Here is a 72089-nt window from a genome sequence, read left to right on the forward strand (position 1 = left end):
TCTGTAATATCATTTTCTTATTTCTGGATTTTTTTCTTAAGAAGCATATGAACCTTTTTGTTTCACTCTTAGTTGAACCTCTAGTAATTTTTCTACAAATACCTATGCTTGTAATAACCATTTTTATTGTAGCCAAAATTGTTGTTATTTAAAGTAGAAATATAAAGCATATGGGTGAATATATGGTTGAATTATTTCAATTAGACATTCTTAGTTTATTGAAAGATTATTGTCCTTTAGATTTCAGATTTCATCAAGGGAGCAAAAACCCAAGCATTTTCTTTAAAGCCTAAAGGAATTTATATACAATTTTGGCAAAAAACTAGGTATTTTGATTTGCAAATCAGACTTTGTGACAGTTGTGGGGATATTGTTTCTTGTCTCCATTCTCTTTCAGGGACAGGCTTTCCAGATACTCAGTGCTTATCACCTGGGTGCTGAAACTATGCATGCTATGCTTTCCAGCACACTGCCTTTGCATTGTCCTAGAGGAAAGATTGAAATGACTTTCAAGGAGTGAAAGCTGCCTGCAAAATGGACCAAGAGAAGAGAATGAGAGTATACAATGTCTGACTTATATATATAGGTTTTTTTTTATTTTATTTTTTTGCAGCATAATTTTATTTCCACATCAGCATGTGGAATGTTTTGAACTTTGGAATGTGTTGAGTTTTGGAAGAAAATTTTTATTGTTTCAATTACTACTAAAGGGTAATGAATTTTCCTGGAAAATTCTAATTGGACCAATACTTTTTAATGAGTTATATTCAGGACTTAAGCCTTTTGTTGTTAACTCCTGAAAAGGCCTTTAGACAGCATCCTACTTTGTAGAATATTTCAGCTATCAAGGTCAAGCTCTAGAGTTTACAACTCAGTTTCTTAATGTCCTGAGGTTCCAACTGAACTGATTCAACATAATATGCCCACCTTCCCTATTTAGTCTGAGAACTGGGTTTAATATATGGAAACAAACCCACAGGATTACAGAAAACCTTAACCATAGATGGCATCTCCACACTGACTTCTCCCCACCACATTTGTTGTATCCACTTAAGCATAAGAGAGCATCTTATCAAGAAGCTGAAATATCATGAGAAAAGATCTTTTTTTCCTGAAGAACTTTGCAAACCTTTGGTGATTGATGCACCCTTAATGAAAAGAAAAATGTTCTTACTTATAACCAATGTATAGTTAGAAAACAACCACATGCAGATTTAATTACTTTTTCCCTTTCTGGGCTGTGTTGAAGGTATGGCAGGGTCATAGTAATGTATGGGAGATTGATTAATTTGTGTCTTCTTGGTCTTTTGAATAAGGGAAGAATGGAAAAAAAAAAAAAAAGAATCTGTAGGATTTCCAGGAAAAATCAGGTTTAAGGAAGCCTGGTAAGAATCAATGACTCAAGCAGCACTACACATTGGAACAGAACTGTGGCACAACCTACAGTGACTGAGTCATCTCCAGAATGAAGTTTGCATGATATATATATTATTTTTTTTTAATGTGAGCCCTCTTCATGACATTTGGAGAATTATAAATCAGATCTGACTAACAACCTTGAATAAGCTGCCAGTTGAGACAAATCCAGAAAACAGAGCCTCAAGATTTTAATCTCAACCAGTTTGTGCAACACTATGCAATGCAGATGAAGGAATTGATCATAAAGAAACGATTGTGTAATCAGGAAGGATTTTTACCCCTATTTGTCCTGCAGCTTATTTTAGAACTGAGTTTTAGTCAGTCATTAAATTGATCAATCTATTATGCTACTCTCTGTCTCAGTTGCCTGATATTAGCTGTTCTGTCTACTTCACTTACAGCTTGTTTTTCTCTAATCACAATTTTAACTGATTGATTTAGCTGTATGTTTGTTGAAGGTTTCTAATGGTAACATCTCTCAATATCCAAAACAGAGGGGAGTAGAAAATAACTTTGTACTTCTCTTTTGGTGTGTGCATGAATCATGGAGATATATCTCACTTTCTTAATAAACAGATTTCTGAAATACTTAAAATAAAATCTGAAAGCTCTGCATGCCCTTCTGAAAAGTCCTTTTCTATGCAGACTGAAGTAATGTTGTCTTTGATTTTCTTGTTTCTTTTTTTTGGCATAAGGTTGCCTTCATACACAAATGTCATGGCTCGATTTTTTTTTCCCCAAGAGTATAAAAACTCATCATCTTCTTCAGTGCATCCATTAAAAATGCCCAAATTCAGTCCACTTGTTCCCAATTTTTCAGCATAGTTAGGTTCTGAAAACTTTCAGTTCATATTATGGGTTTTTGAGATAAAAAATCAGATGAAAGAATTGAAATTACTTTCATGATTGTCTCAGGAATTTTGGCTTAGTTTGCATATCACCATTTGATGCTTCCCAGATTTCAGATGGAAATGTTAAGAACCATCTCTTCTTAGTATCTCTAATCTATTCCCCATGAGGCTTTTCTGTGAAGGATCTTGAATGCTTTCCTTCTCCAAAAGTTCCTAGGCAAAGCTGTGCTTTACCATGGCACAGGTGCTTGCACACCTCAAGAGAAGAGCAGATGCTTTGGTGGCAAATATGCAAATCACGTTACTTTATATGTCCTCTTTTATCAATAGAAGATGAAGGAATGAAAAGGATCAGATTCTTCAATATTTCACTAGAGAGACTGATTCCAAGAAACTAGAGACAGAAGATAAATGAATTACATTGTTTGTTTATAAACAGTCCCAAAATCCAATTCTTTTTGATCCTTCAGAATTTGGCTCTACTATAAAAAAATGCAAATCAATGCATCTCGAATTCTGAAGTCAAATTCATAATTAAATTTTGCTAGATTCTGTATTCTCTTAGAGTGAAATTCAAAGGAAAAAAAATTATCAAAGCACATGAACCCTGGGAAGCAAATTTAATGGAGACTATGGTTATTTAAGAAAGCATAACTATCCCTCAGTTGAACAGAGCATCTCCCTTTCTGTAGATTTTGCCATCATGCACATATTCTGAAGATGTAAATCTGGATTGTCTTTTGCTTCTGTGTTATTTTTGGATGCAGTTTGTGGTATCACTTCCTGCCATTCTTTTTTTTGTTGTTGTTGCTACATTGCAAAAGTGAACAGAATAATACTGACCAAGCAAGAGTTTACTGCAAAGTTTCCATGTGCAAAGTTTTGTAAGTATACATTTATAATTTATCTAGCAGAATTATACATTGAGAAATCATCTCTTTACATAGAAAATTTTATAACAATTTCTAAGGATATGTCCTCTGAGAGAAAAATTAATGTGAAAAAAGCCCCTCATCCTGTGCAATCCTGGCCTCTCCTGGTGGTTCTTTTCACCCTTCTTGTGTGAAATTGCCCTTGGAATGAAAACAGAAAAATACAGTAGAGAAAATGATGTAGCTCTGAACCCTGGTATAATTTACATTAGCACTTACAATAGGCAGAGTGAAACTGTTAAGTATAGACCTATTTACTGTATTTTCTTTAGACATTCCTGCTGCAGAAACATTTTTTAAATGAGAATTTTATTCCCAGTGATGCTTATTTTCAATTATTTTAAAACAATACATTAAAAAGCTTTGTAATTGAGAAAATACTAAGTTGACTGAATTTTCACATTTGATTACTGACCACTGCTGAGAAGCCAAGTTTCCTCCATTTGCCGTAAGTAGATCAAAACATGGCACCTGGGACTTTGGCTCTTTGACCCAACAAATAACTTGTATTCATTCTGAGATAAAATGTTCCCTTTAGTCCTCATCTAATTACTTAATAGATTCAGTAGCCTAAAATCTTCAATCAAAACCTAACCCTAAGCCTTCATATAATTTTTCCTTCCATTAATATCCTGCCCAAACAGAAGCTATTTGTTAGCAATATCTCTCTGGTTTAATTTGTTATATTAACTTGAATAAAAGTAGGGTATAGACCCTGTCCTATGCAAATTGAATATCTACCTTCCTCCTAGTGCTCTTGTGGCTGCCTGCTAATACTTGTAAGCAACACATCAGTACTTTGCTTAGCACTGCATCTGCAGCTGTATCAGCTGTATGTGCTGTCTTAGCACGGATGAAATAAATTGCAGTCCTCCAGCATTTCTTTGCATTTAATTAGAGATTTTTTGGGAGTTCCAGTTGATTTAAAAATGTGAATTTAGGGCATTGGTATATGATGACCAGCTTAAGGGTGTTCATGATCTTACCGATTTCTCTCTTACTTTATAGGTAGACTGAGTTATCTCAAGCTTGTAAATTTCCTTGCCCATTCTTGGTGTGTAGTTGTAATATAAGTTTTGTGGGCAGTTAATATATGAGATATATTGAAATTTAGTGCAAGAGTTTTGGGTAACTCCCATGGTACTGTGCCTTATGTGTCACCACTCTAGCAAAAAATTAATCACCATTTCTCTCAATTACCGGTAAATATTTTGCATAACACAGCTGCTGGGTTTTTTTTCCTTTCTTCTCAGTATTTCTGGAAAATATTGTCTAAGTGAGACTATCAGACAAGTATATTTTTTTCTTTTTTATGCCTCTTTGTTTCTTGTACAGGAACAAGAACCTTGTATTTAAGTTAGGATCATAAAAATAAGAAGTCCAATCAGAAGATTGTATTTTAATCCAAAAATCCATAAAGAAAATTTATCTCTTAGGAGAAAGAAACCTTTAATTTTAAAGTTAAAATTATAACAGAAGATTTACAGTTAGAAATAATAGATTTTTATATTAAAGCTAAGCTGAGAAATGATTGAAAGCTAGGGTGTTTTAAGCTTCTTAGACCTCTCTCTGCCATCTATCTTCACCCTAACATGGTTATGAAATGTGAGTACCTAAGATTTCTTAGCTCTTATATCTAAGCAAAAATACTGGGAAAAGAATGTCTAGAACCCCAGCTGCCAAAGCCCAGCGCTCTTTGCAGCCAGGCATCAGTCTGGAGTACAGCTTTAGTGGTCTTGATGGGTGAATTCCATATGGGAAGATGTGTGTGTTGCTGTTGCTTGATCGATCAACCTTTGGCACCACGAGTCTCCTGGGTGTGGATGATTCGCTCTCAGGACCTGGCTGGGCTGGATGCACAGCTCTGAGCTGGCTGTGCCAGTTACTCTGGGACAAATGACAAAGACCCTCCCTTGTGGGCTACGTAGTTTTCAAACCTCTATGTTTTGCGACATCTTTGTGGGATCCATCATTGGGAGCACACATGCACAGCTATCTCTCTGCTTTTGCAGGGGCAGTAAGTATTATTGCCCAGATGTCCCAGTGCCTGTGAGAAATAATTACATGATTGAAAAGAATCAGGGTGCAGCTTTTTGTCAATAAGACCACGTGAGGTTGGCAGGGAAAGGCAATACTTCAAGAGGTCTACTTTTGTTCAGGGCTCTTCCCCATGGGTTGTCAGTGTGATGCACAGACCCAAGTTTCAGCTGGGAGTGCCATCAGTCATGAGGGCATGGTGGCAACCATGTAGTACCACAGAGGTGGCAATGTTGAGGAAGGTCTTCTTTTGGGGTTCGCAAGAAGCATGTGCTCATTTGCCTCCAGTGAATGCCTAATTTCAGTGGTCTGTTTGTAAACTGCCTCCAGCTTACAGCAGTTCATTTTGTCTTGTGCCATGTATGAACAGCACATGGCAAACTGATTAATATGTTGTGATCTAGCTCATAGACAAAGGAAGCCTAGGTAAAAATGTCACAAAAGTGTTACATTCACATTTTTGGCTTTTGACTTTGGACTTCGTTATTCCGAACCAACCTGCTATTTGCAGCATTTGAAAGACAGTCCTGTGCCCACTGTGGTGAGGATTCTGTAGATGCTTGGCCTTATGAGGATGTGTCTTGGGAATGGACTTCCATTCTTTTCCACAGAAAATTTTCATTGCCAAAGACTGAAACTCCTCAGAAAGGAGTTTCATCCCTGTCTCACAGACTTTAAGACTAAAGTAAGTTATTTGGGGTAGTTTTGCCACTCTAGTAGTAGCAGGAAAAAGAATTTTACAATTGTCACAAGCAAGAAATGGCATGAACAGCATCAAGAACTTCTTGAAAAAAGAAGGTCTTTTCTTCAGACCAAAATATTAATTTGAAACTTGATTCTGTGATGGTAATAATATGCTATAAAATCCAAGATGTGAATCATTAAAAACCACAATTAACGATGATGCAGTCCTCAAAAAGGAGAGATACAACAATAGTAAGTTTGAATAATAGTTTTAAAATGACAAAAATCAATGAATACTAATGTGTGTAGTAAAAAAACCTCAACTGAATTAGCTGACAAAAAGTGAACAAACGGCATCACGCCGTGGCTACAGAAAAGCTTTTGTATAAAGTAAACCAGCAAGAATACAAATGAGAAACTGCCAGCATGTTTTGTGTAAAGAATAAGATGAAGTATCCCAAACTGTGTCAATTATTAAAACTAAAGGCTCAAACTTTGACATGTGATCTTGAAATCATAAATTGCACTTTCAAAGAGCAGTGTCAGACACTCTAATCTTCCAAGTTGCTTTAAACAGGAGATAAAGTTTGTAAACAAAAGCACTTGGTTGAAACTTTCAACAGATCAAAGTGTAACCTTAGACTTAATAAGAAATAATAAATGCTGTTAAAGTCTAACAGTGGGGAAAGATGCGTGCTTAGATGAGCTGCCAGTAAACACTCAGTGAGAAATGATAGATACACGACTGAACTGTAACTGAACATTTGAATAAAAAAGGCTATTATTGCACAAATCAACAATCCCAATGAACTGGTTTTCCTACCTATCTGCATCACTGAATATTGGTCTTAAATGCTGGACAAAATTTGGTTATGAGTGCTGAAATACATTGCCTGTAGGCAGAGGGCACATATAGGCACTCAAATATCTGAGACATTTCCCCAGCTCATTGCAAATGATTTCCACATAGGTCAGCCTGGTTTATTTCCATTGTGGTTCACTGGGGATGATTCAGGTGTTTTGTGTTTGCAAACCAAGCAAGATCTTGGATAATATAGATTTGTCCACTCGACTGACTGGGTAACTCTTTGGACTCATTAAAATGAAAATACTTGGTGACTGTTCCTGAAAAAAAAACAACATGGAAATGAAACAAAAAAACCCTCCAAACCCTCACACTCCTCACTTTAGAAAGACCTTCATAAAAATTGGATTAAAAATATTCTGTAATATCCTGACCAGGTCTGTACATACTAGCAATTTAAACTCGCCCTTTTTAAAATGACACCAGGGAGCTAGACGAGGCTGTCCATTATCCTCTTTTCTTTTTGCAATTGTAATGGAACATTTAGCCTGATTTTTTTCAGCAAAAAAGAATTGCTTCAAGGAATGAAAATTGGAAACTCCATAAATTTCAGTTCATTGTATGCAGATGACATATTGATTTGCTCCTGTAATCCTGGTCATAATCTGCCCAAAGAGTGGATTGGTTTTACATTACCCCTGCCTTCTTTGTAGCTACAGTGATCAAGCCTGTTTTCTTAAAATGAATGTGCTGTTGCAGAACCTACTCAACAAAGTATGACCTGATGAGACAGGATAATGCTAGATACCTTGAGATAATTATATGTGAAGCTACCATCAACAGAAAACTAAAAACCTCTCTTCCCTGAGTGGAGTGGGAATGGCTCTGTGTATGTCCTTAATTTTCTTCAAACTTTCTTTAGAACTATAAAACCAATGAATATGATAGATCTCTCTCTCTTACTACTGCATTTCTAGTTTGAACAAGTGGTAGATTTGAAGTCTGTTGCTTAAGTGTTGTAATCATTGGTTAGTTAGTAAAAGGTGGGTCAACTTCAAAACATTTTGAGGTATCTCATATTAAAATTTCAGTTCATTATGCTTTGGATGGCTGTTGCTGCAGAACTGAGATACTATTGCTGTAGTAAGTGTTACACATAGAAAGAAATTATAATGACAAAACCTGTGTGCTGAAATTACTGGTAGTTACCTGAGAACAAAAACTCTAGTTTTGGAGATGACTGAAAAAATGTAATGTGTTTTTCTTTTTTTTTATTTACTCCTTGAGAAACTCTCAGAGTGAATTCTCAGATCTCTGTCTAATTATTTAAAAGAGCTTAAAAGATTGGAACAGATACCCAAAATTTGGTGACTCTTTCCAAATTCCAAATATCACATATATTAAGGTGCTCAGCAATTAGACCGGTCTGGTCCATCGTTTTGCTGTCAAACAAAATTAAAAGAGAATTTTTCAGCTGTACATCATACAAGCAGACTACATAATGTTATATTAGGAAGGGATTGTTGCACAGATATATTGTCAAATTATTTCTTTTCTACTACTTAACTCTCAAATTAGATTATTTTAGCAGAACCTGAGTTAAAAATGGAGCTTTATTTTTTAGCATAGGTTTGCTCTGTTTGGAATAAGACTCAATAGTGACTCATTCCAAATATATATTGATTTTCTTTAATATATTACACAGGTTATAATTAACTCTTCAAAGAATAGCTTCGTTTCAGACAAATTTGTCATTTAACTGTCATAAAATATACATACCATAAAACACTAGTGTGTGACGGAGTATCCTAAATTAGCTATTTGAAAGGAGAGTGACAAAATGGAAAATTGACACAAATGGCTTCTGCTCCCAAGTTTTTAATTTAATATCAGCTGGACTACCTACCTGCTTTTTACTAATTGCACTCACACAGGAAAATAGTACTGCCTTCTGAATATATCACAGTGAAAGTGAGCAAGCAAAGTTTTCTATCAAAGAAACTAAAATAATCAGCACATTAAAAAAACCTGGAAAGCTAGAATGTTTGTTTTCAGCTTTCACAATTTCCATAATACAGGTGATTATTTCTAGACACAAGGCACTCTATTTCAGTCCTCTGTGTTTTATTTTATTAATCTAGTAGTGTAAATCTACTGAAGACCAGACTGTAGATTGTAGGTAATAAGGATGCAAAATTAAGCAAAGTCAAAACCAGGTAGTGCATATACAACACTATAGTGAGGACAGATAAGGCCAAAATGATGCTGATTTTCTTCAGTAAAGCATTCATTTATATTCCAAACAAACAGACAGGGGAGTTATTCACTGTACATATAACTTTTTCTTGAAAGCAATAAAAAGTAAAATCCATAAAATGTATAACTAAGGACAGATGACTTGGAGTAGCAGTAGTTTAAACCTTAATGCATCAATAATAATGAACAGTATAACTCTGAAAAACTGTGGAGAAGGGGATGGGTTCCTTTGACTATTGTAGGGAGATACATACATTTTAATTGTATCTGTTCTAAAGAAAATCTGACCCACATGTAATCTTTCTGCATTTGTGCATTTAATATACTCCAGGATGGCTGGAACCTAATTCTTGTGGGCAGTGAAGATACATGCACTGAAATATGGTCATTTTGTCTTGCATTCTTCTGTCTTTTAGGGAGGTGAATGTGGTAGAAGATGAACTATGAGGTGATCTTTAAGAAATGGGTTGATTTTATTTCCTCAGTACTCTGTGCTCAAACGGAAATACAGTTTGAGCCATCTCTCACTGGTAAAGGCTAAAAAATGGAAATATGCATTTGGGTAGTTTTACCTTGTCTGTGTATCTTTTGCATTGAAGCTTCAAGGCATTTATTTGATCTCTTCCATTAACAGATGTATTCTTACATTTGTCCAAATACAAAGAAAAAACCTAAACATTTTCTAGCTAAGTAGCCTGTGTGCCTTATTTCTTAGAAGACTTTGGAGCAAAAGGCAGATTAAAAATGCAGATTTACTTGTTATGATGAATTTTCCTTCTTAGTTGGAGAAACATTAAGCATAATTTCTGGTGAATTTATCACTTTGTGTTGCTGAATTTTACTGGCTCTTTCTATTTTGAAGAAGGTGGAAGTGCTGGGTTTTTGTTCTTTCCTCCTTGCAACACCTATGATTTTAGCATATTGAAAGTCAAAGTAGTTGATTTGAGATGCTACACATACATGGTTCATTCCCTAAGTTTTGAGCTCAAATGTACTGAGAGTGCTAGCAGATGTAAATTAACATTTTTTTTACCTCTGTGGGGGTTTAGATGTCCAAGCACAATCCCACATACCTGTTTAATGCAAAATCACTATTGATAACAATAACAATTGTATAAGATTTCATCAAGTGTGACATCTAGCCTATGTCCAAGTAGGTGATGCAATAGATAAACAGCCCCCTGTGATTTATTATGTGTACCAAAATTTGGAAGAACTCTCAGCAAAGTGTTCATTGGTAAGTCATGCTACCTCAATCTGTTTTGTTCATTATGTCTGCTTCTGCCTCGGTGGGTTAAATTAACTTGCTATATAATCATGGCCACGCTGTTGTTTGGAATTAAGTTCCATGAGCTCTTTTCAACTGTTGAAATAATTTCCCAGGCTCCATTATCAGAATTTTCCTCTGCAAGGGTAGTGTTTTATGTGTCTCCTGAGTGTCCTATAAACTCCCAGTATTAATAGTGTGTTAGTGGTGATATTGATGCGTGATAGCACGGGTACTGCGTGCGCTGTTACAATGCTTTAGGACTGTAAACCATTTTTAGAGGCGTTCTTTGCAAGGCTAAGTCTTGATAGCGTAATATACCACTGCTAATTATATTGATCTAATTAATCTAATTAAATTGCAGCTAGATATGTTGTACATGTCATTTGTCTGTATTAACATTATGTAAACCTATTCTGCTTGTCTGTGCATTTTATATACAATGCCTCTTTAGCATTTGACCAGGAAAGTGATTGTATACCTCCTGCATCTCATACTGGTGAGAAAGAGATTTGGTCATCAGGTGGCTTATGAGATACAGAAAGCCTGACTGTTTTTTGAATCTGGTTTTGTTTGAAGAGACAAAGGGTTTTCTGTTCCTGGAGGTTAGGAAATGTCTTCTCTGCTTCCTCATTTGTTTCTATCACCTTTGACAAAACATGCCTTCATTTTTTTAGAAATTGGATGCATCAATTTCAGCATATAACTAACAGACCAAAGATTCCAGAGTCACTTTTGTGTGACTGAGTGAAACATAACTGCCCTGCTTCAGTATTTCTCTCTTACGGAAGAGAATGAGTACAGGGAAAATTCACTCCGAAAGGAGCAGGTAGCTCCTTCCTGCTGCACCCCACAGCTGTTAGCTCTGCCTTCCACCAGCCGTGCCAGAGGAGATGCCTGAGCAGAGGCCAGCAGTTGATTGAACAGCAAATCTTTGACTTTGTTGGCCATGGCCTCTTCTTGTGTAGCAAAGGCTCTTTTCATAGTGGTACATACATACAATGTACCATTGTGGTTCTAGCAATGAAGGGTAATGTAAGCAGATGGTATCTCTACCCTCCTCCTAACACAGGACACACACTTGAATGTCATCCAAACTCACCCTTCTCCTGGGTTTTCTTTTATCATCAATTAAATCAAAGCAAATATTCCTTCGGCATGAGCTGCTCTTACAGACTTTGCATAGTTTCTGCTTCTTGTTTTTAATTCAGAGACACTCCATCATTTTCTATCATCCGTGTCTGGCGTTAGGAAGGCTCGCTTGATTCAGCTGCTGTTCTGGGTTCGCTGTGTCACTCTGCAGAGTCATGGCAGAATGTGCCACACGAAGGGAAGAATGTGACTCTTCTTCCACGTCAGCCTCCTGCAGCAATTAATGCTGTCCCTGTTTAGTTGGTTAAATCAGCTGAATGCTGAAAATATGCAACTCTGGGTAGGTTAGGAGCCCAAAGCATAGCTGAACATTGTGTTCAACTATCTTGATATTAGATTTTCTTATTTTTTAAAGATTAGAAAAAGTAAGATAGAAATGCCTTATTTATCTTTAATTATTATGCAAGATTTAAAAAGATATCTGCAGTGAACATTATATGCCAGGTTTTGCTGCTGCTTATATGGAGATATGAATGATCCTCCTTTTTGCAAGTGACCACTGTCTTGTTGCTGATGAAACTGCCTTCACATTTCTAATTTGAGGAAAACTAAGTAACAGAGAAAAAGAGAATAAGAAAAATGTTTTTAAAATCTCATTTTCCTTTGAGCATTGTAGGAAGAGGTGGTTTCTTCAGCCTACTTTTGGTAATGGTATTAGCTTAAGTAGAACATTTTAAAGTAATTTTCAATTCTGACTAATTTAGCTAGCTAGCTACAGTTATAGTTTTCCAGGTGAAATAGTTTTCAACTTCTAAATAAATTAATTCAGAAATCCACACAGGCTTTCAACAGTAGTCTACCAAAATTTTGTAAAGATACTTGATTTACTGTGCTTGGGCAATAAAAATGTAGTGTGAGCATGCCTTTTCCTTTTGTGTTGTCTCCCTTTCACTTGTTGGCATAGGACAGGACTCCACAAGGGACAAAATTTAAAATTGGAAGTCTTCCACTGGTTGATTGTTCCCCCACTCTGTTCTAAGGTCTTTCAGACCACCTAGAACCCATATGAAGAGCAAAGGTGGCAGCCATAATCCTACTTTTATCTGTATGTGGTGTGCATGTATTGAATATGAGATGAGGGACTGGAGTTTGCAATTTAAGGCTTTTGCTCAGGCTGACACGTGGCAGGGAGATCAAAAAAGTGTGAAAGAGGAAGACATGAAAGATGAAGAGCTCTGCAGATGACAAGTCGAAGTCAGTGGAAATACCCTCAATGGTGTCAGTAGACTGGGAATCTGCTCCTCTTAGAGAGAGGCAAGGCATTAATTTTTCTGAGAGAGTGAAATCCTGGGGGTCTCCAGAAGAGAAAAACAACAGGCCTGCAGGGACTTTGGAGCAGAGCCAGCAGAAGCTGCTGTCATCTCTATCCTGCTGTCCTTTCTTGAACTTGGCACAATCAGCTGATCTGCATGAATGTGATGTTTTTATGGCACTGGTTATAATTGGTAGTGAAAGCAGCATGACTGAACGACACAGCACATTGTATCAAAACAGGTTGAAGGGAGGATGAGATTCAGTTATAAAATCTTAAACCTCATTTCATCTGAGCATTTTTTTGGCTAATCAGAATATTTTCTGTGAATCTTGGAAATTGCTCTGATCACAAACCAGAGAGTATGAGAGGGTCTCATTCATAAGTGCTTTATCTTCTCAGGAACAAGTCGATAAGCCTTTATTGTTTAATTTTTCTTTCTTGGGAACTGGGCAGCTGACATTTTTTCAAAGTCCCTTAATTTGTAGGGGACTTTGTGGGAGTCACAAAACCCCATTAACCGTATTTTTCATCTGGCTTTAGGAGGAATATATTTTAAAATGGTAAAAGAAAGACTTTGAACAGCTTCTGATAACTCACAGTTTAAGCATGGCTATAAAAAGAAAATGAAAAGGCAATTAAAAATGGAATATTTCTTTCTTCAGTCCCCCTCCCCCCCCGACTGTAATTTGTCACTATTTCTTGTAGGCAGGCAGAAAGATGAGGCTACAGAAGATCATTTAGCACTGCAAAGCTGGCTGCTATAAAGCGCCATAACTTGGCATTAGAGTGGGGGCCTAATTTTTTAAAATCTGTATCATCCTCCTGAAAAAGTTCTGAACATTTAGGTGTTTTTTTTTTTTTTTTTTTTTTTTTTTTTTTTTTTTTAAGAATTGATAAAGAAATGGAAAGAAATTCATTAATGTCTCAGCAGCACTGGCTGGTGTCACTAAGGGTAATAAGAAGCCATGTTTCTTCAGATTCTTCTTCTTGACTATCAGTACCCAGAAATCCCCACATGACATGTGAAAACCCACACAGACATATATCCCAGAAAATCAACAAAACAGGGCTTGAAACACTCGCATTGTCCACGCTCCTGTGTGCAAACTGGTATTTATACTTCTGCAAATGCATTTGTGAATAGATATCAGGAGTTTCTCTGGTCAGCGGTCTGCAGAAAGTGAGGTTGTTCATGTGGGTTTCCCTGCTGACTCCAGAGCCTCCAGAGACACAATCACCTCTCCCAGATAGACAATTCTTTGTTCTGACCATACCCCTCGCAGAAATTACAGTTCTGCTGGGGCGGAGGTGTTGGGGGGCCGTGCTCCACCTGGCCAAAGGAAGATCTACATCTCAGCTCCTTGCCTGGGCAGAATTGCAGCCTGGGCTGGTTTCCACGCCAGAACAGGATAACCAGAAGGCCGTAGGTTTCTTTGCCTGGATTTTACAGCACTATTGTGAGGTTTGTGTGGATATTTTAGGTAAAATTATTATTTGTAGGATGCTAAGGAAAGGTAAAATAGTATTATTATTTTAAAGGGTGCCATTGACACTCTCTCTTGTTTGTCTACATGTAAAGTTTTACTTATTTATACCTTGTGTTTATGAAACAACCACACTATATCATCCAAGCTCAAGTTTTGAGAAAAGTTCACAAGTGCATATTTCACATGAGCCATATGTTGAGCTGAAGGCACATAATTTACAAACCTCTTAAGCGATTGTGTTACCAACAATTCACATTTCTGCTCTCAAGATAAACCCCTAGCCCATTCCATCTGATCAGCATCTTATTCTTCAAGCAGGTGTCATGGTTTCTGAATTTTGTCCAGATGGCAGCTGATGTGGAATCAGAGACTGAGTGAATAAAACCTAATGCTGTGAGAAGAGCCACTGAGCCTTTGTTCCTCGTGTTACTGCTAGTGACAATAGATTTAATGCAGCCATTGCTCATGATCTGTGAGTTTTTTAGAGCTAAATGGTTAGGATTATCTCATCAAACTATAACAATCTGAGAAAATTATTAAAAATACCACCTTAAATATATTGCACAGTTCATCAGCATTTGCAGTTCATATCTTTTGGAGGTATGCATATATCCATGTATTTGTTCATGTCCAAAGCCAGTTCAGCCTTCCAGATATGCATTTGACTTGTTGAAAACCAACTGCAAAGCTAGTGGACAGAACACAGTGTGCAACGAAAACTTCAGTACATCTGTGTGCAGAAAAGGCTCGGTCTGGGGGGCTGTCTCAGTGAGTGTGGAACCACTAATTGGACCTGTGAGCAATTTGCTCTGAGCAATTCAGGCTCCCTGACAGAAACGCCTCTATCCGTGTGCTGGCTCCCAGAGCTGCACCCCATAGCCAGGCAGGAGCTCTGGGAGCAGTGGGCAGAGGGGATGTGTGTTCCCAGGGATATCTGCAGCCCTTCCCCACACACCATGTGTGGGAGGGGACCCTGCTGGCGGATGCCCAGTGCTGTCTCTGGAGCAGGTGTGAGGCCATCCATACAGAGCTCCGTACTGCTAGAGTTAGGCTGGGTCTGCCCTTTCGTTTCATGGGGATTCTGTGTCTGAGTGCCACACCCGCTGCCCCACCAGGAGCTGAGCAGTCTGGGAAGGGAGTCATCTCGAGTTACTCCTCTCCTTCAATCTGCATTTCCACCAGCTGGGTGTTTGCCTCCAGAAAAATCCATATCTTTGAGCTGCCTCTCAAGGAGGCTCTAATGACACCAGTGGGCAGAGCCCTTCACAGTTTGTAAAATAACCTCCTGCCATGTCAGATTAAGTTACATGCCATCAAATTATTTAAATCTTCAGTTACATTTGTTCTACAGATGTGTGCGCTCTCTCCCTTGAGACTAGCATTTCTGCACTTTTACAAACAATTTCAGAGGTTTTAAATTTTTTTTTTTAGTAGCAAACATCTCAGAGCTCTTTTTAAGACTACAAAAAAGCAGAGGTGATGCTCTGCGTACATTTTATGGCTTTTCTGTCCAATGACTCTAATGTCAAAATTGCTACAACCTTCTAAGAGAAATGCTAAATCATAATGTGGTACGAAAGGCACCCTCGACAGGTCTGCAAATGACAGCTATATAATTTCAGCATTATTTGAATACAATGTAGAAGTGCCTTATATGTTTAAGCAGCTTCATTTTGCATCTGCATTTTAGAATAGTTGATTCATACTTGTCTGCACAGGCTTTCAATAGTTCTTCTTTTCTTTCTTAGTCTCTTTGTCTACCCATTTCTTTTTTTTTTTTTTTTCCTTGTTTTTTCTTTTTTATTCTCTTGAATTTTTTCATATAATATTTATTTAATCAGTGTTAAGATGAGAGGGTCAGGCTGAGCATGTGTTAGACTGAGCTGCAGTGTAACAAGTTGAATTTACCTCTCTTCTCATTACAGCCACAAAGTAGAATGACTTGAATTACATGAGGATCTTTTGCAACCTACTTTTATACATATGCTAACATGCATTAATTTATTTGTGGCTCAAAAATTGCCATTATTATTTCTGAGAACTGAGCTTTATTCGATCTGCTTTAATATTTCTAGATTATTTTCCCCATTGTTCCTGAATTCTGTGTGAATTGGTTAAAGTACTTAAAAAACTTTCAGTGATTCCTACAGAGAATTTTTTTATTTGGGGCTTCAAATCCTAGTAAACCAGAAAAAAGTTTTATAGTTCTGCTTTTTTGGGGTTTTTTTGCTGTGATGTTTCTGCACTGCTGTACTGACAACTGAGGTACTACCCTGTTTTTTCTGTGCCTGATATCAGATGCAACTAGTGAAAAACAAAAGGCAGAGTTATGGACTGGGAAAACCAATGTATTTTGTGGAGTCACCACCCCAGCTAAAGTTGTGTATCAGATGTCAAAAATCTAGGAGACCTGGTGGATCTCTGTGGAGGCAGCTTTGCTTTTGCAGCATGCCCAAGGAACCTGTGCTGCCCTGGCACCAAGCCATGGCTGTAGCCTCTGCACCACCAGTGGTGCCCAGAAAAATCAGACTTTTCAATTAATACAAATATTTACAATTAAATGAAACAAAGAATGCTTCAAAAGCAATTCTTAATTGCTGGGCTAATGTGATACTTACTTCTCCTGTCACATGCTCGCACATTGGTGGCTCTCTTACCTGTGGTGTGTCCTATTAGTGCTCTGTGGTGGGGAAAGCATGAGCTGTCATATCCTCACATTGCCAACCGAGCTGTGCCTTTGGAGAAACGCCTCAGAAGGACAAACGCTGTGCCAGTCAGTAGCATGATGATACCACTGGAAGTGAAACCTTTTTACTCCATTTAAAAAGACCCAGTGACGGTCCTTTAAATGAAAAGTTTTCAGAGGATACAAAAAGTTCTCAAATCAATGTTCTTCAAAATTTAGCCTTAATTTCAAGACATTGAGGGTTTCAGAAATAGTTTTCTCTGTAGGTGTCCAGTTTGTATCATTTCTCTCTTTTAAGCTGTTCTGCCTGTATTGATGCATTACTTTCATGTCCTTAGAAGGAATTAATAAAATGCTTGAAATGTTGGTTCCATCTTTGCACCACCTTTCCTCTCCCTGTAGTGTTTGCTGTTTTGGAGGGCACCACAGCACTGGGAAAGCTCCCTGGGGAGTGTGGTCATGCACGTGTGAACATTTCACAAAGTGTGAAATTTGTATGTGAAATTGAATAAGTCAGTGTGCAGCCCCAATATCACAGAATGAGTGGTGTCAGAGCTCTGAGATCAGCCTGGGTCAGCCTGGGTGTTGATTTTTGGTCTTGTGTGAAACAAAGAGCTCCTCAGATAGCACCACAGCATGTAAGGCTTATAGATGGTTAGATAGAAAGGAATTGGTAATAACCATAAAACAGTATTATGAAAATATAAACCATAATTAGTGATAATGGCTTACTCAATTAAATACATTAAAGTATGGATGCAGAGTTTTGATGCATGGATGCTTTTGTCCAAGAGCATATGTGTGTTTATATACTGATCTAATAGTGATGTATAACTGACATTAAATATGCATCAAAGGATGAAAACTCTGCCCTAATGTTAAATAGGTCTCTTTAGTGCTGTCTAGTTGTAAAAATATATGGAAGCAGAGAGTCCCTGTCCCCAAATTTCCTATCTAAAAAGAAAAACACAGATAGCTTAACTGTGCGTGTATTTCAGGTCGCTCAAGGTTTTAAGTGAAGAGGGCCAGGTTGTCATATCCATGGATGCTGTGCTTTTCCTGCTGAAGGACCTGTCTGCTAGTAGAATGTCTCTTCTCCTAATGAATCCAGGAAGCCTAGTCTTGCAATTAAAATTCAGGTTTCCTGTTCTGATTTCAGTGTCAGCAGCTTGGGGGGCTGTGTGGGAGTAGTGGTCCTCTTCCTCTTTCTGCTGTCTTCCTCAACAGAATTTCTGCTGCTCTCCTTTCTAGTGATGAAAGTAGCCTCATTTTCTGACCTCTGAGCTTTGAGTGTGTTATTAAATAATCTGAGTCCTTTTAGTATTTAGATGATTAAAAGAGGATTAGATTATGGTTAGTGCCAGGGAAGTACTGAAACACCTCTAAGTGACACATTTGCCCTAATAAGTGCCAATGCCATCATGATCCTATGGATGTTTGGGACTTCTTATGGAAATGTGCACCTGTAGCACCTGCATTAGTGTGGAGGCCCAGTCCTGGTGGCCCTGTATTGATGATCTTCCTATCACACAGTGAGTAGGGGGTCTTATCAATATGAAAAAAACAACTTGGGTTTATTTGGTTTCTCTCCTGTGCTGTGTTATCCCTATTGTTTTGGAGAAAACGCTTGACAATAAGATTTTGCCTTTTTTAATTTAAAGGCTTGTTTAGTTCAGGAGCAAAACAAGCTCCACCTAATCCTTGGATCCACCAGAACTTTTGGGGTTTTTAAATTTTTTTTTTATGCAGAGGTAAGTTTTACCCCAAGGGCAGAAGTACTGATCCCTTTATCCCCCAAATCTGGGTCTTCCAAATTCAGATTGGGGAAGTCATGTTCCATGTTCCAGGATGTTGCTCTTTCTTAAAAATGGACCAACCACAGATGTTTCCTTTCATTATATTCTTCCCTCTGTGTCTTCCCCCCACAGCCAGCATCTCCTGCCTTAAACATTCCAGTTGATATTTTCTCTGCCTGGTCTCAGGGCTACAGTGATATTAAAAAAGGAAAGTCCAAGTAAAATGAATTGTTCCTTATTAAGGTAGACTATATGGGGAGAGAAAAAAAATTGCACCTTTTCCTTGGAATTTTAGCATAAGCACACAGTAAGTCAAAATGGCAGGGTCCATAAATGTCAGTGAGGATTTTATTGGCAGAAAGAGTTAAACATAAAGATATTCAGGTGCTATTGTCCTGCAGTGTATGAGCCTCAGATAGTTTCAAACATGTGGGTAGTCAGCCATACCTGTAGGATCATGAACTGGTTTCTCCATGACTTAATTAAAACTTTGAATAGATGGGGTATGCTGCATGTAAAGAGAGCTTCTAGATGCCTTCCTTCTTGAATATGTGGTATTCAAATCTGATGTTTTTGAAATGAAAAGAAAGATTTCCATCAAGCTAAATGGCTTCAAAAGTGGATCTTAACATGAGATTACTTTTTCCATTAAGGACATGACGTTGCATCATTCAACTCAATGTTATTTTTTTCCATCAACTTCACTAGATGCAAAATTGGCCCCTTAAAGCATATGCCTTGATAAAGCATTTTGTCTTATGTGAATGCAGTAAAAAAGGGGAAAACCACCCAGAATCATAACATCCTTATTCTTGCTATTTCTCATTTCTGTGACACGTCTCCTCTGATATTTCTGCATTTTGAATCATAAGGGCTCTATTCTCACTGGGCTCTTGTCCCATGTTAATCTGATATTCATATAATTTTGCTAGAAAAGAGACTGCGAATGATCTCTCTCTTCTAATTTATTCAAGACTGAAATTCTGTTACTGGCAAACTTGCCTCCATGGTTCCCCTGTCTGTGCAGTATAACCAGATGTTTTGTAGTTTGGGTCCCTCTGCACATCATTGAACAGACACTACAAGTACCTCTTTCCTGCAGATTTCTCCAAGAAGCCTCACAATGGAATACATGTGGAACGTGTGAAAACAGGTCATAAACTGAGCTAAAATGAAATTTAAAAATACAGAAAGTACTTCTTAAAAAGCAGAAGAAAAATTACAGATTTTTGTACAGCAGATTGGACTGTCATTTGGGCACTATGTGTATAATGGTGTGGTTGAAGAGCCTTGTAAATAGGGATATATTCATTTAAACCAACTTCTAAACGAAGACATAAAATTATGGGAATAATGTGGAATTGGCTTTGAATCAGTAGTACTTCTACAGCACCCATTAGCAACACACTTGTGCCCCTCAGAGTCGAAGGCATATTCCCAGCACCACTGTCAAGGAGGAAAATTACTTCTAAAGAAGAAAACTGGGATATCAAGTCTATGAAGATTTAAAATATAAAACTTTGTATTTGACTTCAGTGCTTTGATAGTCCATGCTTAAATATTTTAAGTCTTTTGAAGTTTTGAGTTTCTTGTTTTGTCTAGTGTCACAAATGCATTTGTGGTAGAGGCATAGTCCATTTTGGTGCTGCCCTGGCTGGGCTAGCCTTTCCTTCATGACGTTTTTCAAAGCTTATTTCCATTCAAAGTGAAGTCAAGGGTAGTAGGAGACTATGATTCTTTCACCTAATAAATACACAAAAGAAAACCAAAAACCCAAGCAAAACAAAACAAACAAACAAAAAAAGCTAGGCCTTTGATACTTGTGAATACAGCTTGAATTTTCCACAAAGTTTGAGAGAGTTTCAGTGGGAGGCTCTGAATTGGATCCATCTCTGCTTAAAACGAAGAACAGGAACTGACAGTCAATTTCTATACATCCTCTGAGCATAGAATTAATGATTCTATTAAAATGAGACATCCCCAAGAAATTCTATAGTAATTGAACTACTTCATAAATTAAGACAAGCAAGCACAGTTGTATAAACACTGGAATCACTGACCCAATAATTTGGAATAAAGTTTTGTCCATCATAGCATTCAATCCCAAATGCATGAAATCAGAAATTTGTGAATATCTCAGAAAATAATTTTAGAAGCAGTGGATGAATATTTTCAGACGATGGTGCGACATAGAGGGATACTCTGTTCTCTGGTGCTCTAACCTGGTTTGAATGGTCTGCATCAATCCTTACATTTAATGACAGAAAACTCAGTTTAACCTTGCTGTAAAGTAAGTATTTATACACATCAATGAGAGAAATAAAACACCTTATTGATTTTACATCTGCTTTCACTGTGGTAATTAAAATGTACTTTTGCAGCTTGCAGAATAGTAGTCTGTTTATATTAGATCAAAGAAAATCTCTGCCACAGACCTTATTTTGTGTTCCTGTTTTCCCTTGAAAATTCTTAAAAAAATGCAGAAGGATGAGCTCAGTCTTCATACCCTATCACGATTTAGAAAGAAGACACCTTTTGGACAAAGGAGCTAATTGTTTGCAATGCTGTATTCTACTAATTTCTAGGTCAAATTCAGTGTTGAATACCCCCAAAATTCAACATTGAGTATAGTTAATGGCTATGCCTAGATATGTGCTTTGTCAGGAGTTTTCTGAGGAAAACTTCCTGCTGTAACTGTTCACAGGAGACTCATCACCACAGAAATTCTCTTCAGAAAATCCAAGCCCTTGAGAAGGGCACTGCAGACCTTCCAGTCCTACTGGATTTGGTGTTGGATCGTCCCTTTTAGCTGTATGTACCACTTGGCTGCTTTGGGCAGGATCCACTGGCTTTCTGGAAGTATGAGACACATCTCATCTGGAGCCTGGTGCATTTGCAGTTGTTTCTGTTGGTGGATCTGGACTGTGGTTAGGGACCTGATGCTGATGTGGGGACATCAGTAAGTACAGCCACTCAAACACCTGAGTGTGAGTGAGTTTTACACTGTCAGCCCATCCTTGACAATTAATACTGAATAATCCTCTGGAGCTGTCTGACAAGATTTGTACCCCCAAAATTCTCCGCCTTTGGTCCTGATGAACAAGATGGTTTCCTAGGAGCACTTTGAGTAATTTCAGTAATATTGGAATAGTCTTCACCAGCGTCTTGGTTTTGCATGCCTGTGTGTAAAGTCAAACTTGTGGTAGCACAAAAAATTTTTGCAAAACACACCTGTTTCCTATGGTTTCTTTTTTTTTCCCTACTTTTTTTTTTTTTTTTTTTTTTTTTTACTTTTCTCAGGTTCCCTAGACCTGAATGGCCACATATTGTGTGTAATTTTCAGACATGGAATTGTTATAATTTTCTCATCTGTATTTCCAGTGGTATGTCATGATCAGACAAGTCTCCTCAGGTAGTTCATGTCCAGATCAGGCCTGTGGTTTACCCTATGTCACTCCAATGTTAATTAGGTGCTTCAGTAGCCTCACAGTTTCAACACAGATTTACCTGAGCCCAAGGAAATACCTGAAATTAAATCAACTGTAACAGAATATTTGCAATTTTTTTCCTAAGACCCAAAAGTTTGGGAAAACTTGAGGTTTGCAGGAAGTAGATTTCTATCGGCACCTTTTCACTTCCCACTCCCAGTACAGGTTGATAGAGAGCTATTAACCAGTTTAACCAGTGATTAATTCAGCTCCCTCTGGACATTTTATCCTTCCTCTGTCTGATTAGTTCAAGATTTGAGATTTGAAACAAAGCCAAGATTTTATATATGGAGCCCTCTTAATTACTTCCTCTCACTTTTTTTTTTTTTTTTATCATGTGGTAAAAAGCTGATTATATATATATCTGCTTAGTAACTCACTGTAGAGATATTTAAGCTAGGTTTAAAAGAGCTAGTTCGGTAGTGGAAGCAGTCTAATCACAGCAACATGAGACAATTTATATAAACATACAATTACTACACAAAAATGTGAGACATTCAAAACATGCCATATATACACATATATATATAATACATATATATATGTGTGTGTATAAATATATATATATATAAAATACATATGGTAAGGACTGCATGATGTGTGTATATATACATACACATCTAAAAACCTTGCTAGTACAATTTAGCAAGTAACACATTTCAAAAGGAGAGAGAGGAGAAACAGAAACACAATTGTGATTAATCATGCTCATTATCAACTCAGACTTATGACCTGTGTAAACTTTAGGGCATTTTTTGAAGTCTGTGTGTGGTGGTGGATGGGAGGAGGGGCGCATATGTGTGGAATAAGAGATGAAAAATACACTCCTTTCTCTGCCAATAAAGTGACCCTTCCACCCTCTCACTTTTCAGCCTTCCCTCCAAAAGTTAGGTGGATGTCTAAGGCTGGCTAAAGCCTTATTATTAAGTTAACTCTAGGTGGTTTCCATTAGCCTTACAGTACATGCCACTGAGCAGACATACAGTAACTGAATTGTTTCAACTTATCCAAATAACATTGAAATAGACTTAATTGTTGAACTGCAGGAAAGACCATGTGTCTCCAGAGACTATTAGTGTCATTTAAAAGGCTAAATGTATCATAAAACCTGTCTTTAACAGAATAAAATTGTACAGACCAACACAATTTTAGCTAATGTTTTCCACATTTCATGCAAAAAAAGTCATTGGCTGTAAAGGAAAGTTCATAACATTTCTAGGAGTAGTTTCAGTGCAGCACTTCCCAACCAGTTTTAGCCTAGTAACCTTTTTACTATTGTGCAGCAGTTTACTTTGAAAATAGTCACAGCAAAACCTACAGGATTTATTTACAGAACATATTTCTATTTATCGTGACTAAAGAGAGGCTTTGCTACTGCAGAAGATTCAAGAAGCCTCTGATTTCAATAGATAAGCATTTTTCTCTCTGTCTTCCTCAACATTTAAATCGAGCTTTGATTAGAGAAGAATATGGTAATATTTCAGAGGAAAAGTAAAAGTGAAGGAATCCTTGCTGAAACAGGTTGTCAGTGAGATTTCCTCAGCCATCAGTGTTTTGGTATTTTTTGATTTTTATTCTGCGATTTACCTCCTTGTTTTTATTGCAATGTTACATATTTTCTTTTGTTGAGTCTGTTAAGAAAATTGTTTGCATAGGGAAAATTACAAAGGTAACTGACAACAAACAAAATAGGAAAGCAGAAGAGCAAGGGGGGAAAACATAGACCAAGGAAGAATGAATAAAAAATATAAAATTGCTTTTATGCTACAAAAGAGACAAATCAGTGGTTTTTTGTTCCAAAGAAGTTCAAAATATTAAGGAGAAAAGATCTAGAAGGAGGACAAATAGCAGATCAGCTCTCAACAGAAGGAGCAAATCTTTCTGTTTATCTATCTCAGATTTTCACTGGAGTTTTATATCAACTCACAAGGAGCTGTTTCAAATAACTTTTGCTAACTTTATTGTTCTTTTACAAGTTTTGTTTCTATGGAAATGAATGATGTAATTGACTCCTTCCATCACAAGCACTTACTTTTTAACCTGAAGAGATTTTTTTCTCTCCCAGTTAGTCCTCTCCAATCTAGGGAAGAAAAGTTATTGTCTCTTTTTTTTTTCCTTTCTGGAAAACCTCAGAATCATGGTGTAATTACCTATGTAGGAACACCAGTGCCTTTCCTGAAAAAGTTAAGAATTTCTTGAAACAGCAGTTACTGTCAAGCTTTTCCCATTAGAGCTATGTGTGAATGGAAACAACTGTAATTTCTTCATTGCTTGCTATTAAAATGAACTTGAATCATGTAACTCTTTTGAAAAGGAGACATTATGATGACAAAAAATATTGGTTAAGTCTAGCCAGGGTTTGATTTATTTGGTTTTAGTCCTGCGATAAGGAGAGGGTATGTGCTAATGAAGCAGTTCCCGTTTACAGGGAAATTCATCCAGTAACAAGTCACAGAGCCACTAATTCTTTTTCATTCCCATTTTGGGAATTTACGTAGTGTCTGGTCTCCTGCGCTGCCCCTCACTGTGGCCCTGAATTCACCTGTAATGAAGGAAATCCCCAGTTGCACAAACCTACAGCATCTTTACCTTGAACTAAAACGTCTCTCACTATTTCCAGGGACACTATTGCCCAAATCAGGCAACAGATGTTGTATTCAGAACTGTGCAAATAAATGCAAAGGGAGAACTCCCCACACCTCTGATGCACAGTGACATTGCTAAATTGAAATTTTAGAGAAGAGTAATTTCACCACTATGGTACTAGACACAAATCAAGATATCTGTGTCCATGCAGAATTTCTACTTCTGGACTGTAAACTTCCCCAATCTCTGCTTTGTCACTTTGTCTTTCAGGCCTGAATGAATTTTACTACAATACCCACAAACTTTACAAAAAAATATACTGTAGGAATATGATTTTTTAAAATATGAATAGATTTTAAGGCTGTCACCTATGAAGAAGAGATGAGCATCTCGTGGACAATGATTAAAGTCCTAAAGTTGGGCAACTTCGAAATATATTGAAATGATGATATAACAAATGAAAAAACTATTTATAAATGCATTTTTTGGTGTTTATAAATATGTATTTATTGAGTATATATGAGACTCTGAATGCATTTTAATTCTGTGAATAAAGTAAAACTCACAGAAGACATTAAACTTTTTTTTTCATTTAGCAGCTGAAAAAGAAGAAGTTTATTTGATTTGCCCAAGTTCATATGGGAAGAAACAGTAAAGGAAAGAATAGAAACAATCTACTTAGACTCTCATTCCTACATTCTTCATAGATGACCTGAATTAGGACTTAGTATAGTCATGACAAATGTAATGTGCAAAACTAATGAAATTTAAATTAAAAAAGGAGTGACTTAACTGTCCCCTGACCTTTCATGTCTCAATGAAGGCTCATTCTAATATAAAGTGATAATTGTCCAGTGTTGGTCCTGTCACTTCATTCCTGATGGGAGTGAAAAGATGCAGCTAAACCTACTAATTTCTAAATTCTGCAAAATTAGGGAAGATAAGGTACAGTCAGTACTGGTAAGATGTAAGTGAGGTACTGGTAGAGGAGCTGAAAAGATGCTGTTGGCAGGCTGTAAAATCACCTTCCCACCATGCCCGTTATGCAGTGTTCACTTGTGTGAGGGGTCCTTTTTAACCTCTTGAGACCACTCAGCCAAAGTCCCAAAATCTTGTGGGATCAGGCCCTGCCAAGGCTACATACTTCTGTATTCTTCATTGGGCATACAGACTCTCTGATAATTACTGGAAGAAAATCACATAACAGATTTCTACATTTTCAGCACATGTCTTGAGCTGATTAACACAGGACCTAATTTGCTCTAATCAGCTCAAGGTGGATAGAATGTGAAACAGATGACCTTACTGTTTAAGAACAGGTAATTCTGTTTATTTGTGGTGAATAATAGCATTTTCCTACTGATGGGTATTCACCTTGCACCTTAAATTGCATCAGGTCAATGCTGAGAGTAACTGGTGCAGCAAGTTTGAATTCTCCTGTACTGCATATTAGGTAACTTTTCTGTCACTGCCAATTTAAACCAGACCCATATATGAAAAACAAAACGTGGGTTCATGGTAAATATAACAACTTTTAATATCCCCAGCTGGAGAGAAAGTTTCCACTAGTGCAGCAGAAGAAAGCATGTAAAGGTCTGTAAAATATCTTCAAAAAGAGAATTTCAGAAAGGAAAAAATCTTTCCTTTCCCTATATTTAGAATTATTTAAAGTACACACCTGGAAAACAAAACTTGTAAGTAAAGGGCTTAGCTGAACCAATGTGCAATAAAAATCAAATCACTTCAAGGTTGAAAATGTGTCTGAAAACAAATTATCAAGAACTGAGATCTGATTTGGTCAATGTCTACATAGGTAATTCATTCTTTACTTCTGAAGTGCCTTAAACCAGTAAAAAATGGTGACTTCAGTGTAAGGGTCATTAACCAAAGTAAAATTTGAGTCAAGCATTTAAAATGTAGCCATCTGAGAATACTGGCTAGTGCTCAAAACCAGATTCCTGAGCATCCCATAATGATATAAGAATAAATAAAGTACCAGCATTCAAGTCCTGAGAAGAAGTATCTCCTCTTTACCCTTTCCCTTCCGAAGTGTGGAAGCCGGGATGTTGGAAGCTTGCTGTTACACTAACACCCACTCCACCCCCAAACACACATACACACACACTGGTTTATGCCTTTTGTCACCCCTAAGTCTTAACCTCTGTTCCAGCACTTTTTTGGATTATGGCTGTTTGCAGTCTGCTGGGCTTTTTTGTTGGGAAGGAGTTAGGGATGTTGGAATAATGACATCAAAGACAGAATTAGAGAGGCAGCCCTGGTGAGACCTTCAAAGAAAGAGAACTGCTCAGCTGTAAAGGATAGACATGAATCTGTGAGCCTTGATTTCTGGACCAGCAAGAGCTTAAGGTCACTTGCTTAAAGGCACAGTCATAGGGGCACAGCCTCAGAATGGCAAAAATCAGGTAAGACTCCACATTTTCTTCAGGAAAGAAAGTCGCATGTTTACTTTTGCTTAGGCAGAGCTGAGCAGTTGTAAGTGAAGGCAAGAAATTTACTTTCTCCCTGACATATTTGCAAGAGGAAAAATGAAGTGACTTTTCTCCTTTCAGATAAATAGTGTAATGAATTCTTATTATCCAAGGTGATCTGTTCTGGTAACTCAGGGGGAAGATGCCACATTATTTTTTGTTTAACAGGAGTAACCACTTTCTGGTGCTTGGAGCCCAGCCCTGCTAGCTGCTGCTCTCCTCAGAGGGTTTCCAGTAATGTTTTTGCAAAACTCTTTTCTCAAGATTGAGCTGCAATTAGCATGGGCTTCAGTCAGTTCTGTGGAGATGTCACTCCACATAACGCTACAGGCTTCATGCTGCAACATGAAGATGTCACTTTAGATAGCACTGTGGGCTTGAAGTGGCAATCCAGAGATGTCACTTCTCTGTTATGAACTGCTGCAGAAGAATCTGTCCTTTTTGATGGAGCTGGCCTCATCCTTCACGAATACCCTCCTGATGTCCCTCTCCGTGGGCTTGACATCACTCTAGCAGCATGACAAGTTAAAACATGTCCTTGAGAACTCATGTTAACGAATGCAATGATGACCGTGACTACACCGTGTGCCTGGGCAGGAGCAAAGTGTTTTCTCAATCACAGAAATACCTTACTCTAGTGAGAACTGACTCACAAGTTATTGCAGGACACAACTTATCTCTGTCTGCTATGACAGCAAGCCCGTGGTCATCACTGTGTCAGCTGGTGTGGCTTCTCAAGGTCATGTTCCACACTGCTGTAAATTCTGAAGGAAGATAAAGGACCACCAGGAATTTATTTTCCTTCTAGATGCCACTTTGGCTCAGTTAACCTTTAGCAGTGGTCTCTTCTTAAGTGGCTAAAACGATAAAGAACAATGCCACAAAGCTGAGAGTATGAATCATAAGTTTCAGGCCAGTCTAAATAGTTGAGTCTGATTTTCCCTTCAATATTCTAAACAAAATAAACGTCTATTGATAAAAATGCCTGTTCAACTTGCTATATAAATTCTGAATTTCAAGTATTACAGCATTTGCTGTGGTTAGAATAAGATTTTTAATGAAAAAAATTGCCCAACATGATATTTTCCCAGTTAAATGCCATGTGTGATCCCACAAGTACAAATGATGTTTGGTAGTGTCCCCTTTTGTAATTGCCTTAAATTAAAAAGCAATTAGAAGCCCACTAATTTCAGACTAGACCCACTGGGTCAGGACTGAGATCACCAACAGAGCAGTCAGAAGGCACGCATTACACATGCCTCCCTCCACGTTTATATTGCAGGTAGTTCAGTAATTCCTACCACTGTCAGTGGCAGCCTTTTAAGGCAGCCCAAGGACACAGGCAGCATTCATTCATCATTTGACAGGCGCCGGTACCGGGGAAAAATTTCCCTTTTTACTTCTTGTGGGTAACAAGAATCCCAGATCTCGGTGGGGTGGTGAGCAGGGCCAGCCCTGCAGCAGCAGGGTTTGGGGCACAGAGGCGCTGGAGACGCGGTGCCACCACTGTGCATCCCGCAGGTGGAAATGCTCCAGCTGCCCCACCAAGCTCTGCACACCCCCTCACCCCACCTGGCTTCCTGCTAGGGATGCACTGATACTGATACCCGTGTTGCTGATTGCAGAGAGTTTGTTTAACCGGAGGAGAGGGGAAGGATAATGAGGTTTCTGAGCGCCGTTGATTGCCTGCTCTCGCTGAAGGGCGCTGGGGGTGACCCGGCTCGCTCGGCCCCTTGGCTGGGCCAGCCCTGGCTCCCGGCATGGCTCCTGCCCAGGCACCACTGCAAACTCTGGCAGTGAACTCTCTTTGCAGAAAAAGGCTCTTCTGGGCTTTTCCCAGAATACACTTTTTCTTGGCATGGCTTCCATTTTTTTTCTTCAGAGAAGCTGTGAAAACTTTTCCTGAAATGATCCTCCTCTGCCTTCTGGCTGAAGAGTATGACTGATGCCTTTTCTTCCCCAGTGCAATAGTACATCTGTGGAGTAGAGAGACTAGGTAACCAGCTGTCATGTCAGGTTTCCTAAACATACTTGCATGTCATTTCTCACTTGTTCATCTGTATCAAAGCAGAGACCCTCTGCTGCTAGCTCTGCTGCACATTAGGGCTAAAAAATCATTTCATTAAGGCTAAAAAAAATGGTTTACTTAAGTCAAAATCAGTCTATTCCTGTATCTGTTATTTCTGTTTCTCTCTTCGACAGGCTGATCATAATACTTATCCTTCTCTCCTCTCTTGCCTTGTTTTCTACATCAAAGATACTAACTACTGTGTTCTTTAATTTAACAGCTTCTGCAGCACAAGACAGAATAGATAAATTTTATGAATAGTGAATGCTTGTATGATGTCATCTTCACATAATCTCTGTTTTGCTGCTCTGAAATAGATTTCATTTCAGTAAATGTGCAGACCACCACTACAGAGACACCATACTGACTAAAGAAAGTTACAAGTACAGTAATTCTATTTTAAAGCACACTACTGAAGTGTGCTCATTATTCTGTTCTTCTAGCTGTCTAATAGACAGCTCTTTGCAGCCTACTTATTTTTGCCAGAGAGAATGGTTTTACCTGAGATCTCTTCAAGTGCCAACTCTAGGCACTACAGCCAAAACAGGGGCTGTGACACCTATAAATTATTGCCATACTTAAGAATCAGGACGCACAGTATAATATAGGCATAGTTAGAATAGAATTCCTATTTGCTTGCCTTGAACCCAACTAGAAGCATACTAAAATAGTGTAGCAAACATCACAAGTATATATATATGTATATAGATATATTTAATGCATATGTTTGCACAGCAAAACAACGTGCAGCAAGTATTGCATTTAAGTATATGAACAATGTGTCCTCCCAAGAGTAAACAAAAACTTGTGTAGTCGCAGGCAGGTGGGAAGTGTGGGAAAACATATAATCAACAACTGAAGAAAAGGAATTTGCAAGATAAAGAACAAAAAGAAAAGATAAGCACAAGGGACAGCAAAGAGGCAGGATATCCTACTGAATGTGCAAGTATCAGGATGACTGGCAAAGCCAAAACAAAGATAAGCAGCACTGGTAGCAGAGGAAATCCCTTTTTGGGAGAGAGGCAAGCTGCATAAAGTATTAGGCTTCCAAAGGAACTTTACCCATAAAAGGGCTCCCAAACCTGACCAATTGACCTCCTCAACTGTTGACCACCAGTACTGCATCCACTGGTGCATCACCTCCTTGGTATTGCATACTCATAGCTAATTCAGGATATAGTGGACTAGTGTGTGTGTAAAGCTATTTGGTGATCATTTGTAACAGCTAACCATTAGCACATCTGTCATTAACGAATGTCAATCTACAGAATTTTATTTTAAAGTCCCTTTATCAGTCTTCTAAATACTTCCAAAACAGCAATTTCTAATTCCCCGACTCAGTTGCAATAATTTTACAAAAAAAATTTAATCATGGCTATCACATTGAGCAGTGTGGCCATTTTGTATTTTACATCAGAAGAGGACATAAAATGGGTGTTTCTCTCCTTCCCTGTGACAGAGCTAGAGGCTGGTCACTGCTAGCCTCTGTGTGAGGCAGAATGTGTAGATATGAGCTCCTCATTGCTGACCAATAAAATACACTGCCTTGTGGAGTTACCTTGTTCATATGGCTTTGAAACACTCAAGGGAAATATGCCACTGCTGCAGAGATGAGTGATGAAGCAGTTGGCTTCTGTTTATGTGAAGTTTTGATTTTTTTTAATAACTTTTTTTACTCTTTGAAGGTATGTAGGTATGTGTGCAAAATAACTACAGACTATAACATATCTAGAAGCCTCTGAAGTATTTGTTTAAATTTTAAATGCTGCATCTGCATCTGCACTGCAGTTTCAGATATTAAACCCTGATGTATATTTTGAATCCCTACAAATTACACAATTTCTTTTCCTTTCCTGCTGCTTCTCCTTTAATACTACTACTAGTATCAGCAAGTTTTTTTATTGCTTACCAGGAGTAATACTGATTTCATCTGCAAGAATCAGGCTAGTCACAAGTTACCTCATCATTAAGAAAAGCATTCTCTATGTTCATTAACAGAAGAATAGTAGCAAGGGTTCATGTAACCTTGACCATCATTTTGCTTTCTCCTCTTTCTTGTTTTATACCATCCTTTTAAACTATAAGTCAAGAGCCTCACCTGATATAAAGTGATGTCACCCCACTGAAATCTTGACTAACACAAGGCTCAGAAACCTTCTTCCTTCAGATCTTCATGGACAAGTATAGATTTGTAGCCAAAGGTTGTCTGCGCTTGACATGAAAATATATGAGATCTAAATGAAAATATTAAAATGCTCAGATCACATGAGTTTGTCCTGCATCCTTGATTTGAAGAGCATTGGTATATATGTTGCAGTTTTAGTCATGCTGTAGTAGCACCAGCCCTGTTGTGTGAAGATACATAGAAGTACTATCCTGCTCATGTCAATACATTTTTAATTATTGTTATTACTTTTTTTTTATATAGTTTACCTTGATGCAGAATTCATGACTTGGCAACTGCAAGTCTCTCTGATGTTGGAATTGATCCACAGGAACTACAATAATTCTACAACCAGTACAAAACATGCTAAACACTGTGAAATCTTCCAGTCTTTGAGCTACTTTGGTCCTTCTGTGTAATTGAACCTTCAAGCTGTCCTAAATGCAATGGCTAGAAACTGGAGCAAGAAAGAGTGAGAGAGGGACCACTGTCATGGCAATTTTTCTTCCAAATTTCTACAAAGAGGCTACTGCACCATTCCTCATGGACACGGATTTGCCCATGGTTGTGTGCAAAAGTTGTGGGCAAAGGTTGTGGGCTGGGCTTGTGTCATTACATTCAACCGGCTAGATTCAGGTCTGCATTAGAAATATTACTGAAACAAAATTACCCTCTGGTCTAGAGTTAATCAGTTATGTCTAGTCTGGAAAATTTGGCACATTTAGGAATATTCTTTGGCATGAAGGCAGGGTCTCACATCCCCTGTGACTGTTACTGAACTGTCTATCAATGAACTTGCCCATGAATTATGGCACAAGGTCCTTGGAGAGCAAACAGTGTTTGGAAATGGCTAAGGGAGGGATTCTGGCTACCTGGGAGAGGCCACACTGAGATCAAGAATTGTTCTAACAGTTCACCAGTGCAGGCATATGAACCCCTTGCTCCCTGCACCCATCATCAACCACTCTTAATTCAGAAGCTACAAATGCAGCCTTAATAATACAATACCTTCAGGGAGAGAAATTTTAAAATTATTCTGATATTGCATCTTCCTGTGATGTTAAAACCAGTCATACTGCTGAATGCAGCAACAGATTCCAAGTGCTTGAAAGAAACAATTTCCAATAACTCAGAAATCATACCAGCTATGGTATGACCTGCTCTGTGTAAGTTTTCACATTTGCCTTCTTGCCAGAGTTTCTACATGTTCAATTGAGTGACATCATGAACTTTGTAGAATTTTTTTTCTAGCATCTCAGACTCATGAGGGGAAGAAACATTTGGATATTATATGAATAAATTATATCGATACTTGGGTTTTTTGAAAGGACTTTTCTGAATGGTGCTGTATACTTACATTTAAGAAAGGGAAACAAGGCAACAAATGTTATGAAACGCAAAAAGCAACATTTGTGATTATGCTAAAATCATTTAACAAAGGAAAGCTGACCCCTATGTGTACAAAATAACTCTGGAACATTTATACTGCAAGGGTTTTTGTACTTTGTGCTTGATATATACAGTCAAGAAATAACCAAGATTAACGAGAGACCGTGTTTGTTCAATGAACATCTCCAAATATTTACCTGACCTCTAGACTGTAATTCAGCTATGTCATGGTTTGGGCCTGGCACAGAGCCAGTCCCCCCATGAGAATACCTTCTCCCTGGTGTCTGCTGTGAGATGTGAACAGGAATAAGCAAAGCAGACTCCAGCTTAAACATAAAGAAAACTTTATTACCTAAACTACAAGAAAAGAAGGAAAAAAACCTATAAGGGAAAAAAAAAATTGAAAACCTTACAAAAAGCACTTTCCTCCCCCCCACCACCCAAAAATTTCCCAATCCAATACATTCCCCCAAATCACCAACTGCCCAGTCTGGCACCACCCTTTAGGATATTCAAACTTCAGTCCATGAAGAGGAGATGAGTCCTTCTTGCACCATAGGCTTCCCCTGGAAACACGCTGAAACCTCGTGTGCTTCCATGTCACTCGGCACCGCCCGGAAAGTCCTTTTGCCGCTTGTGACATCTTCCTTCCATGCCCAGTGCTCTCACCACTGTGCATGGACCAGAGCTGCTTTTAGGGTTGTCTTTTAAGGATGCCTTGTCTCACTCCAAAAAGGCACAGTCTCTGCTTTGGGACATCTGTCCCCCCCATTTTTTTCCACCCCCTGGGGCCGAGGGGTCCCCACAATGAACCCTCCTGGTTCTGAGGCACTGCCTCCCCCTAAGTGCAGTCTCTGTGTCACAGGAATAAAACTGAGCCTATGGCTACACAAGAAAAGTCCAGCCAAAAGGCCATTCCAATCATCTCTCCCCACTCAGCCAGGCTTCTCCACATCCTTCGGGCCAGGTCCTTGTTATCTTATCTCTTATCTTTCTTCTTATTCAGCTCTGAGGAGGATCAGCATTTTTGCAAGGTCCCAATCATGTAAGAAAAAGGGTTAAAAATTTCAGTCTCTGTCTGTCCCAGAGTTCCGGCACTCCCACACTCGCTGCTGCTCCGGCCGGCACCTCCTCGCTGCATTCCCCCCCCTTTTCCTCCTGGGCCAGCCGCTATCAAATTCAGATGCCGGCTCTCCCTCTCTCTCTCCTGGGGGGGAATGGCTGCCCGATGGATGTCTCTTGGGGCTCCTCCACCCATCCATCCTCAAGGGCCTCCTCACCCCCCATCTCTGTCCAGGCCCAGGCCTCCCACATGGCTGCCCCTCCCCTGCCCAGCAGCAGCGGCTGGACAAGGGAGGGCGATCCGTCCTCTTTCCCTCGAAGTCCCAAGAGAGCCTCCCAGCCCCGAAGCTCTGCTTTTAACCCCTGTGTGTTCTCAGAGGTGTGTCCAAACACCACTGGCTACACCAGGTGCCAATATCAAAATCCGAGCACCCATTGGTTTGACCACAGCATCCCAGAATTCCCACTTCTTCCTGGTCAAACCACCACAAGCTATTAAGATGATAATTTGCTTGTGTTTCTTTGCTTCCGAGCAATATTGACTCCCAAATAAAGAAGTGGAATTTTAGGGGAAAGAAATTATCTCAGATTTATTTTACATATCCCTTACCTTTTTTACTTCAGTGCTTAATTTATGAAAAATATTTGATTTAGTAGTGATGGGCTTAACAGAATGTAAAATCCACTTTGAATTCAAACAAATATGAAATTGATACGGATTTTTATTTGTAGTTTGCATTTCCCCAGATTAGAAGAGAAAATATAAATATATTAACAAAATGATGTCCCATCATGGTGTCATCATAGGGTCTGAATTTTACTAAGGGAGGCAGTTTATAAACCTGTAATTGAGTGACAGAATTTCTCCTTAAGGGTTACAAGCTACACATTAGACAAGATGCCAACTGTTTGCTGCAAGAAATAGACCAGACAAGTGTTTCCTATCTGTTGCAATTCTTATACAGCAAAACTTCCACTGAAATAAAAAATTCAGAGGAAGCACTGTCTGATGAAGTTGTGGGAGATCAAGTGATTTTTTAATTTGAATAGGAAGCAAAGGTAACTGTCTTTATCCTGCCAGGGAGTAAGATTCTGTTATCAGAAAATGTCTAGTGTTGAGTCTTGACTGGCAGTATTTGCATGTTTTTTGATATGATATGTCAAGAGCAGCTGGAATCTTGGCTTTCTCTCCAAAGAGAATATTTCCTAATATTGCCATTGTTCTTCTTCCAGCAAAGTTGAATTTAACTTTATTTTTTACTTAGTTTATCAATTAGATATATTTGTGATATAATGTCCTTTATAATTACTAAAGCATGGGATTTTTCATGGATTCATAGAATTGTTCATGTTGGAAAAGATCTTTAAGACTATTCATCCAACCATTAATCCAGCTGTGCCATGTTCACCGCTAAACTATGTCTCTAAGTGCCACATCTACACATCTTTTAAATACCTCCAAGCATGGTAACTCCATCACTTACCTTGGCATCTGTTCCAGTGCCTGACAACATGTCCAGCAAAGAAATTTTCCCTAATATCCAACCTAAACCTCCCCTCGTGCAACTTGAGGCCATTTCCTCTTGTCCTATCACTTATTAATTGGGGGAAGAGACCAACCCCCTCTTGGATGCAATGTCCTTTCAGGTACTTGTAGAGAGCAATAAAGTCTCTCTTGAGCATCCTTTTCTCCAGGCTCAACAACCCCCTAAGTCTTGCTCCAGACCCTTCAACAGCTCCCTTGCCCTTCTCTGGATTCATTCTAGCGCCTCAATGTCCTTCTGGTCCTGAGGGGCCCAACACTGAACACAGGATTTCAGGTGCGGCCTCACCAGCGCCAAGTACAGGGGAACAATCCCTGCTCCTCCTGGCCACAATGTTCCTGCTACAGACCAGGAGTCCCTGGCCTCCTTGGCCACCTGGGCACACTCTGGCTCTTGCTCAGACACTGTCACTCAGCACTCCCAGGTCCTTTCCACCAGCAACTTTCCACCCACTCTGCCCCAGCCTGTGGCACTGCCTGGGGTTGTTGTGACCTAAGGGCAGGACTGGCACCTCAACATTTTGAGACCTCATTCTCTGGTTTTCAGCCCATTGATCCAGCCCATCCAGATCCCTCTGCAGAGCCTTCCTGCCCTCCAGCAGACCAATACTCCCACCACCCAACCTGGCGTCATCAGTGAACTTACTGAGAGCACTACAAAACTCTCCAAAGGTGAACTTTCCGTCACATGTTTTTAAACTTTCAGAGAAAGGGACAATTTTGATTATATTTAAAGTAAGTCATTGACATATTTCACACTACAATAAACCTGACTCCCCTGCAAAACTTAAAATTATTTTGAAATTCAGTCATTTTCATCTCTTTGGTGAATATGATTTCATTTTGTGTACAAGTAGGTTCACTGAATTCACTGTCCTGTGAATTCTTGGATACTTGCAAGTCTCTCTCTGGTAGAACTCCTCTAATCTTAATCAGAATTTACAATTTGTTCCTCATGTCCAGCTTCTCCCTTTACTGAACTTATTTTTTAATTTAAAAAAATAGAAAAAGACACAAAAATTTTCTGAGTTACAGTCTTCTGTAGACAGTAATACATTATTGTATATTTTTAGATTATGCTTTATTGCCCTGATCAAAGAGCTTTTAAAAGTGTAGGAATATAGTGTAACCTCACCTTGCCAGTACAGAAATTAATAAATTACTATAAGCCAAGGTACTCTTTACTGTATTAAAGAAACTTCCAATTTTAGCATGATGTACAAATTATTAGAGAATTATTATAATGTGGTTTCAGATTTTTCCATACTTGGACATTATTGCCCATTTTATGATAAATTATTTTTTTCATAAAGGCCTAATTGTTTTAATCAAATTACCTGAAAAGCTTGGTTTTAATTATAAATGTGATGCTTCTTAACCCCATAATGTTAAAATACTTGATGAAAGGATACATAAAAGTTTGAATTCCACACAAGAAGAAAAGTGCAGGATATTTTTAAAAAATAATCTGATTTTAAGTCAGTGTCTTGATTTATAAACATATATGCTTGTCAATACTGAATCCCCAATCTGTCCTGGAGCAGCTCTGATAGTGTTTAGTTTTTAAAATCAAATTTTCCAATTTCACAAATATTTTTCTTCCATTCTGCTATGTGAAAGAACCACACCCACAAAACATTTTGCAACATGGGCAAAATAGTGAAGCTGCATGCAATGCTGATGAAAATCGTGCAACAATGTCTATAAAACAAATTTTTTCTTTATTATCTTTAATTTTTTGCTGCATATATAATTGTGGGGTTTTTGTTTAAATAAAGATAAAAGGTAAACATTTTGACATGGATGTATCATCCTTTTTTGTTAAGCTGGTTGTACCTGCCAAAGGTCTATACAGGAACACTGCAAATTTTATGCAGTTGGATGGAAAGCAACTCTGGATACTGGAGAGAAGAATCCATTGTGTTCAGTGGCCAGTGTAGTCCTTTGGTAACAGGGAATACTGCAGAGAATAGTATTGGGAAACTTGCACCTGCTGGATTGGAGTTGAGAGAGTATCACACTTGAAAAAAAGTTAGCTTTTGACATTAAATTGTGGACTTTATGATTTAATGACAGAGAGGGCTGATTTACTTTAATTTGTTCATAATCCAGTATGAAGGATCAAAATCTACCCCTTGTATTAAGTAAGAGCTCACATTTTTTCCCCTATATCGTTTTAGTTCACGAATGGATGAGAAGATTTAGCTGGTTGGATTTACCTGCTGACTCCATGGATTAGCTGCCAAATGACTGTCACCTTCCCTTGCAAAGCTATTGTGTGCTTGTTTGGGTTTTGAGTTTTGTCAATACTGATAGTAGTTCCATGACAATAAGTTTTGAGCAGCAACTTTCATGTTCAATTTTTGTCCTAATAGATGTAGCTTTCGAAACATTTGAAAACTGATGGGCTGGCCATGGCAGAACCCAGCTTTCTGCTTCCCTGTTGCATTTAGTCAATTTTACTAAAGACTTTTAACTTTCTTCATTAAAGGAGAACCGTCAGACTCCCACATAAAGCTTTTGCCATTACAGTTGCACACAGATAGCTCCCAGTGTTGTAAAGGCTGGAGGAAGAGGTAATAACAGTAGATTCCACTCATATTTCTGTCTTATGTATCCTATTTTAAAGCGTCTTCTTTGTCTTAGAAGAGCTTACCACTGGCATTTAATGTAAGAGTCAATCATCTTTTATTTTGGAAATGAATATTGAAATCTTGCTGTTTTGAAGATAAGTAGATTTTTAAAATAGATTAGTATTGGAACTTAAAAGTTGCTAGCTCTCAGCTAGAAAAACTTCGTTCGGATTTCCTGTTTCACACGTATTTTGTATCTTTTGGGCAGTATTAAAATACCCTTCATAATGAACCTCTTATCTCACAGTCTTTCATTCTTGCCTCTTTGACTTACTCTTTACTCACTGGTTATTTACTGATTATTTGAATTGAAGGGACAAACTATGTTTAATTGTGCAATTTTGAGAGGACTTAGTGAGTAAAAAGACTCAGACCCTGATAAGAGGATTAAGTCAGGGGAAGGAAGGTGGTGAGACAAGTACAATTTTTTATAGTAGAAATACATCTATTTTTGTAATAGGCCTTGTTTTGTTTTTCTCACCAGGGCATTGCCATCCCTATCATACCCCTGATTCAGCTCTCAGAAAGTTTGATTTTCTGCTGAATAAGGTCCAGACACTGCGGATTTTATTGGTCAGATTTTTCATTTCCTTACTTGGACAAAGATATACAATGTTTAGGGATTAAGTTTTTCCGATTTCAATTGCAACCTATATACTTCATTGCCTAAGTGCTACTTTAGCATCAGTTGCAAGAATATAAATAAAAAGCACCACTCTCTATTTGTTCATCTAAGACCTTGAAAAGCAGTAAATCAAAATCCTTTCGTGGTCTACCTTCAGTTCTCATGACAGGACCAATACATTTGGACTACTGCAACTTATTTAGATGATGTTTGTCAAGATGGTGGCTTTAAAACACATAGCAGCTTTTTTACAGCAAATCTGATTACTATTTTATGTGTGTAATCCCATGGCAAAGAAGACCTTAAACATTTTGCCTTTCCAAGCAAGTTTACTCCACAATTCAGGGACAGTCTCTGCGTTCCTGGAAACAATTTAGATGTGCAGGAAAAGAGAGATTTTGTCTCTGTTAGTCTTTCCTCAATGTAAAGAACTCGAGTTTCTATGTAGTCTTGAGGGGTCAGTGAGAGAGAGAGAGAGAGAGAGAGAGAGAGAGAGAGAGAGAGAGTAACATACAAAATAATGTTTCCCATCCCAGGAAATGAAGCAGCATGCACTATTTCCTCACAGAGTAAAATAATCTAATCTACACTGTAGATGGACAGCTGTGATTAACTTATTTTGTATAAAAGCTTAATTTTGCCATTCAGTATAAACTGAGTAGAATGGAAATAGCTGTCCCAGGTGAGGACCCAAGGACTTTAGGAAACAGGAAATGAAGATGCTGGTACACATACACATCTTTTTAGTGGAAGACATGGTAAAAAAAATAGAATTTGGATTCTGTCAAACACAAAGCAGAGTTTCCTTAATGTACCAGGGAGAAAGTTCAGGTGACATTACTGCATCTAAGAGTTAAATGGTGATCACTCTTTGATCCTTGGAAGTATTTTATTCTCATTCTGGCTTTTTCAGCTAGTTCCCCTGCTTTTTTTTTTTAGGGCATGGCTTTGATTGCAAGTTAGATCTTTTAAAATATGTCCATGAATTTAATCTCTTGGACATGTAATTAATCTTCATATAGCTTTGGTAGTAATGCAAACACACCTGTAGGATGTTTTCCTTTGAAAACACAAGGAGAGAACCTGTAATAAATCTGAGAGTGATAGCTTTATTGTGACTGACAGAGCTGCTGGAGGCCTCTTCTTTATGAGTATAATTTGGGAGTATATAAAGGAGAGATTGATTTCCACAGACCACTCTCTTTACCTTAGTATTTATTCTTAGTCTGTATAACCCACTCTAATTTTTATTTTACAAAAAGACCTTACACATGTGACTTGATTAAAACAACGCATATTGCATTTCTGTGAGTCAGCACAGGCCAATGTGAACACAATTTAATTTTGTCCTTTGCGAGCCCCATGACTGAGTGCTGTGCATGATTTATCAAGAAGTTGCAGCTCTCTTCCTCGTCAAGACTTGTTCTTCTGGATCCTTTGGAAACAACAGTTTAACCTTTTGAACAGAGCCAGTACCTTCTAGCAGGCGAAGATGAAGTGCTTTGAGAAAGAGGCTATGGGAGTAATGAGATGTGACTCTGAGATGAGTCTTGCTTGACAAGGTACAACAAACCTCACATCTCATGCTAAGAAGTGGCTGTCACTTTGATCTGCATGAATCTTAGTGCTCCATGGATTTGAGCCACTGTATGTGTGTTGAGTCAGATCTTTTTTTCCTAGGGAAAAAGTTCTCCCGATGTCCACAGGGCCAACCAGGTAGTGCAAAGGCAAAAATCTGACTCCTTGACTAACCCTCACAGCATTCACTTGGTACATAACAACAACACTTTTACTGATAGGGAAATTGAAAACTAGCATTTTAAATAACTTGACTAATGTTTTCTTGCCTTAAGTTTCATGTCTTGCAACATGCTGCTTCAGGACATTTTTTCCTTTTTACAAATCATATCTCCTTAGAAATCTACAATTAACAGTTTTCTTAAGTACCCCTCTGTTATTAACTGTGGTGATTCTTTCCTACTTATTTATTCTGTAGGATGATTAGGCAGTAATTCTGAGAAAGTGAGTGTTGATGGGAATTCACCAAATACAGAAAATGAAAAATTTATGGAAATGAGAGGCTCTATAGAACAAAGAACATCTTTCTACTTGCTTGTGCTCTTTTATTCTTGCCCAAATCCACAATAAGATATTTTCTTTGCTGTTTCTTTTATTTATAATCAAAACAAAATGAGGAGAACACAGCTTCATCACAGCTGAGATATGTCTTCATTTGAGGTCATCACATTTTAGTGCTGTGTCAAAAAATGTGTTCAAGACAGAAAGAGATTCAGTCTAGCTGAAGTAAAGACACTGCACTGCCAATAATTGTTGTCTGCAATAGTATGTCACGTTGAAAGTATTAATTAAAGGAGTTGGGTGTTTTTTTTAAGTGTGATGTAACTTGTTGCCAGCTGGCTGACCAAGAGCCTGGGGTAGGTTATATTTGTCTCTCTCAGAACAGGAAAAACAGATCTTTTATTTTTCTTTGTTAAAACCCAGTGTGCTTGGCTGTACTATACCGGGCAGATTGCTTGAAGTGACTGGCTGCCAATGTAATTTGTGTTGGTAAATAAATATAAAATGTTGGGATCTTTCAAAGATGGGATCAGGAGGCAATGACTGATGCCAAACAGAGTGCACTCATTTCCTGAGAAACAAAACTGCTCCATCAGCTCACCTTAAGCTTGATTTGCACAAACTCCATTTTTTCTGTCTCTTCATAAGAAAAGCTGTTAAACTGAAAAATCTCCTATGTCTATTGTGTAATGTCAGGCTCACCTAGCTCCTTCATGCAGCCTGAATAAAGGGCTATCCTTTGCCCTGTCCCATAGGGCATGCTTTTTGTCTTCCTGTCAACCAGCTTACCAATGCTGGTTAGTGTATGTGCTAGCTTTGGCTGGAATAGAGTTAATTTTCTTCACAGTAGCTACTATGGAGGCATATTCTGGATTTCTGCTGGAAAAGTATTGATAATTACAGGGATACTTTCCTTACTGCTGACCAGGGCTGACAGTGTTAAAACCTTTTCCATTCCTTATGCCACCTCACTTGTGAGTGGGCTGGGGGTGCACAAGGTGTTGGGAGGGGACACAGCCAGGCCGTCTGAACAAAACTGACTCAAGGAATGCATCATACCATATGACATCACGTTCAGTATATGAAGCTGGGGGAAGAAGAAGAAAGTAGGGACATTTGAATGGATGGCATTTGCCTTCCCAAGTCACTGTGACATGATGGAGTGCAGCTTTCCTGGGGATGGTTGAACATCTGCCTGCCCATGGGAAGTGGTAAATGAATTTCTTGGTTTGCTTTGCTTGTGCCTGTGGCTTTTGCTCTACCTATTAAGCTGTCTTTATCTCAACCCATGAGCTTTCTCAGTTTTACCTTCCTGCTTCTCTCCCTCATCACACTGCCTGGAGTGACTGAGGGGTTGTGTGGTGCTGAGTTGACAGCTGGGGTTAAGCCACAACAGCATAGTGGCAGAAGGTGGAGCAAGGACATAGCTGATATAGGCATGCTAAAGTAAAATAGTGAGACACAGATAATAGATATGGACTAGGGAAAAAACAGCTGGGGTTCTGGTGCAAAAATTTCAAATTTGTACAGTTCTTCCAGAGGAAGGATAACTATGGCACAGCAGAAGGCAACATCTCCCAGGCCTGAGGAAGCCTTCAGAAGTGGGTATCACCTGATAAAAAGAGGTGTACATAAACCTGCTGTTTCCTCATCCTTGGAAAAGGCTAGAAAAAAGTATAGTAAAGTCCTGCCCATTGCTGGTAGTAATAAGTTTGTCCCCTGTTGCACTCTACTTCACTAGGAAACTTAAACTGGTGTTTCCTACATCACAGGGATCATTGAAGGTAAATGGAGAGTTGCTGTTAAGACAGACATGCAGAAACAGAACAAAAATGCACTTATTCTGAGGAACAATTTAGAAGGGGGAAAATCCTTTGTAGAAAGTAATAAACTCAACTAAAAGCAAACCGCTATGCAGTTCAATAAAAGGTTGCCCTCTCCAGTCAAACAGATACAATTTGCCACAGTGTATAAAGAGGATCTTTTTCAATTTAGCTATTTCCATTAATGTATGAACCATTGATCAATATTAGACATCGCTTAGCTTTTCAGGTCATGAGAAACAACTCACTGGCAAGCATTGTATTTCTAGGAGACAAAGTCAGTGGGGTAATGTCTTGGTTTGAAAGACAGGTGTCTGCTAGGGAAGGCAGGAGCCTCCCTTGGAATAGAAAATGTAAGCCCCCTCCCTTTGAATTATTATAATTTTGAAATTAAGGGGCTCTCAGGCAAAGATATAGGAATAGGAATAACAGTTCTTTACTGTGTGTAATAAAGCAAACAAAACTACAACAACTACGGCATTTACACCAAACAGAAGCGGGAACCCAGTCCCAGCCTTTCGGCCGCTGTGCTGCTGCTCCCTTTGGTGCAGTCCCGAGCACGGCCAGCAGGGGCGCTGCTGGCTCCCAGTGGGCGGGGCAGGGGCGATGGTTCCTCCACGCCTGCAGGGGGCGCTGTGGCGGGGAGCACATGGCAATGGCGGCTGGGCCCGGATGGGAAGGGATGGAATGGAGGCTTCACTTCACAAACACCCGGGACAGCTGATCCCCGTGCCCCAGCAGGACTCTGAGGAGCATCAAGCTAGAATGGCAGGAATGAACAAAAATGCTGGGCTGGTGAATGAGATATATCAGAAGCTGCGTGGTGCTAGCTGGAGCTGTGGGGACGTCCCGGCAAGGTAGGGGATGCAGGGCCCCACAGTGCAGGGAAACTCAGAGCAGTGCCAAAGAAGCGTCAGGGGTGGGGCAGCGGCGGCCTGGCTCCCAGCAGGGCAGGGGGAGGCAGGCTCAGGATCCGGGGCGCGCTAGCAGACGAGGACAGGTCCCTCTTTTAGTAAGGTAGGTGTTAATGAGGTCCCAGTTCATGGCTGCTCTCACAAGCAGAGGCTCAACCCACAGCAGAAGAAGCAGCTCTGGCTGGGCTCTGCCAGCAGCAGCAAATTCCCTCCCCAAAGCAGCAGCTCTGGCCATCCTCCTCCAAAACTGAGAGAGAACGCCAACAACTGCCCCAGCCCCGTCCTTTGCCTGCCCAACTCTCATGGTATCTCAGAGAGAAACTCCCAGATGACAGAAGTGTGACCAGATACCCTCCTCTCCTCAGCTTGATCACTTCTTTTGTTTCTTAAATATCCAGTTGTTAGTACCTCCTAGCAACTTACAGGAAGAAATTCTATAACTAAGAAGGAACAAAAGGAAAAAAACCTAACTCCAACAGGTAAAAGTATGACCATGCAAACAAATTTAATACTTCCCATGGAAAGTTGAGGACCAAATTAACAATTTGCCTTAATTGTGTCAAAGGTATAAAGATTCAGGACTTTTTCAAAGGCTGTGAATTTCTGGGCAGCCATTTCAGCATGGTTCTTAAATACATCCAGAGACCTCTGGAGAAGGAAACAGACCTTGAGTCAAGCTTCACCTGCCCTTGTAGACTTGCAAGGTCTAGCAAATTTCAAATGTAAGGAGGATCTGCGTAAGTGGACTACAGAAACACAGTCAGGAAACTACATGACAAACTCATAATTTGTAATTTCTGATTGCTTTTTGTTAGAGCAGCTTTCTGAGGCCTCAACTATCAACACATCTCCATCATAACCAGCACTGAACATATTTGTAATTGGACACTGTTCTTGTTCTGCAGTCTATAGCAATAAAGGAAAGTAATATATTAGCTGTTATACAGATGGAGGACTGGGAGATTAAATATCTTGTCCAGGGTCAAAAAGGAAATGTGTGACAGGTCTGGGACTTGTGAACCTGGAAATGTTGAGTTGAAGGCCTCAGCTGTGGGCTGTATATTTACCCCTGAGTGTTAACTGACTGCACATTTAACAAAACACTCCAAAGGACACCAATATGTTATTGCTCCTATTGGAAAATGAGTGGACAACCATGCTTCTTCTGACAAGTGGCCAAATCTTGCCTGGGTAAATTATTCAGTTTTGATAAATTGTAGAAAGTCATTTTAAAAATAGATTGTTTAGTCTTCTGAGTATGCTTACATAGATTCTTCACAGAACAAACCATGTCTCCTTCTTGTAAATATTAATAAATAATGTTTTTTACATTTCACTTAGGAGCACTCAAACAGGCAAGAAATAACCATGACTGCAAAGCCTGAGCTACTAACTCAGTTCAGTGTCATCAGAAGAGTTTTTGTCAACACTGAGTTCAGGCAGTTAAAAAAGATGGACTAAGTATAGGGATTTTGTCTTACTTGAACTACAGAGCTCCTCTTTTAGCTCAGTAAAAGAAGAAATGCTTTGGGAATCAATGACCCAGGTTGTGGCTCCATTAGTAGTTTGGCCCAATTTTAATTAGCTGATGATGTGTGCACTATCGTTTGCTAATAAAGGGTGTAATGATTTCAGATGGATGCTGCTATAAAGCCCCCAAATTTTACGTGTGCACTGTCCAACATTAAGCCTTCTGGTCTCTTCTGGGTCATCTCCACTTCCAGTGGGAATCCTGAAAGGCTGTTAAGGTTTGAATGCAGCAGAGATGCTGAGCGAGGAGCTTTTCTGACTGGTGCTGTGCTGCAGTGACTTTTGACAGCAGGATACCCAAACTCTCCCTGTAATTAACTGTGTACTGAGGGTCCATTAGAAAGGTGTGTGATGACCCTAGGCCACGGATTTCTGGCTTTACCATGGCCCTGGAAATATCAGGTTAGCCATGAAATAATTTCAGTTTACACCATGTGACTCAAATCGAGGCAAACCTTTTAATACCCTGAGTAGCAGGGTGGGAGGTCAGAGAAGATAGCATAGATGATGCTTTTTCAGAGTGTGATTCATTCTTTTCTGTGTAGAAAAAAAAAAAGGAAAAAAGGAGTAAATATTAATCAGAACACTTGAAATTACTAAATTCTTTTTAGTCGTTTCATAGTCGCTTTCTTCTGTAGCGTGATTGTCTCTTTTTTTGCACAACAAATGAGAGAGTCTATAATTTCATATTGAGTGGGATTTGCATCTTATTTAAGTTATTTTGCTGTTTAACAAAGGTACAATACAGAAGTTCCTGTAGGAAAAAGGAAACCCAAAACCCTCCAGAAAGGCAAATTGAGGCAAATCTAACATGCATGAGTTGAAAACTATAAGTCCTCCACTACATCTGTTTTTTGAAAATAAAGAGAGTGCATATATGTGTATGTGTGAATTAAGAAGGTCTTATTTCTTTTCTTAGCAACATCACAGAAATATGGAACAACTCAGGTTGGAGGGAAACTCATAAAATTGTCTGGTTCAAACTTTCACGGAAAAGAGAATCAAGGAGATCATCTAGCACCAATTGCATCTTGAAAACTTCCTGTCGTAGGAACTCTACCACATCCCTGGGTAAAAATGCTTTATTGAAAATGCAATCAAATGCATTTTAAAATCCCTGTTACCCTGTTTACACATCTGAATAAATAAGAGAATAAAAGTGAAAAGCCTAGTGAGATACTCTGGATCTGATTGAGCATAATGATCCCCATACTAAGGAACAGAGAAGATATAGTACAATATATTATCAGTGCCAGAGGACCTTACCTTTATCAAGGTATCGTCTTGTTTCCTCTCTTCACTCTTAAGTTTCAATTTGTGCTTACTTTAGAGGATTTTCTGCCTCTCAGAAAGGCAAAGTGGCCTACTTGTTCCCCTATAATCACGTTGCACACAAAACATAACTAGGTGGTTTACCAAGTCCTGTGGGATAGAAGAAAACCAAATTCAGAGTTAATGCTCTTGGGACTGGCGGCTCTAAACAGCTCATTGTCAGACTGATGTGTTCCTAAAATCCCTGAATGGGTGTGGGAAGCCCCTTGGAGTGTTCAATGATAATGTGGTTTTCCTCTTTCATTAACTTTTGTGTACAAACAGCTATCATGCTCACTGGATACTAAGCACTTTACTGCCCATCTACATCCACATCAATGCTACTTAAGGCTAATCACATACTAACTACATCTCCCAGTGACAAAGCTGCATCCCCACTCTGTCTGTATTGATCTCCCATCAGTCATTTGTAAGTGACCCTGCTAGACATGGGCCTTGGGCATTTTTCCAATACAAAAGCCACTTAACATTAAAATTGCAGAACCTCTTTTGGCCGTTTTACAAGTCTTTATCAAAAGCATATAAAAACCTACCTTTAATCATAACTACTCTATGAATTTTTTTCACCTTTGACCATTGACCCCTTTAAGATAACGAGAGCGTTTGTGCATCAGACTGCCCTTCTTGAAGTTTTATTCATTGTCTGAGAGGGCCACTAGAAGCAGTGGCAAAACATGCTGGAAAGGAAATCCTTTTGCAGCAGTGTTTGCTTCATTTTAACAATAGCAACACTAAAAAGGATCATTATTTCAGTCATTTATATGCCCTTTGGGTTCTGTGCCCATCACTTTACCTCATTCAGATGAGCAGGCAGTAGGTCTGCCTTTCTGTTCCCAGTCCTTTGCCATGTACCCTTGTACTTCTTGGCATGGAGACCATGTTTGTTTTGCATGTCTATGTGAAAAGCCAAACTAGTACAAATTCTTTTACTCTATCACTGCCACATATGAACACCGAATATATAATTTCAGACACTTTGTGGTTGTTGGATCTTGTTCAGGAGGTTAGATGAGAATTTTAATTGCATAATTCTGCCATCATTTCTTTTCTGTACCGTTTCAAGCTCTTTCTAATTTGAGGATACATCTATGGCTGCAGAACAAGCTTAACAACTGTCTTTTTCTGAAGTTCCATACTTGTCCAACCAAATCAGCTTGTAACATAGTTTGGCTGTGCTCAAGTAGCAACTATTTTAACAATTTATCTGGTCATGTACAAGGCTGTTCACAATGCCCCGTGGAAATTATTAAAAAATATTTGTGGTGGAAATGTACATTGTTTGCATACAAGCCTGTAAGGTCTCCTCCTTGCTAGAGCTCCAACTTGCTTTATTTGTTGGACTCTGAAACTTTAAACATTTCACAGACAAGTCTGACTTTATTCCCATAAGAGGATTCATCAGTGCATTTGAAGGGCCATATGTTGAGTTGACACTATCAACTATAGGCAATATGCCAACGAAGTACTCAGGCAGGCAGCTTTTCCTGAGCTCACATACTATCTTTTTTTTGACTATCTATTTTGATTTGTGTCTCATAAAATGCATCAATTACATATATAAGGAGAATTTCTCCACAGGATGTTAATGGAGTAGTGTACAGTAAAAGGTCAAAAGCACTGTGACTGATCCTCTCAGAATAACATCCAGGGAAAGCTTTCCTAAAAAAAGACAAAGTATTTATAGTAACAATAGCAAAATACAAATGCCACTTTGGAGTCTATTTGTCCAAATAAATGGCTCTCAGAATTTTTCACTGTGTGTTACTTCTTAGGACTAAGACCAACCTGTCTGCTCAAAATTTCACAGATTTTATACTTGTGGGATGTTTGGCTATATGAAAACAGGTCTGATAGGATGCTGGGATAGTATAAAGGAAGCAAGATTAAAATGAACTCATCTAATGTGATGTGTTAGCTTCTTGTTGCATCATTTTGTGTCTGGAAGTATCACTGCTATGCAATGGCAATGCTGTGCTAGTAAACTCAATCATGCCAGTGACCAAAGACAGAAAAAGTGAGGTGTTCTCAGCACCCCTGCCAAACACCAAATTTGGTGGAAATTTGTGTATGACGCGAATCAGTTTCTGTTCTCTTAGTAGTCTCAGAGAAACCTGTGCTGAAAAATTATTATGGTTGTAACCACATTGTAGATGGTTCACCTGGTGATGGAAGTAACTCTGTGATGGGGCATTAACAGCCTTGGATCACACTCCCTGAGGTGTTGGACTGAAGCATGCCAGTTGGCCAGAGCCTTGTGCCTAACTTAGCTATTTTGGACAGTAACTTTGAAATTTCACGATGGACAGCTAGAAAATATTTTTTATGGCATTACAGTTGCAATACATATATAGTACTAGTCCAACTTACAAAGAATTATATTTCTTCCAGACTTTAATTAAGCACATAATCCATTTTCCACCAAATGTGTATATATATATATATATATATATATATATATATATATATATATAATATATATTATTAACAGTATTTCCTAAACTGTTTTTTAATAAACCAGAGAAGGTAGGTAACCTAAGTGACTCTTACCTGGATTATATGCTAATTAATGGGTTTTATAACAAGCCCAGCCATTGTCTTTGTGTTCTGGGGAACTGTGAGGAGCTTTTAAGAGTCTGTGGGGGGAACTCTAAAAAATTCCGGCTAAAGGACAGGATAAAAGACAAGACCCCACCTTACAGAGACTGGTTCTAAACAGAATTTTTCAGGTTGGATGGATTTTGAGGTTCCTCTCAGAACGTATATTTGTTCCAGAGAGAGGAAAGCCAGGTTCCTGGCATATTGGAATCAGAACTCAAAAACTTTGAAAAAGAAGCACAGAAAGACTGCAGCTTTCTTATGAGAAACAGTGCAGAAAAAACAACTTGTACTAAAGTTATCATGGGGAATTTCCAGGAGAGACAAATTCCAAGTGAGGATAATGGAGATATATAAGCAACATTCATAGAAAGGAATCAGAATGCAAAATGTTGCAAGGAAAAAAAAAAAAGGTAAAACCTTTAATACCAAAATGGGAGAAATTGATTCAGGGATACAGAAGAGAAAAGAATAATTTCCTCATTAAACTGAGATTACAAATTTTTTAACTTCCTGCATTTGCTGCACATTCAGAGGGGCAGATGCTCTCAGCTGATGCCAAACCAGAGTAAATTCTTCTGCTTCTCTTCCTTTAAGATGCTGAGGGAGATCTGTCAGCATCTGCTGCAGCAGAGGAAGCTTTTCTTAACAAAGAAAATTACTGTCACAGAGGTTAATTATGGGAATGGTGCCTACCTGGGCATGGCTAAGAGTCTGGACTGTTGAGTCTTCATACACCTGGGAAACTCTTAACAATACCAGTAAAGTTACCCCCGCCTTCCCTGAAATGAACAGATACACATCGGAGTGTGTAACATGCCTCAATGTTTGACTCCTTTGGAGAGCAAAAAAAAGTGCCATGTGTTGCAAGTCAACATCAAAAGTTACTGCTCAATCAATGTATTCCATTGGAATCTTACTAGGCAACTTACAACATTTATTAAATAATTATATGTTATTTTCACTTTCCTATTTTAGATCCCTTCTTTCAAACATAAATAATTTCTTGCATTCTTTCTTCCATGGGCTTATTTTAAACAGATAAACTTTGGACTGCTGTTGTTGCGTCCATAGAATCTTAATGCCTAACCTCAAAAATCCAAATGCTAAATAAAGTCTTTTCCTCCAGTGCTCTAACTATATCCATTTCTCTGTTTTATTTCTGTTAGGCTTTTTTCATTCTTCAACAAAAGAATAAGTAAATCCTCATTATCCAGAATCAGTTGAGGCTTGTCTATATAAAGAATATATTGTGGTTTTTTGTGAGTCTGTATGTGTGTGCAGAACTGCACTGCATTAGCATTCTTGAATACAGGCTTTTTAATGTACTAATCTTAGGAAGGTAAAATCAACATTCAAATGGTAATTATTTAGGAAGTAAATTGATCAATTTGTCCTAAGCTCCATGAAGATGAACTGAGGTCAATCCACTTTGCCTATTAAGATTTTGAAGATATCTGGTTGGATTACTTTCACAGTGAACAAAAAAAAAAAAAAAAAAAAAAAAAAAAAAGAAAATATAGACTAACAGAACTTTAATGTTAGACCTTAGGAAAACCAAACTTTTTATGTAAGCACAATTTCCCTGGTCCCAGCAAGATGTCCATGTAAATAACCTCTGCATTATTAGCTTTTAGTACTAAAGTTCTCCCTGTGATGAAAGTGAAATGGTTGGCAACCAAACAGAGTTGAGCTGTCTTGGTTCTACGGCCCTATATATATACTCTGAGTAATTTTTAAGGCTTGGGAATGTGTAGATGAGCAACTACAATCTATATGGAAGAGAGACTGAAAGAACTTTAAGGCAACCTATTGAAACAACTCTGTAATTTCAAAACTGAGCAGAGTGAATTTTTTAACTCAAACAAAACATTACAAAATTGTTATATCTAAAATAATATTCTATAAGTCTTAGAATTATCACATAAAGTGTTAGGGTAGAACCATACATTTTGTGGTGGCAAATCACTAGGCGACATGAATTCAAATTCCATAAAATCAAAACTTTTCTTTCATTTCAAGAAAAGTACATTTTGTAGAAAAACAGACAAGTAGGCATAACGTGTCTCGCTAGTGACTCTTTCTAGCTCTTCAGCTTAAAATATCCTCAGTTCAGAAATGGACCTGTGCATATCAAGGAGTTGGACTCAATGATCCTTGTGGATCCCCTCCAACTCAGCATATTCTGTGATTTTGTGATTTTTTTCCACTGTCTCACCACTTTTCTAGAGGTACTTTCCAGATGGTAAAGATTCCTTAGGTCTTAAACATTTTTTCTGAGAGTATAATAAAAGTATGGTAATTTCATATGGATTTTCCTAATGATTCTTTGACGTAAAGCACTTCATAAATAAGAAAATGAGTAAGAGAGCAGTAACTCATTTTATATAGTGTTTTTCAGCTCATCATTGTCCTCATCATTGGTGGCTTGATGTGGGAGTTGGACTGGCTGGGATGGACAGTGACTTGGCCTTGACTGAATACACAGAGGCATCAATCTGAGACCATGGGAAACAGGAAGCTAAGGAGGATAACAGCTATCTAAGTTACAGAGAGCTGCGTGGAATCATGGGAAAGGTTATCTTAATATGTTCCTGCCAAATAAGGTGGTGTTCTGAGTTCTTGTTAGCGATTGGTTAGTTATGTTCTCCATATAAGGTAATGTTTGTAGTTCTTGTTGTTCATTGGTTCCCTGCCCTCAGCCAGCACTATATATTGTCAAGTTTTTCCCATTTCAAGGTCTTTGAAGCAGCCGTACATTGCATATGGATTATCCCTTTATTTGTACATTATTAAGGTTTTGCTTTCTGGGTTTACTTTGTCATTCCCACTTCTTCATTGCCAGTGTTAGCTGACGTTCCTGAAGGCAGGCAATGACAAAAGTCCTTTTCGCCCTGCTGTCAAGGATCCATTGCTGCTCCCAAAGCTGGACTGGGCAGTGACAGCTTGAAGATTAATTTATTGGGGCTCCCAAATTATCTGCCTCAGACTTGATTTTGATATCAAAGTTGTAAAAACCAAAGAAGACTAGTGGACACTGCAGAGTTTTTCAAGACAGGGTAAGTTTTACCATTTAGGAAATAATTTAGTTATCTATGTGCTCACTGAAACACAGAATCACAGAATAAGGTAAGTTGGAACGGACCAAGAAGGATCATCAAGCACAACTCCAGGCTCTGCACAGGACAGCTCCAAGTGTCACACCTAGTGCATAAGAGCCCTGTCCAAATTATCCTTGAACTCTGGCAGGCTGGTGCTGTGACCACTTCCCTGGGGAGCCTGTTCCAGTGCCCAAACACCCTCTGGGTGAATAATCTTTTTCTAATATCAAACACAAGCCTCCCCTGACACAACTTCAGACCATTCCCTTGGGATCTGTCACTAGTCCTGTTTCAGGGAAGAGATCAGTACCGGCCCCTCCTCTTCCCCTCATGAGGAAGTTGTAACTGTAATGATGTCTCCTTCAGGCTGAACAAAATTACCTCGGCTGCTCCTCATATGACTTCCCCTTGAGACCCTTCACCATCTTCATTGCCCTCCTTTGGACACTCTCTAATATTTAATATTTTATATTGTGGCACCCAAAACTGCCCCCAGCACCGGAGGTGAGGCTGCCCCAGTGCAGAGCAGATCAGGACAATACCCTCCCTTTCCTGGCTGATGATGCTGTGCCTAATGCCCCCCAGGACACACCTGGCCCTCCTGGCTGCCAGGGCACTGCTGACTCAGGTTCAACTTGCCATTGACCAGAACCCCCAGGTCCATTTCCATGGCACTGCATTCCAGCATCTCACTCCCCAGTCTGCCTGTACATCCAGGGTTGCTGTGTCCTGGGTTCAGAATCTTTCACTTGCTCTTTCTGAACTTCATATTTTTGGTAATTGCCCAGTCCTCTAATTTGTTGAGGTCTTGAAGAGTCTCCTTTGTCTTTGAGAGAGAGTGAACAGCCCCTCACACTTTTGTATTGTCTGTAAACTTGCTTAGCATCCCTTCTAGTCCTGAACCTGCATTGTAGTGCAGAAGCAGCTGGACTCAGAACCCTGCAGGGAATTAGTCAAAGCACTATTAGTCAAGGATTTGTAAAGATGAGGGCTGGAAGCAGCCACTGCACATAGCAGGAAGAAGGTTCTTCCTCCTCAGAATTTTGTAAGTGGGACTGATACCTTCTGCAGCAGGTCTGAGGCTCTGGAGCTAGGCTTAGGACCACAGATGAGGTGGGAGGTCCTTCTGAGACAGTGGGGCCTCCTAAAGCACTAGTACCACCTGTACCCTGCATCAAGACCTCCTCTGTTAACAGGAGAAGAAGAGTAATTGTTATAGGAGACTCCCTTCTAAGGGGAGCAGAGTTCCTGATATGCAGACTGGACCCAACTCACAAGGAAGTCTGGTGTCACCCAGGGGCTCAGAGAAGGGACATTACTGGAATGGTAATGGGACATACTGGACATTACTGGCCTAATAAGGCCCTCTGAATACTATCCACTATTGGTTGTTTAAACTGGCAGGGAAGAAGTAACAAAAAAATGACTGAGGGCTATCAAAGGAGGCTTTGGGGCCCTGGAAACATCGGGAGAGGGATCAGGAGCCCAGGTAGTGATTTTCCTGATTCTTCCAGTTACAAGGAATAATACTAATAGTAATAGGCAGATCCATCAGGTTGATGTGTAACTCCAAAGTTGGTCTCAGTGGAAACATTGGTTTCCTGCTGATTTCTGGTCTCATTTGTGGCAAGAATGAAAACCACTGATGTTAAAGGCTCTCATTTTATGGCAGTGGCATTGTCTTGTCCCGTCAAATGTGTTGTCTTGTGCAGCTGCAGCTGGAAGAGTTCTGTAGGCTGAAAGGTGAGAAGCTATCCACAAACATGTAGCTTCAGTAGCTGTCTGGGTCTTCAAAAACCAACATTTTTAATTATTTCCATGGTAAGACTTCCTCTCTGTATGCAATCTGCAGGACAATATATTCCTCACACGACCAGAGTCCTGGTATCAGGTAGGCAGCTTCCAGCTACTTTGGGAAAGAAACACAGGTACATGAGTATGGTAAGAGCTGGGGTGCAAGTTTTATCTATAGGCACCGAGGGGGCTTGGGCTCTGAAATACTTCTGATCTTCAGTGAATATACAGTCCTTGTATATGCTTGTATATCCTTTTGTGGAAATTGAGAAATCTTTTGAGATGTGTAGTTCATAATCATAAGGCCAGATGTATTTATAACTTCCTTTCAGAATCAATAAGGACAGATAATTATTTTATTTTGGAAATGCACAATTTTCATTGAGTGATTATTTTTTCCTGTGAGGTATTAAGAGTGCACTTGTTTCCCAGGTATATATAAAGAATACTAGGAAAAATATGGTGATTCTTCCACAGAAAAGAAAGAGATTCTCAGTTTTAGTGTGAATTTTACTGCTTTTTTGAGTCTATTTGCAGTATAATTCTAGTATTTGTATGTCTTTCATTTCTTTCCTTTCCATGAGCTCAAGATGCATCAGCAAGTTTTCAAACAATAGTTCATCTGAAGAAAGATGATAGAAAGGAAAATTTTGTGCTATTATAGGAATCCGTCAAAATGGTAACATTTCCATGGAAATTTATAGCAGTAACTTCTGGTGTTCTTCAGATGGTGTTCTTCAGATAAGACTTTAGGATATGTGGTGTATAGAGACAGTAGGAACAGATATTCTTGTGACCCCTCTGGACTGCACATGTACTGGGTGCTTGTGACTGTGGGGAGCTTATTTGAAATATTGATTTAATCTTCCCTAAATCTGAGTCCCAAACCTACTTTTTAGTATATTTATGAATCAAAACACTCCATATTTCTTGTACAGTTTCACTGCCCTCCAGGTTGAATAATAGCGAGCTCCAGCCTGGTGGCGGTGGATAAATTCCAAATAACCTTTGACTTTACAATAAGAGACTTTGGTGAGTAGAGCAGTGCATCAAATATTTCTGTGTGAATGCACAGTTGATTAATCACTGGAGTAGTGTTTGGAGATTGTCTTTAGACAGTTCAGTTGTAGATTTGAATGTCAGCATTATCATATGTGAATCCCTATCCTGTGTAGTGATAGCCTCAAGGAAAGCAACAGGACTAATGATAAAATCAGTTTTGTACTTTTATTTGCAAAACAGGTGTTTTCATGCAGAGGCCAATCAAAGATTCTCAAAGAAATAAAATTTTTTGATGCTCCATGGATGAGGAACTATGGTATAGAGAGGAGGAAAACTGGAGCAAAAACAGGAACCCAGGAAGAAAATGTGTGTGCATATGTGCAGAAAGCTATGAACTCAGACAAGATGTGATTTGAAAAAGGTTACTGAATCTCTGAATCCATCTTTCTGCCAGGAGAATATATTCCCTAGCAGAATTTCATGTGGAGGGAGAGACAGGAGAGAGAATAGAAGGACAAGAGAAACTATGCCATTCCTAGTTATCATTCATAAAAATCCACTTACTTAACATTAAAATTTAAGAAATAAGGCTTAAGGGTATACTTGAAGTTCAAATGAGCTGAGTTCCCTTTCCTGTGTCCCGCCTAACTTGCTGTTGAATGGCAAGGATGTATTTGGACATGAGAGGCCTTCTGATAAGAAAATTCTGACTTTTATAAACAACAAGGATCCTCCAGATTGTGAAGATAGACCTGAACCACCTGATGCTTATTTGTATTAGAATCATAGAATCACAGAATGGTTTGTATTGGAAGGGACATTAAAGTTTGGTATCAAACCCCTGCACTGGGCAGGGATACCTGAAGCAGATCAGGTTGTTCACAGCCCAGTCCAGCCTGGCTTTGTACACTTTCAGGGATGGAGCATCTACAGCCTCTCTGGTCAAGATGTGCCAGTGCCTTACCACCCTTATAGTAAAGAATTTTTTCCCAATACCTAATCTAAACCTACTCTCTTTCAGTTTAAAGCCATTACCCCTTGTCCTATCACTACATGCCCTTGTGAAATCTTCCTTTCCAGCTTGTCCTATGGGTATGAGAGAAGATTACTTTAATGGGAAATGTGATTATCAACTACAAAGAGGATTAAGCACAGCTCCTGTTACAACAGAGAGAAAATTTCACAAAGTAATTTGCAAATTGTAAAAACAGCATTTGGAACAATTATTTGGTTGGAGGACTATCCGCTATGAGAAGATGACGTGTACAATGGGATTGGCCAGAAAACTGCTTGGGAATAGACAGTATCATCTTTTCATAAGTCCATAAGCTCTTATCTTTTGTAAAAGACTATTTATAGAAGTTACAGGAGTTCCTTTGGGTTCTGCCTTTCTCTTTTTCTTGTCTAACTTGTACTACTAAATTTGGGAAAAGATATTTTGTATTATTTGAGAGTGAGAAGGGCAATCAAATGATACATGGGCAAATACAGAAAACAGTGGATGTGGGAAAGCGAGGATGGAGTTCAGTCTCTTTTGGAAACATCTCTCTATTCTCCCTGAGGTACTTTATGAAATCATTTAAGCTCTTTCTTACATTTGTAGTCTTTTTAGGCTATGAATACATCTGGTAAAATTTTTACTTCTATAACATATTCAGTTTTCCTGAATTTTCAAAGGTATTTATAAAGGACCATTTCTTTTGTATGTGCAGGTGAACTATCAATAACAGGCTGCAAGGTTTTATCTTGTTGCTGAACCTCTGGCAACTTATTGTACACCTTGGAAAGCTCCCTATTCAGTTTTTGGGAACGCTGAAAGGTACTACAATGTATGGTTTCCAAATTTTCCCAGACGAGCACAGGAGAAATAAAAGGCCCATTTGTCCACATCATTAAATCCCCTTGCAGTCTGGTACAATTGGCAGACTCTTCTCCAGAGAGAGTCAGAACAAAAACTGCATGAGTTTTTCTAGGTCATGTTGGAAGGAGGCTGGCAGAGCTGTGTCAGACAACTTCTTCTATGTCTTCCTGAATGCAGGGGTTCAATCCTGAGATGTTCTCAGCAGTTTTAGTCCCACAAAAAACAAACCTATGCCTATCTTCTTTTCAGGAATATTATATTCCCTTGGAAATCTATATGTTTAAAAGCTGTGAAATGTGCACTGTGAGTTTTGCACTTTTATTACTCTCTTTACTATCTTCTATTCTTATTGACATTGTATGACTTTGTTAATAACATAGCCTTGGTCTTGCCTCTTTGACTTTTTTTTTTTTTAAGTGAGGGAAAGATATTTTATATTGCCAGAGCACTAGAACTCAGCAGAATTATGTGAAGGATTTTTTTTAATGGAAAGCATATAATGCAAGGCTGGTCCTTACTTTAATAATATTGATATTCCTCTCCAAGCCCATTTGTATAATGCCAGTTTTGTATTACCTCGCTTGCTGTTTTTATTATCCACAGAATACAAATTAACCTCTTGTGTTGTGGGAAGACTTGGCAACCATAGCCAAGACTGGGACAATGGGGTGCAGAAAGTCTCTCTATTTCAAAGAAATTGGAATAAATATATATTTTTTAATTATTCTTTGACCATCACCTTTCCTGTTTTACCCCTTGTTGGTTTAGGCAAAAGTAGGTCAAAGTAGGTCTAGATTTCATGGTTCCCGATGCGAAGGATCCTATTTGACTACTTAAATCACAAACACCAGTTATATTGAAAGAATAGATTTAGCTTCAGCATTATTTGTAAAATAAAGCCCTGCAAGAATAGAGAGGACTTTCAACACAGAATTTAAAACTGAAGAGCATGATTTATTCCATGAACTTTTATATAAGTTTCAGTAAGTTTATTTAGATCTCAGTAAGTTTTATTCTTATGTGGAAACTTTTGAAGGGCAGCCATGAAAATGCCCAGGTATGGAGCCACTGTTCAAAGCAGAAGCCATGCTGGTGGATCTGTGCCATGTTGGCTGCCACTGGCAGGAGGGTGCCAGGAAAACTCTGCGCTGGATAGCAGACCCCGGGCACAGGGGCTTGCCCAGGTCTTGTGGGGCACACCTGGCCCTGAGCTGCCCAGCAGCACATGAGAGCATGGCACTGTTAGAGCTACCTGAGACTCCTCTCAGGTACCAGCCCAGCTTCCGCTCCTTCCCAGAGCAGAGGGCCAGCTCTTCTCCCCTTGTGCAGACAGACATGTCTTGATTAGCTTTCCTGATGAGGGCTTTGGCTTCAAAGTGACACAGGGGTATCGAAAAACAACCTCAGTGGGGAGCACCAGGTGTATGGTCACCTTGCTATGTTTTCAAATGATTCCTTATACTGTATTTTCTATGCTAAATGGTTTTGGCCTTGCTAGACAACTGGTTCTGCCCAAGTTCAGGTAGGAGAGTGAACAGCTCTCACTTCACCTCCTTACCTTAGTGGCAGTAAAGTGTGTAATAAAAGCTGAAAAAAAACAGCTGAACCCCCAGATACAAAATAATGAAGTACATGTGCAACCAGACACCAGGTATGCATACAATGAATCAGTTCCTTACATGTCTTCCTCAAGTGGGGATACTGTGAGCTTACTGTATTCTTTTTCAAGCATGAAAACTGCCTGTGAGATAATTCTGAGTACCTAAATTCATTAATGTTGTTGCACAGAATAGAAATATAAGGGACCAATCGAATATACCTGCTCCTTTCCAAACCAATCCTATACAGCTATTTGAAATGCTTATATACATGTTTTTGCGTGCTCATTTGTTTGTTTACATGCATGCTCATGTGTCTTTAGCAGTCCTGTAGAATGATAGGCTTTTTCTTTAAAAAACTCACTTGTAAGCTTGTACTTAATTTATCGTGTTCCTGTATTACTGTGACTTTTTTTTTACAAAACCTCATAGCTTATAAATTACCATAAGATTAAACCAGATATTGCTAATGTATTTTAAACAGTTGTTAAATTACCAAAGTTGGTTGATCCCTTCCTTGAAATTTGCTGATCCTAACTTTAAATGGCTCCTAGGTTATTATTTATATCTTTTAAATCTTTTATAGCGGTACCCGGGTTCTTTTATGAAACCTGGCGTAACATATTCTAAGAACAAAAGCATATTTATGTAAGTAGCACTGGGAGCTGAGTTGGCAGGTGTTTGCCACAAAGTCTTAACCCCTAAGCATTAGTAGTAGGCATCAAGTGCATCCTCAAAAGGTTGTGAGAGTCTCTGTTTCTACAGAGAAACTGTTCAGGTCCAAAATGTATTTAACTGGAAAGAATGACTGGACTTGTGCTATCATCAAGTTATTTCTGGGCTACAGAAAGAAATGCAGATTTAGGAATAACATTTGCAACAAATACCATAAACAGAAAATCAAGACAGTTGTGGTGGCCAGGGCTTCTTAGAGAAACTGCAAGCTTATATAGCTCATGAGAGAGACAGGCAGAATTGTTCTTGGGAAGAAAGCAGTCTCAGATGTATAAAGGAGCAGGCAAGGCCATAGTCTCTCCTCTTGCACAAACCAGACAGGAAAACTGTCCAGCTGGAGGAGATCCAGGGCTGCCCTGCATGAAGAGGGGTAGCGGAGGAAGAAAACCCTGCAAAAAGAAAAGGACTTAATCTAGAACAAGTGTCAGTCATCTTGAGTTAAGGTAGTGAAATCTCACACAGAACTCCAGACTTTTCCTTGGCTTCTGCTAAAGCCAATACTTTGCATGAATCTGCTGGAGAAGGTCAGCAAAGAATGACAGTAACTGAGAGTAGGGTAAGATGTGTCTGGAGATCTCCTTTCAGCTTGTAGGCACAAAACACGTTGGGTCCTTCAGCTTCTTCTATATGGGAGCACAATCCATGGTTCAACATACTTATCAAAGATTAGCAGCAAGACCTTTCAATAAAAATACTTTCATTGAAATATGTCATTTCACTGAAATCACACTTTGGACTCAGAAAGTATAGCCAATTCAAGAAGATTTTGTTAGGAAAAGTTCCTGGCTCCAGAACTTCACTTTAGAGATGCCAACACCCCCATGAGCCCAATGATCTGGTGTTCATAGGCTGCACCAGTGAAGTGAGAAACGGTAATTAAGCCCCTGCTCTCTGAATGAAATCAGGGTATAATCACCTTCTCTGACTCAGAGGACAGGCTCTCACTTCAATGCTCAGCTCTGGAGAGAAATGTTTGCTGAGGAGTTGCTGTGAGACTTCCTTGGAGAAGGTAGGCAGCATTGTATTGACCCTGCAGTATGGCAAGGGAGACTATGGGCTGGAGTCAGCACAGCCACTTCTTGGCTGAATGCTGCAACTGGAGAGTGTGGAGGTGGCAAGAGGTCTTTTTTTATTTTGTTGTTGTGTTGTGGTTGCGATTTTTAATGATTCGTGTGGGATTTGTTTTTTGCTTCATATGTTTTTTTGAATTTTCAAATAAAAACTTCAGAATTTTGTAAGGAGGGGAAATTTTCCTATTCTTTTCTTACGGTTACTTACTAGTAAGTGGTAATGTGGTATGTTAAGGGGCTGAACAAAGTGTTCACACATGTATGAGATGTGTTAGTGTTTTTCTCTGAAAATGAGGCTTCCGGTGTGTTGATAGAGGCTTCTCAAAAGGGCTTTATTAGGCTTTAATTGCATGGAACTGGCATGGAATTGTGGTTCTCCAGAAGCCATTCATCTCATACTTTTCCTGCAAGTCTCTTCACTGATGGCATACAAAATTCCCAAGAATCCTGCTCTGTTCTATGACTAACATTCTCTCAGTGAAAGGTTCTATTTTAGTCTTATTTGAATTTTTTTTCTATGAGGAAGTATAACTGTTAGTTAATATTCACTGCAATTATACCAAGAAAAATACTTATTAAAAACCTCTCTTGTAGTTCCAAGTTTCAGTCACCTACTTTTTCTTTCATATGTCTTCCATCATTCATATATTAAATATCAGCCATACTAAGAAAAGATATGAAAGACCTGCTTTTTATGGCTATGATTTTTACTGCAGTAAAAATTCCTGCATGTGTAATTTTACTAGCTTCCATAAGAGTATTCAGGCAGATAACTTCATACAGAGTCTTCCATGTAGTTCTGGTGTCTCATTTAAAAAAAGTGAATATAGATTTCAGTGGAAGGCTACTAGGGTGGTTGGGAGCATGAAAAGCATGTGGAATGAGAGGAAGCCAGAAGAGCTTGGTTTGCTTGGCCTTCACATAGAGCTCAAGAAATTAGTTTCCTGAGTGAAGGAGGACAAACACCAATAAGGATGATAAGCTGTTTAAGTACGATTATCAGTGTGCGAAGAGAAAAAAAGAAATGGGAAGAAATTGAGCCTAGAAACTCAAGGAGAAGTCCTGGACTTGTGAAAGACTGTTCTACTCTGAATGCTGGGAACAGTGCTGTGCATTTAGAGCATCCTGTTATAGGGAGGGGCTTGTCCTTGCCCCAGGAGGCTCCCTTGGGAGTGCTCTGGTGAGCCCAGTGACAGACCTAGACACATGTTGTGGGTTAACCCTGGTGGGCAACTCAGTCCTACACAGCTGTTTGCTCACATCACATCCTCCTGGGATGGAGGTTGGGAACAGAAGAGTACCAGTGTGAAAATTTTTTTTAACTTAAACTGTGAGTTTAAAAAAAAAAACAAAAAAAACCCAAAACAAACAGAAGAAGCAAAGGAAAAAAAAACAAGAAAAACAAGGGATGCAAATTGATCCACAATTGTTCTCTGCCAGCTGACTGATGCCCAGGCAGTTCCTGAGCAATTGCAGCCCTGGAAAACTTCTTCCCCAGCTTTTATTGCTGAGCACAAGGCCATATGGCATGGGGAGTCCCTTTGATCAGCTGGGGAGCTGTCTCTCAACCTCTTGTGCACTCCCAGCAGCCTGTTCTCTGGTGAGGTGGCATGAGCAGCAGAAAAGGCCTTGACAGTGTAAGCACTGCTCAGCTATAGCTCGCATTAGTGTTACTGTGTTATCAACTCTTTTTTCATCATAGATGCAAAACAAACACCATGCCAGCTAGTATGAAAAAAATTGCCTTTATCCCAGAGAAAACCAGTACATTATGGATTCCATAGACAGGCCTCTCTTATATTATCTATGTTTTAGGAAGACAGTGGCTTGAACTGCCCACGTGACCCCTGCAGTTACCAGCACCTACTAATGGTATGTTATAGAGTTTCAGGTGGTTCCTACCAATACAACTGGTGTCCTCTTCAGTACCTTTACACTTTCAACTGCACTATGCAAAGGCAATGGAGTTACATTTATTTTAAACCAAAACTTCCCATTGAGATTGATGGAAAATTGTGATTAAAATCGATGACATAATAAGGCCCCATTTGGCCTATAGAACAGCCTAAACAAAGGCTAGAGGAGTCTTACTTTGGGTTAAATTTATTCCCATCTCTCTTCCAGTGGTGCTGCTTTGACATAAGAAAGATCTTCTGATTGGATGGCAAAATGCTCCGTGTTAAAAATTCAAAAATTTTTTGCTTCACAGCTACACTTCAGAAATTGGTGTATCTCTTGTTTGAGCTCACAAGCCTATGGGATTGCCTTCAGTCTGAGCTTTGCTTTCCCTCCTTTACCCAAAACCCACCAGGTTTTTTATGTCTGTCACTTCATCCTGTTCTTGAGCATCCTTCCTACAGGCAATTCTTTCTAGTGTTGACTGAGGTGAATTGGTTTTCTCACTCCTACAGTCTTGACTTGATGTGTTTCAGCTTCAGAGAGACTCAAGTGGAAAGAGTTTCTCCCAAATCTTACAGCAGTTTTATTATGCCAGAGGAGAAGGGAAAGCACAAAGTGTGCTTTTGCCAGGTTGGGACTGGCTGCTGGTGAAGGCAGTGTAGTGATGCCAACAAGGCCTTTCACTTCCAGGAGTGCTCCACTTTCCATTTATACCTGTAAATGTTCTGCTCTTCAAATCCCAGACTTCTCCTACCTTACACCCCCAGAAAATTTAGAAAAGCACATTTATTGTCTCAGGAATATTTTAGATATTTAGCAGATAATTTGATTCTCTGAGAAAGGCATTGACTGTTGCAGCACAGAGGCCAGACCCTCATTGCAGGCAGACAGGCTCCACTTATTTTCCTGGCTCTTCAGATTTACTACTAACACTCTGGCAGACAGTAGTAGTGGATATGATGATGTAGTGTTGGAAATAATCCTGGTTTTTAGTAATACCTACACATTGCCAGACAATTATGTCCAAAGAGCCCAGATTTTCTAGAAGTGCTGTTCCACCCCCCCTTCTGTTGGAAACCCTAATTTCCTCCTTGCCCCTCTTCCCTTGCTGTCAGCCCTATCACATCTTTTGTGACCAGATCAAGGATGTTTAAATATAGATTCAGAAATTTCTGAGGGAGAAGTAACTCTGGCAAGGCTTTGTGGCCTGAGTGATCTCACTAAACTACTGCTGACTATTCAGGATCTCTTCCAATACTAGCTGGTCCTTCTTTAAATTTGCCAATGATTTAGAAATGCAGAAATAAAGCAGTAAACAGATGCAATGAAGCTTTTGAGTTTTTTCTGTGCTGAAAAAACCTCTTGCTCCATTCCATATTCTACCTTTTGCAACTCAATACAGTCTGGGCTCACTTAGTGAACAAAAAAAGTGCTTTTCTAGACTAGCAGGCTGGGTCCTAAACGAGTCACAGCACATGGCATATCTTCAGGGATATGTGGGAGATCTGGTTTCAAGTAAAGGCAAAAAGCAGAGCACTCTTTAAATCTGTATTAGAGGTGGATTAGATGAAACTATCCCTTCTTTCCTTTTTCTATAATTGCCTTGAGGCTTTTTTTTTCCTTTGGAATACTCACGGCACTAAAGATGTGAGGAGGTATTTCTAATGGCTTGAGCTTCTAGCATGACCTAGAGTGGTTTTATCCCTCTGTAATTACTTAGACAAAGCAAAACAGTCCTGAGCATTAGCATGGCTGTGATGGCCTGGTAGAATTATTAGTGTAGTTGCTGAAATTTGGGGGGAAATCAGAACCTGGTGTGATTTCCTGAAGTGCTCACACATGGTCAGCTCCTCTCCTGTATGAAGTACGAGCACCGATCCTGTGTAACCACTTCAATCACTTTTATATCCTCAAAATGAGTTTAAGCACTTCTTAAGCCTTGCTCCTGGCCTCATGTTCAAGAGTGGATTTCACTCCTTGGCAGTTTTAAGTAACTTAAGCAAGTTTTAGCAAATCAATAAATTATAACTTCTGTTTTCTTCAGAGAATGGACTGCAGCAGATCTTGCAGATGGACATCATTGTGTAAGAGCAGGCTTTGGCTGCACCTACAATGGCTAAAATCACCTTAATTTTGGTAGTATTTGATAAGAGACAAAAATCAACAGCCAGACTGATATAAATAACAGAAAAGCATGCCTAACAAAAAAGAAGACCTAAGAGCTGAGGCAAAATGCATTAGACTTCTTAAATAGGAACATTCAATACCGTGGTTGTCATTACCACAGGACACTTTCACCCATGAAAGCAGAAAATGTGTATATGTAATTGTGTAACAGTCTAAGATGCATGTAGCTCTGTAATATGGAGAAATATAGAAATAGATTTAAGAGACTGATTGTCTTTGAGGTGTATGAAAATAATGTTAAGAATTACTTAAAACCCTTTATGGGGTTAGTTATCTTTGGGAATAACTAAAAGTCCATTAGTGACTACATGCTATACATTCTATTAAATCGGCTCTCTTCTTCTCTAAAATTTGCCTTATCGGTTTTTTTCCTAGGGCGAAATTCATCTCTAGGCAAAGTATACGCATGCAATGTTGAGTCTACCATTTAATATAACATCCATAACTCAGTACAAAAAGCTGTGCATATGGCCTTGATAACTATCTACAGTGCACTGAATTTTCCTTTTGCATACTGATCCAAGGTGAATGACTGTGTCTCATCAACATTTTATTCCTCAGTGCTTTATTAATAACAAATGAGGGATTCATGAATCCATTCAATTAATTAATTTCTTCTTGGTCTCCTTTTCTTGCTTAACAGGTTGATCTGTCTCCAAAATGTACATTTTCTGCATTCCCATTGGACTAATGACATTTCGATAATTATTTTTTTTACTTTGGAATATAGCCATCCAACTTAAAAGTAAAAAGAGACATTGTATATTTGAAGACAGTGCTAATGCCATTCCCTGCCAGTAAGTCCTGCTGCTATGAAAATGAACAAGGTTGGTATCTGCCTTCCTTTGAGGTTATTAGACCAGGCATATCACTGACACGCATGGAGACACTTCCCTTCAGCTATCTTGACTTGTGTGGAACTTTATTTAGGTTTTGATTCAAATAACCATTTTTTTTCCTACCAATTTAGGGGTTATAATATCCACTATTGACCTTCTATTACAACCTGTGAACCATTCTGTTTAATGTGAAATTACATCATGTAAGAAATTCCTTTTTGTCCATTATCTTGGTCACTGACTTGACAGGGCTCTCAGAGAGTCATGGGAGTATAAATCAAAGATGGGACTAAGAAGTGGGGAACTCGGGAGTAATAGGCACGAGACTAACACAGTGATTCCTCCTGTTCCTAAGGCCACAGCAAGAGTGCAATGAAGAATGGACATTAGGTGTTTCTTCCTGGCACTGTGTCAAGAGCAGAATATTTTATGCAAATGAAATATCCTGTTCCGAGAAATAATAGATCTGTAGTGATTTCATTCCCATGTTAGAGCAAGGTTTACATTGAAAAGATGGGTTGGACATAACTACTACTACTTGTTGAGCACAAAAGGATTATCAAGAAGAAATTAATTGTGTGGCATTAGCTAATAGAATGCAACACACACACGAAAGAGAGGTCACGGATAAAAAATTTCATTGATCATAATTGATTATTGTGATTTGCTTAACTGGACTTGAAAAATATGGGAGAGAGTGAATGTCAGAGTGGGGAAGGTGGAAGTCAAGGATGAAGGATATACCATATCTTGCATGTGTTATCCCTTATCCTGGGTAATGTCTTAGGCCAGCAACAGGGTTCCTCCCTTATAACAGAAAGTACAGCAAATCATTGCAAAGGTGGATGAATGTAAAATCAGTGCCAGAAAATAGGGTTCTGAATGAAAGATGAGGAGTAGACCATCACAGTGAATCCCTTGGAATTTAAGGGTCTTTATGCAGTGAGATGCAGTTCAGTGAGTCCTTGGATATCTCCATGAGAAACTGGATACACTTATTCCAGTTTCAGGTGTTTTGAACTACAGTGTTTCAGATATTTCTTTTGGGGTGGAATCCTATGCTTTTTTTCCCTGTTGATTTGGAGTTCAGTTGCCAGTTATTTACCATATTGCGTGTGTAGATGGGATGCAAGTAGTGCTTTGACTTGGTTTCATGAATGACCTTAGGCCAAAGTATGAATTTAGGAAGTTCAAAAGAATGATGAAGGGAAGATTTTGCAAAAATCCATCTGAGTATCCTCATCAATTCCTAAGCTTTGCTACAGGCCAGATAATGCGGGACTTTCTCTTAAAATTAGAGGAAACCATCAAGCCACAGTTGCTTGGAAAGAAGTCCATCTTTCTATGGGCTTTCCTCTTTGACTTCTCTGCAGTTTTGCTTAGCAGGTTTCTTGATGCATCCATGTCCCATGTAGGGTGCTGTGCTTGAGGCATGACCTGTGTTTTCATTGACACAACGAAGCAACCCAGGAGAGTCAAGGAGTCACCACTTTATCAGGTGGTATAAGCAGTGACAACAAAATTCTATTGCTGACCCTCATGGCAGCACAGTGTGTTTTTAGTAGAATAAATAGCACTGCAGAGAGACTTAGTGAAACTGGACTACAGACCTTCTGCCAGTCTGTGATTCCTCTCAGAATCATATATAAATTAGCATATAACTAACAACAAACTACTATATTGTTGCCAAACCCTGCTTTGAATATAGTGGAAGACCTCTTTTTGTGGGAACAGCTCTGTTCTTTTATTTGGAGGGAAATTGGGTTTGGGAGGTTGTTTACTTGTATTTTTCTTTACCCTCTGAACACTGCAGTGAACTGTTCTTACATTCTTTTCCTTAACAAGGGAAAGAAGTTGAATTTGTTAAAGATGGCTTCTGTTTCCCTTCTCTTCCCCATTGCTGCTGTGGTTGGTTCCAGTTTCTCTCCCATCACTGCCCTGCCTGCTCACAGGTACATCCACTTCATGGCAGACAGTGATTCAGCTGCCTGACTGAACTGAATTCCTTCACTCTTCCTTGTTAGTTTAGCATACAGTCTTAGAAATCCAGTGCATAAATCACATTTTGGATACAAATCAAAACATGTGATTAATATCTAGACATTTATGGCCATATAATGTTGCACCACAGTTAACAAGTAACATTTGGCTATGGGGTCTGTGCACCTGCTAAGCTGTAATGTGCTGCTAATGTTTTAATGAAGGATCTCAGGGAAAAAAATACCTCTCTAAGCCAGAGGTAAAGCTTGTGCTCCTGGAATGCACATATGTGGATAGGAGAGTTGACTGACTGGGAATACAGCCATTTGTTTTCCCAAATTACAAATAATAATTAATAAATAAAATGTTTTCTCATGGCTGTAAGCAGGGAGTTGAGAGAATCACTTGGCAAACAAACTGATATTTAAGCTGTGATTTGTTGAGAATATTTGCACAGTACTCTAGAACAATGGTCCCCAGAGGAGCAACTTGCATTTTGTGGACAGGTTTCCTCTCTCTCTTGGCCTTGGTTTTAAGTTTTTAATTTACTGTATCAAGAGGCAATATCAGAAAGTCTTGTGGGCAACATGTTGCACATATGAAACAAAGATTGTGAACTGTGACTTTCTAGTGATGTACCAATTTTACTGATATTATGACAGCTTTTGCAGCCTAAAAATGGGAAAAAAACCAGACGATATTTCACTGGGAAACAGAAAAACAATCTGCCATCTTGGTTTGGTGCAGTCTGGATTAAAATATGTTCTTTAGCATTATGATGATAAATTCCAGGGATGCTACTAGCATGGATGGTTTTTCACTGTGTCTAAAGTAGTGGTTCTCAACAAGAAGTAGAGATGGAACAACACCTACATTCATTTTTGCAGAAAATCTTCAAAAGTCATCTCTGCAAGAACTACCTCAAGAAGCCTCCAGGGAAAACTTCCCTCAAATGTTTGTAATGGTGTCTCTGCTTCTTGGAGGCATTTGTCTAACCTCTGGGATGGTTGGTAACATTGGTGAGTGGTTGAGCAGAAGATCCCTAGAAGAAGAACCTTGTGTGGTGATTACATCATATAGTACAATTTTTGTGGATGCAGGTGATCTCTACCTGTCAATGAATGTAGATGTTTGATACCAGAATGCTGTTTTACTCCTCACAATGACACAGAGAAGATTAGTGAAAGAGATGTAAAAGTTTGCTTCAGAGAAACTTAAATATTTATGTTGTTATCCTTGCTGCATTTTTCTCAGCATCATACAGTCCTGATCTGGCAGTGACAAGAGTTTTGGAAGTTTTTCCCAACCTGATCCCAGCTAAAATAATAAATTAATAAATAAAATTTTATAACATTTTAATGTGATCATTGCTGAGATTTGTCAAAATTAATGTTTTCTCCCTTCACAAACTCTTTCTTGCTTTGATTAATAATCATTTTACAAAGGGAAATATTTTTTAGTAACTGATTCTTCAAATAATTTTTTCACTTCTGATCTTCCTTGTAAGCATCCTCTATACTTTTCTGTTCCCATGGTTGAGAATAATTAATTGTGTATTCTCTGAAATCTGTCCAGATTTGTTCTAGGTTAATCAGATGGTGTGTTGTGAGATTGCCTTTAGGGCACTCAACTGTTGCTAGTCTGGAACAGGATTAGATTTCCTAACTCAGCTTCTTGAAAACCTAAATTTTCCCTTAGTTTTTTATTCCAGCAGTAGAAAAGGAATCCAAAGAACTTTTTTTTTTTTTTTTATGAAAAGCCTTTTCAGATTAAAATAAAACCACTTTGAGATTGAGAAAATACCTATTGGATGCCTTTGCAAGTGAATGTGAGTGAAAGAACTTGGGAGTGCATCTGCACTGCAGAGTTAATTGCAAGGTCTGACTCAAGCATGATTCCCAATTGTCTCCCAGTCACCTACAAAATATCTAGCTTGGAAGTCTTGCAGAGCTTCTAACTGGACAAGCTGCTTCAATGTTGGCTATAAGCTGGGGCTCAGATGTTGTCTTCATGTGGTGTGTTGTAGTCCACCCATGTTGCAGGAAAGAATGAAGTTAAACCATGAAATTATTGAAATCCTCCAAAATATTCTCACAGTTCTCCCATGTATCAAGGAGGATGCAAAGATCCTCCTGCAATTTACTGGGGAAAGTCCTTGAAGCTTCAGTTCTGCAGCATGGAGAACAGTGGAGATGCCAGACATCTCAGAGAACTGGAAGGCATGAGGAAAACTGCTGGATTGGTCTGCCTCCTAAAATATCCTTAAATTTCACCCAGTCTTTGATGTTGGGAAAAACAGAGCAGGAACGAGATGTCCCCGTGCTTTGTTGGGCCATAGTTGTGATTTCTGCTCTGTGGGACATTTGGACCCCTGTAATTGACATCCATGACAACTGCATTGCTCAAAAAATGTGCTTAGGGCTATGCCAGCAGTTTCCTTCTTCAGCTGCGCTCTGAATTCCCTGACTGTAGGCAAGGACTGGAGAATTTTCAGATCTAAACAACTAAATGGAATAGGGGACACTGGAGAATTTGGTGTCCTGTTTTAGCAGAGGGCTATCGAAGAAGCATTTCATGCAGCTGTGAGGAGACATGGAATGAAAATCACCCCAATTTTTTATTGTGGGGATTATACTCATTCAATGGCTCAACCATGGACTTTCTAAAAGGCACCAAACAGCAGTCCAAAGGCAGAAATAATGCACATGAAAGGAAAAGAGACACAAGGCACTGTTGTACAAAGATTCATGAATAAAAACTTGATGATCTGGAGAGCACTAATTTAATTTTACTATGGCTAATGAGTTTTGTAGAATTTCTGCTTTAGGCGAGCACTCCACATCCTCCCCTCTTAAAAGAAAAAAGAAAAAGGAAAAGAAAAATCTCAACCCTCCGACTCTATCCAGACCAAACAGTTCCCTAAATTGGGTAGTTCCATACCTTATCCATCCCTGAAGTCTAAATTCTACTAAATTAGTAAGCAAATTAAATACACAGGCGCTGGAAATACAATGCTCTTTCTTCACAAATATTTCAACAGCTGTATTGTGTTCAGGTAGTATATGTGATTTCTGACAACTCATGGTGTCAATTCAGGACTTCCATTTCTTAATGCCCTACTCAATCTACAACGAAAAAATATTTCCAATTCATTAATCCCATTACAGTATTTCAGCAAACTGAAGTTGTTGATATTAGTATAGTCTTTATATTAGATATTTATTAGGTCCTGCTCTTGGATTTTCACAGAATCACAGAATCACAGAAATTCTAGGCTGGAAGAGACCTTTAAGATCGAGTCCAACCCATGTTCTAACACCTCAACTAGATCATGGCACCAAGTGCCACATCCAGTCTTTTTTTAAACTCTTCGAGGGATGGTGACTCCACCACCTCCCTGGGTAGATGATTCCAGTATTTGACCACTCTTTCTGTAAAATACTTCCTCCTTAATTCTAGCTTGCATCTCCCTTGGCACAACTTGAGACTGTGTCCTCTTGTTCTGTCTGTTGTTGCCCGGAGAAAGAGACCGACCCCTGGCTCACCACAGCCACCCTTCAGGACGTTGCAGAGAGTGATGAGGTCACCCCTGAGTCTCCTTTTCTCCAGGCTGAACAACCCCAGCTCCCTCAGTTGTTCTTCGTACGGCTTGTGCTCCAAGCCCCTCACCAGCCTCGTTGCTCTCCTTTGGACACGCTCAAGCATCTCAACGTCCCTCCTAAAGTGAGGGGCCCAGAACTGGACCAATACTCCAGGTGAGGCCTCACCAGTGCTGAGTACAGGGGAAGAATGACCTCTCTGCTCCTGCTGGCCACACTGTTCCTGATCCAGGCCAGGATGCCCTTGGCCTTCTTGGCCACCTGGGCACACTGCTGGCTCATGTTCAGCCGACTGTCAACCAGCACCCCCAGGTCCCTTTCCACCTGAGCACTGTCCAGCCACACCGTTCCTAGCTTGTATCGTTGCAGGGGGTTATTGTGGCCAAAGTGTAGGACTCGGCACTTGGACTTATTGAACTTCATCCCATTAGATTCTACCCATCCATCCAACCGTTCCAAGTCCCTCTGCAAAGCCCTACATCCCTCTAACAGATCAACACAAGTTCCCAGCTTAGTGTTGTCTGCAAATTTGCTGATAAAAGACTCTAAACCCTCATCCATGTCATCAATAAAAATATTGAACAGAACTGGCCCCAGCACAGACCCCTGAGGGACACCACTGGTGACTGGTCGCCAGCTGGATGCAGCACCATTCACCACCACTCTCTGGGCCCGGCCATGCAGCCAGTTCTGAACCCAGCAAAGAGTGCTCCTGTCCAAGCCACAGCCTGCCAGTTTGTCTAGGAGTATGCTGTGGGGGACAGTGTAAAAGGCCTTGCTGAAATCCAAGTAAACAACATCTGCAGCCTTCCCTGCATCCACTAGGCGGGTTACCTGGAGGAGTTTGTTTTGGAGGAGTTTGTTTTGTTTTTTACTTAATTGGGTAAATAAAATCTCATTCCACATAATAAATAATTTTCTTCAATTTTATGTGGGTGTAACAGACAGTAAATGAAGATGTATCTACTGTCCTCCTGAAAAATTGAAGAACATCCACCTCATAGTGAAGCTGGAGCTGGCAAGTCTGGGGTAGGAGAGGAAGCACACTACACAGAAAAGATGAGGCTCATTCTCTTCTGGCTTGACAGAACTGAGATTTTGGATGAGAATGGCTGAGAAGAAACACCGGCTGAGAAAATGTGAGATTTTTGAGAAAATGTGTGAGTGCACTTTCCCTCTCATACTTCCATTAGAGCATAATTTCCTGAAGAAGATAGAAATGTTGGTAATGTTGGCAACATGTTGACATCTCAGTAACTCCAGGTTCTCTTTTAGTTAGGTGAGTCTTCCTTTATTTTCTGTGAAATATGCCTACTGTTTAAATACAAATACTGTGAACTATTTGGCACCAATAGTTCACAAATAAGGGAACTATTTGGCTCATAGTATCTGATTATTTATTTTTCTTCATGGGCAGAAAAAGGTTCAACACCTTTGCTCTTACATGATAACAAGCACTAAAGTCTGAGTATTCAAA

The sequence above is a fragment of the Ammospiza caudacuta genome, chromosome 1 (assembly GCF_027887145.1).
Source record: "Ammospiza caudacuta isolate bAmmCau1 chromosome 1, bAmmCau1.pri, whole genome shotgun sequence".
Taxonomy (NCBI): Eukaryota; Metazoa; Chordata; class Aves; order Passeriformes; family Passerellidae; genus Ammospiza; species Ammospiza caudacuta.